Genomic DNA, 72,089 nt, shown 5'->3' with positions numbered 1-72,089 from the left:
CGCATGTGTCATAGTAGAGGCGCGCACGTAGCATGTACACGTACGTACAACGGCCAGGGTGCAAGAAAGAAAATGCAGCCACGTATGTGTACATATGGGCGGGGTCTCGAACGCCTACTCGCGCATACGTATGGCCAAGGCTCGTGTACATGGCTGGGTCGGAACGGAGAAACATTGTCGTCGTCGTGTTCATGGGGAGGCAACGGAATGCGTTGTGTTCATGGGGAGGCAATGGAATGCGTCGTGTTCATCGGGAGGGCTTGGACGGAACAGGCGATGGAAACGAGGGCTGGCGTACCGCAGAACGGAGGAAACGACCTTGTGTTCGACCGGCCACGTTCGAAACGGGATCATGTTCATCAGGAGGGGTCTGGCGTACCACAAAACGGAGGAAATGGACCTCCTACGGTCGAAATGGGGGTCCTGTTGATCGGGAGGGGTGTGGCGTACCGCAAAACGGAGGAAACAGACTTGTGTTGGAGCGCTACGGTCGAAACGGGGGTCCTGTTCATCGGGAGGGGTGTGGCGTACAGCAAAACGGGACTCCACGGGATATTGTTCATCTCCACCGTCGACCCCCTCCAGCCTCCACGAGCTACTGTTCATCCACCGTCGACCTCCTCCAGCCTCCACCTGCGACTGTTCATCCACGGGCTCCTGTTCATCCAGCCTCCACCACGCGCTACTCCACCGGCTACTGTTCAACCACCCCTCCACCGTCTACTGTTCATCCAGCCCTCCACACCATGGGGTCCTGTTCAACCACCCCTCCACCGTCTACTGTTCATCCAGCCCTCCACACCACGGGGTCCTGTTCAACCACCCCTCCACCGTCTACTGTTCATCTAGCCCTCCACACCACGGGGTCCTGTTCATCCACCCCTCCACGGGCACCCCTCCACCGTCTACTGTTCATCCAGCCCTCCACCACACCATGGGGTCCTGTGTTGGGGAACGCAGTAATTTCAAATTTTTCCTACGCACACGCAAGATCATGGTGATGCATAGCAACGAGGGAAGAGTGTGATCTACGTACCCTTGTAGACCGACAGCGGAAGCGTTAGCACAACGCGGTTGATGTAGTCGTACGTCTTCACGGCCCGACCGATCAAGCACCGAAACTACGGCACCTCCGAGTTTTAGCACACGTTCAGCTCGATGACGATCCCCGGACTCCGATCCAGCAAAGTGTCGGCGAAGAGTTCCGTCAGCACGACGGCGTGGTGACGATGTTGATGTTCTATCGTCGCAGGGCTTCACCTAAGCACCGCTACAATATTATCGAGGATTATGGTGGAAGGGGGCACAGCACACGACTAAGAATATGATCACGTGGATCAACTTGTGTGTCTAGGGGTGCCCCCTGTCCCCGTATATAAAGGATCAAGGGGAGGAGGCCGGCCGGCCCCTATGGCGCGCCAAGGAGGAGTCCTCCTCCTAGTAGGAGTAGGACTCCTACTAGGAGGGGGAAAGAAGTGGGGAGGGAGAAGGAAAGGGGGGCGCCGCCCCCCTCTCCTAGTCCAATTCGGACCAGGGGGGAGGAGGCGCGCGGCCCACCTTTGGCTGCCCCTCTCTCTATCCACTAAGGCCCATATAGCCCATTACTTCTCCCGGGGGGGTTCCGGTAACCGCCCGGCTCTCCGGTTTTCTCCGAAATCACCCGGAATACTTCCGGTGTCCGAATATAGCCGTCCAATATATCAATCTTTATGTCTCGACCATTTCGAGACTCCTCGTCATGTCCGTGATCACATCCGGGACTCCAAACTAACTTTGGTACATCAAAACACATAAACTCATAATATAACTGTCATCGAAACCTTAAGCGTGCAGACCCTACGGGTTCGAGAACAATGTAGACATGACCGAGACACGTCTCCGGTCAATAACCAATAGCGGAACCTGGATGCTCATATTGGCTCCTACATATTCTACGAAGATCTTTATCGGTCAGACCGCATAACAACATACGTTGTTCCCTTTGTCATCGGTATGTTACTTGCCCGAGATTCGATCGTTGGTATCTCAAATACCTAGTTCAATCTCGTTACCGGCAAGTCTCTTTAGTCGTTTCGTAATACATCATCTTGCAACTAACTCATTAGTTGTAATGCTTGCAAGGCTTATGTGATGTGCATTACCGAGAGGGCCCAGAGATACCTCTCCGACAATCGGTGTGACAAATCCTAATCTCGAAATACGCCAACCCAACATTCACCTTTGGAGACACCTGTAGAGCTCCTTTATAATCACCCAGTTACGTTGTGACGTTTGGTAGCACACAAAATGTTCCTCCGGTAAATGGGAGTTGCATAATCTCATAGTCATAGGAACATGTATAAGTCATGAAGAAAGCAGTAGCAACATACTAAACGATCGGGTGCTAAGCTAATGGAATAGGTCATGTCAATCACATCATTCTCCTAATGATGTGATCCCATTAATCAAATGACAACACATGTCTATGGTTAGGAAACATAACCATCTTCGATTAACGAGCTAGTCAAGTAGAGGCATACTAGTGACGTTTGGTTTGTCTATGTATTCACACAAGTATTATGTTTCCGGATAATACAATTCTAGCATGAATAATAAAAATTTTATCATGATATAAGGAAATAAAATAATAACATTATTATTGCCTCTAGGGCATATTTCCTTCAGTCTCCCACTTGCACTAGAGTCAATAATCTAGATTACATAGTAATGATTCTAACACCCATGGAGCTTTGGTGCTGATCATGTTTTGCTCGTGGAAGAGGCTTAGTCAACGAGTCTGCTACATTCAGATCCATATGTATCTTGCAAATCTCTATGTCTCCCACCTGGACTAGATCCCGGATGGAATTGAAGCGTCTCTTGATGTGCTTGGTTCTCTTGTGAAATCTGGATTCCTTTGCCAAGGCAATTGCACCAGTATTGTCACAAAAGATTTTCATTGGACCCGATGCACTAGGTATGACACCTAGATCGGATATGAACTCCTTCATCCAGACTCCTTCGTTTGCTGCTTCCGAAGCAGCTATGTACTCCGCTTCACATGTAGATCCCGCCACAACGCTTTGTTTAGAACTGCACCAACTGACAGCTCCACCGTTTAATGTAAACACGTATCCAGTTTGCGATTTAGAATCGTCCGGATCAGTGTCAAAGCTTGCATCAACGTAACCATTTACGATGAGCTCTTTGTCACCTCCATATATGAGAAACATATCCTTAGTCCTTTTCAGGTATTTCAGGATGTTCTTGACCGCTGTCCAGTGATCCACTCCTGGATTACTTTGGTACCTCCCTGCTAGACTTATAGCAAGACACACATCAGGTCTGGTACACAGCATTGCATACATGATAGAGCCTATGGCTGAAGCATAGGGAACATCTTTCATTTTCTCTCTATCTTCTGCATTGGTCGGACTTTGAGTCTTACTCAATTTCACACCTTGTAACACAGGCAAGAATCCTTTCTTTGCTTGATCCATTTTGAACTTTTTCAAAACTTTGTCAAGGTATGTGCTTTGTGAAAGTCCAATTAAGCGTCTTGATCTGTCTCTATAGATCTTGATGCCCAATATGTAAGCAGCTTCACCGAGGTCTTTCATTGAAAAACTCTTATTCAAGTATCCTTTTATGCTATCCAGAAATTCTATATCATTTCCGATTAGTAATATGTCATCTACATATAATATCAGAAATGCTACAGAGCTCCCACTCACTTTCTTGTAAATACAGGCTTCTCCAAAAGTCTGTATAAAACCAAATGCTTTGATCACACTATCAAAGCGTTTATTCCAACTCCGAGAGGCTTGCACCAGTCCATAAATGGATCGCTGGAGCTTGCACACTTTGTTAGCTCCCTTTGGATCGACAAAACCTTCCGGCTGCATCATATACAACTCTTCTTGCAGAAATCCATTCAGGAATGCAGTTTTGACATCCATTTGCCAAATTTCATAATCATAAAATGCGGCAATTGCTAACATGATTCGGACAGACTTAAGCATCGCTACGGGTGAGAAGGTCTCATCGTAGTCAATCCCTTGAACTTGCCGAAAACCTTTTGCGACAAGTCGAGCTTTGTAGACAGTAATATTACCGTCAGCGTCAGTCTTCTTCTTGAAGATCCATTTATTCTCAATTGCTTGCCGATCATTGGACAAGTCAACCACAGTCCATACTTTGTTCTCATACATGGATCCCATCTCAGATTTCATGGCTTTAAGCCATTTTGCGGAATCTGGGCTCACCATCGCTTCTTCATAGTTCGTAGGTTCATCATGATCTAGTAGCATGACTTCCAGAACAGGATTACCGTACCACTCTGGCGCGGATCTTACTCTGGTTGATCTACGAGGTTCAGTAGTATCTTGTTCTGAAGTTTCATGATCATTATCATTAGCTTCCTCACTAATTGGTGTAGGTGGCACAGAAACATGTATCTGTGATGTACTACTTTCCAATAAGGGAGCAGGTACAGTTACCTCGTCAAGTTCTACTTTCCTCCCACTCACTTCTTTCGAGAGAAACTCCTTCTCCAGAAAGTTTCTGAATTTAGCAACAAAAGTCTTGCCTTCGGATATGTGATAGAAGGTGTATCCAATAGTTTCCTTTGGATATCCTATGAAGACACATTTCTTCGATTTAGGTTCGAGCTTATCAGGTTGAAGCTTTTTCATATAAGCATCGCAGCCCCAAACTTTCAGAAACGACAACTTTAGTTTCTTGCCAAACCATAGTTCATAAGGTGTCATCTCAACGGATTTTGATGGTGCCCTATTTAACGTGAATGCGGCCGTCTCTAGAGCATATCCCCAAAATGATAGCGGTAAATCAGTAAGAGACATCATAGATCGCACCATATCTAGTAAAGTACGATTACGACGTTCGGACACACCATTACGCTGTGGTGTTCCGGGTGGCGTGAGTTGCGAAACTATTCCACATTGTTTCAAATGTACACCAAACTCGTAACTCAAATATTCTCCTCCATGATCAGATCATAGGAATTTTATTTTCTTGTTATGATGATTTTCAACTTCACTCTGAAATTCTTTGAACTTTTCAAACGTTTCAGACTTATGTTTCATTAAGTAGATATACCCATATCTGCTTAAGTCATCTGTGAAGGTGAGAAAATAACGATATCCTCCTCGAGCCTCAACATTCATCGGACCACATACATCTGTATGTATGATTTCCAACAAATCTGTTGCTCTCTCCATAGTACCGGAGAACGGTGTTTTTGTCATCTTACCCATAAGGCACGGTTCGCAAGTACCAAGTGATTCATAATCAAGTGGTTCCAAAAGCCCATCAGTATGGAGTTTCTTCATGTGCTTTACACCGATATGACCCAAACGGCAATGCCACAAATAAGTTGCACTATCATTATCAACTCTGCATCTTTTTGGCTTCAACACTATGAATATGTGTGTCACTACTATCGAGATTTAATAAGAATAGACCACTCTTTAAGGGTGCATGACCATAAAAGATATTACTCATATAAATAGAACAACCATTATTCTCTAATTTAAATGAATAAATGTCTCGCATCAAACAAGATCCAGATATAATGTTCATGCTTAACGCTGGCACCAAATAACAATTATTTAGGTCTAATACTAATCCCGAAGGTAGATGTAGAGGTAGCGTGCCGACTGCGATCACATCGACTTTGGGACCATTTCCCACGCGCATCGTCACCTCATCCTTAGCCAATCTTCGCTTAATCTGTAGTCCCTATTTCGAGTTGCAAATATTAGCAACAGAACCAGTATCAAATACCCAGGTGCTACTGCGAGCATTAGTAAGGTACACATCAATAACATGTATATCACATATACCTTTGTTCACCTTGCCATCCTTCTTATCCGCCAAATACTTGGGGCAGTTCCGCTTCCAGTGACCAGTCTGCTTGTAGTAGAAGCACTCTGTTTCAGGCTTAGGTCCAGGTTTGGGTTTCTTCTCTTGAGGAGCAACTTGCTTGCTGTTCTTTTTGAAGTTCCCCTTCTTCTTCCCTTTGCCTTTTTTCTTGAAACTAGTGGTCTTGTTGACCATCAACACTTGATGCTCCTTCTTGATTTCTACCTCCGCAGCTTTCAGCATTGCGAAGAGCTCGGGAATAGTCTTATTCATCCCTTGCATATTATAGTTCATCATGAAGCTCTTGTAGCTTGGTGGAAGTGATTGGAGAATTCTGTCAATGACGCAATCATCTGGAAGATTAACTCCCAATTGAATCAAGTGATTATTATACCCAGACATTTTGAGTATATGTTCACTGACAGAACTGTTCTCCTCCATCTTGCAGCTATAGAACTTATTGGAGACTTCATATCTCTCAATCCGGGCATTTGCTTGAAATATTAACTTCAACTCCTGGAACATCTCATATGCTCCATGACGTTCAAAACGTCGTTGAAGTCCCAATTCTAAGTCGTAAAGCATGGCACACTGAACTATCGAGTAGTCATCAGCTTTGCTCTACCAGACGTTCATAACATCTGGTGTTGCTCCAGCAGCAGGCCTGGCACCCAGCGGTGCTTCCAGGACGTAATTCTTCTGTGCAGCAATGAGGATAATCCTCAAGTTACGGACCTAGTCCATGTAATTGCTACCATCATCTTTCAACTTTGCTTTCTCAAGGAACGCATTAAAATTCAACGGAACAACAGCACGGGCCATCTATCTACAATCGAACATAAACAAGCAAGATACTATCAGGTACTAAGTTCATGATAAATTTAGGTTCAATTAATCATATTACTAAAGAACTCCCACTTAGATGGACATCCCTTTAATCCTCTAAGTGATTACGTGATCCAAATCAACTAATACATGTCTGATCATCACGTGAGATGGAGCAGTTTCATTGGTGAACATCGCTATGTTGATCATATCTACTATATGATTCACGCTCGACCTTTCGGTCTCTGTGTTCCGAGGCCATATCTGTATATGCTTGGCTCGTCAAGTATAACCTGAGTATTCTGTGTGTGCAACTGTTTTGCACCCGTTGTATTTGAACATAGAGCCTATCACACCCGATCATCACGTGGTGTCTCAGCACGAAGAACTTTCGCAACGGTGCATACTCAGGGAGAACACTTCTTGATAATTAGTGAGAGATCATCTTAAAATGCTACCATCAGTCAAAGCAAGATAAGATGCGTAAAAGATAAACATCACATGCAATCAATATAAGTGATATGATATGGCCATCATCATCTTGTGCTTGTGATCTCCATCTTCGAAGCACCGTCGTGATCACCATTGTCACCGGCGCGACACCTTGATCACCATCGTAGTATCGTTGTCGTCTCGCCAATCTTATGCTTCCACGACTATCGCTACCGTTTAGTGATTAAGTAAAGCATTACAGCGTAATTGCATTGCATATAATAAAGCGACAACCATATGGCTCCTGCCAGTTGCCGATAACTTGGTTACAAAACATGATCATCTCATACAATAAAATTCAGCATCATGTCTTGACCATATCACATCACAACATGCCCTGCAAAAACAAGTTAGACGTCCTCTACTTTGTTGTTGCAAGTTTTACGTGGCTGCTATGGGCTTAAGCAAGAACCAATCTTACCTACGCATCAAAACCACAATGGTAGTTTGTCAAGTTGGTGCTGTTTTAACCTTCGCAAGGACCAGGCGTAGCCACACTTGGTTCAACTAAAGTTGGAGAAACTGTCACCCGCTAGCCACCTTTGTGCAAAGCACGTCGGGAGAACCGGTCTCGCGTAAGCGTACGCATAATGTTGGTCCGGGCCGCTTCGTCCAACAATACCGCCGAACCAAAGTATGACATGCTGGTAAGTAGTATGACTTATATCACCCACAACTCACTTGTGTTCTACTCGTGCATATAACATCAACACATAAAACCTAGGCTCTGATACCACTGTTGGGGAACGTAGTAATTTCAAAATTTTCCTACGCACACGCAAGATCATGGTGATGCATAGCAACGAGGGAAGAGTGTGATCTACGTACCCTTGTAGACCGACAGCGGAAGCGTTAGCACAACGCGGTTGATGTAGTCGTACGTCTTCACGACCCGACCGATCAAGCACCAAAACTACGGCACCTCCGAGTTTTAGCACACGTTTAGCTCGATGACGATCCCCGGACATCGATCCAGCAAAGTGTCGGGGAAGAGTTCCGTCAGCACGACGGTGTGGTGACGATCTTGATGTTCTACCGTCGCAGGGCTTCGCCTAAGCACCGCTACAATATTATCGAGGATTATGGTGGAAGGGGGCACCGCACACGGCTAAGAATATGATCACGTGGATCAACTTGTGTGTCTAGGGGTGCCCCCTACCCCCGTATATAAAGGAACAAGGGGAGGAGGCCGGCCGGCCCCTATGGATCGCCAGGGAGGAGTCCTCCTCCTAGTAGGAGTAGGACTCCTACTAGGAGGGGGAAAGAAGTGGGGAGGGAGAAGGAAAGGGGGGCACCGCCGCCCCTCTCCTAGTCTAATTCAGACTAGGGGGAGGAGGCGCGCAGCCCACCTTTGGCTGCCCCTCTCTCTCTCCACTAAGGCCCATATGGCCCATTACTTCTCCCGGGGGGGTTCCGGTAACCGTCCGGCTCTCCGATTTTCTCCGAAATCACCCGGAACACTTCCGGTATCCGAATATAGCCGTCCAATATATCAATCTTTATGTCTCGACCATTTCGAGACTCCTTGTCATGTCCGTGATCACATCCGGGACTCCAAACTAACTTCGGTAGATCAAAACTCATAAACTCATAATATAACTGTCATCGAAACCTTAAGCATGCGGACCCTATGGGTTCGAGAACAATGTAGACATGACCGAGACACGTCTCCGGTCAATAACCAATAGCGGAACCTGGATGCTCATATTGGCTCCTACATATTCTATGAAGATCTTTATCGGTCAGACCGCATAACAACATACGTTGTTCCCTTTGTCATCGGTATGTTACTTGCCCGAGATTCGATCGTTGGTATCTCAAATACCTAGTTCAATCTCGTTACCGGCAAGTCTCTTTACTCGTTTCGTAATACATCATCTTGCAACTAACTCATTAGTTGTAATGCTTGCAAGGCTTATGTGATGTGCATTACCGAGAGGGCCCAGAGATACCTCTCCGACAATCAGAGTGACAAATCCTAATCTCGAAATACGCCAACCCAACATTCACCTTTGGAGACACCTGTAGAGCTCCTTTATAATCACCCAGTTATGTTGTGACGTTTGGTAGCACACAAAGTGTTCCTCCGGTAAACGGGAGTTGCATAATCTCATAGTCATAGGAACATGTATAAGTCATGAAGAAAGCAATAGCAACATACTAAACGATCGGGTGCTAAGCTAATGGAATGGGTCATGTCAATCACATCATTCTCCTAATCATGTGATCCCATTAATCAAATGACAACACATGTCTATGGTTAGGAAACATAACGATCTTCGATTAATGAGCTAGTCAAGTAGAGGCATACTAGTGACGTTTGGTTTGTCTATGTATTCACACAAGTATTATGTTTCCGGATAATACAATTCTAGCATGACTAATAAACATTTTATCATGATATAAGGAAATAAAATAATAACATTATTATTGCCTCTAGGGCATATTTCCTTCATCCTGTTCATCCAAACCCCCCCGCAACGCTCACTGTTCATCCCATCGACCGGCTTCAGTTAGCAGCAGTAGCGAAGGAATCACTCGATCAGGTTCAGTTAACATCCATCGATCGATCGCTCGGGTTCAGTAACGCGTAGCCTGCAATGCAATCGCTCGGGTTCAGTTAGAGCCCAACGCCTCGCTCGGGTTCAGTTAGAGCCAACGCCTCGCACACACGCGCGTACGTGTACGAGAGAAACGCGCATCGCTCGGCCCCGACCTCCCACCGTAACCGGGAACTCCCCGAAATTTTCCTCCCCCTCGCTTCTACCACGGTTTTTTCTGTCATGGACGGCCCAAAGAATGTCATGCAGTTGCGTCTCCGACCCGCCCAGGACGAAAAGCCGATTTTCTGTCATGATTTTTTGTCATAGAAGTAGGAGCCCACCACATCTATGATGATACCAGGTTTTGTCACAATTATCGTCATAGAAGTGTCATATGTATGACAAAAAAATTTCGTTCAGCCCAAAATGTCACGGATGTGTCTTTTTTTTGTAGTGATGAGAATATCCGTGTCTCTGAGCAAGTGAAGCGAGATGGTCATACAAATGTTCTGTTCACACACAGGCTTAGTGCACGGCCATGAGAATATCCGATCATATGAGCCATGCCGGCGACATCAGGTCTCAAAATATTATATGACCGTTGCTCCACGGAAATAGAAACAATAGATGAGGGGCATTGCAATGCTTATCATCTTCAGGATAGTTACACTTACTAATATAATTCTTAGGATGATCACTTATTCCATGTTCTCAAGGGACAGTTACACTTACTGATATAATTCTTATTTCCCGGTTTCTATCTCTAGGTCTGAGGCATCATCATCAGTGCCAAGATGGTTAAAATTAATGCTGATGTTCTAGTGTTTCATTGATGATCAAATGATGGGCGTGGGGGTGGTGATTACATGGCCATGAGGGTGATGTCCTGGCTTGCTTTGACCACACTCAACGCGTCACCATCCCAGAGTTGGCTCAAGCAATAGCGGTTTGAACAGGCCCAGAACAACTGATTTGGTCTCAGGCACCGAACTGACTGACAGAAATATGCAAACAAACACTGACTGACATAGTAAACTGAATCCAGCTAAAAAGAAATCTGTAAGTAATCCAATCTTAACAAGAAGAGCAACCAGATGAAATAACACATTAAGCTTCAACAAAAAAGCTCAAATCACAAAGCATCAACTAGACAAGGATGATAACACCAAGCGAAACATCAACTTCATGCTAACGATTCAGTTTGACAAGTAATGACCACTAACCACGATAGGTTTTCTTCTTCTCCCAAACATAACCACTGACCCAAGATGTTCGCCGAGAGGTCAAAATGGTGCACTTCTTACCATCCTACTTCTTGTCTTTCTCCAAAATATTAGCATGTCATGTCAAATCCTGCAAAGGAACAACAGAACGAATAGTTCAGTATATGAGACTCGGGATCATACCCAAAAAAGCACTCTGTAACAGAATGTGGCAAGAAAGAAACAACATCTGTAGCGACAACTGATCACAGGCAAAAAAACATATACTACCAAAATTTGCCAAGAACAACAGAATCAACAATTTCAGCACTGAAACTATCCCAGGCAAAAAAATCACTTGTAAAATGTGCAAGAAACAAAAGAAGCACCAGCAATAAATTTGTATGTACAGTGCATTGTGTGTTGGAAAGATTGAATTTTGTATAGGATGCATTTCAATATTCACATTCAGAATTCAAATGTCAACAGGAGAGACAGTTAGCCGCTCATGGAAAGACATAAATCTTCTTGATCAGCCATTACAGAATTGTGCACTGAAATTCAGTTACTTATATAATTTTGATTTTGGATAAGAATCACAAGGTTGGACTTGAAGATACAAAATGGTAGTGAGACAAACCTGAGGTGATAGCTGAGGAGCTTCATTCGACTGGGTCCCAGCGGCTCCAAGTCAGCAAGGAACTCATGCTCTGGGAGATTCGCTGGCAAAGTCACCATCTGGCTGGTGAGTTCCATGCTGCGGTGGAATGGATATGCAAATTCAATTAAATCCAAGAATGAGGAAAACTGGCACGATTACTATGCTGAGAAACTAGACGCTTTTGTCCTGCCCATACACTTGTGTGGATGACCTGGAGATTATAAACCATTTTAATTTAAGTCAGCCTTCCAAGTTGTGATGCTCCACAGTTATGCCATAATTGCAAGAAAACTAGAGCTAAAAGCAAAAGAAAGGGAACAAACCTTCAGAAATAGTTGGTTGACCAGTTCTTGGATTGAAAATAAAGATGGCACTATTGATTGGTTTGGTCGTCAGGTTACCCTCAAAGGTTTTGTCAATGGTAACTCGATAGACATTTGTCATCCACAAAATGTATGATTTGATTTCTGAATATCCCTCCGTAGTTCTGTTAAGACAGGTATGGCTCGGTGGGTTCAGACGAATTCAACTGAAGACCCTTTCTTATTCACTCCCTCAGCACATACATAGAAGGATTTGGATGTCCAAAGAGAAAATAAACAAGCATGTCATTTATTAAATAAGATTTTTTTACTACAATAGGAATATTGCCATAATGCTAGATTTGCTACAGTTAGCATGGCTATTACCTTCATGATCTTGTTCATTGCTTGTTGGAGGAGGGGCTTTGACCCGGGCCAAGGAACCAGTTAATATTCTAGCCGAACCTGGAAAGTGGAAACCAACATATACGTGTGGACGATTAATGCATGGTTGGCGCCCACCATAGGGTAAATTTTTTGTTGGGGATTTGATTAGTCCTAGAACGCTGTGCATTTGTCAGCTTTTTGTACTTGGTTGATTCCTCAAAACCTGAAGCCTTCTCCCAAAACAAACCCTCCCAAGTAGGGAAATACAGTAGTATGTTCCCTTAAATAAGGTATGTTCCAGGATACCTTCCACAGCACCAAGTGCTTGGATGACGTGAGTTCTGTAGTTGTTCAGACTCCATAGCTTTCCATCATGTCACACCAGAATGGGTTCTGTTTCAGCACTTCATACTGCTTAAAGTCATAGGCCAAAGTGTGGCGGTCTTTTTGGAATAGTGTTATGTCTCTATCCCATGAATCTTCGAGATCCTCAAGTGTTAAGTGCCTATTATGAGATTGTGCTTCATGTGCTTCAAAGCTCAGCCCAAATTTTCAAGATTAATTAAAGATCTATTTATGCACCAGTGCAATAATCATCATGCTCACCTACTAAACCTAAAATCTAATAATCCATCGAACATCTTTGACTACCTCCTCAAAAGTCATATGAACCAAAATCTACCTGAAATCTCATAATCTACCATGAAATTTGCGTCAAAATTACAATCACCTAACTAAATCCAAATTGTCCAAGATTAATTGAAGATCTATTTATCCACTAATATAATAATCATCATCCTCACCTACTAGACCTAAAATCTTATAATCCAATAAACATCTTTGACTATCTTCTGAAGATCACAATCACCAAATTAAATCCACCTAAAATCTCACAATTCTCCATGAAATTTGGTCCAAGGTCAATCGCACAAACTAAATCCAAATTGTTCAAAGATTAATTCAAGATCTGTTTATCCACCGATGTAATAATCATCATGCTCACCTATTAGACCTAACATCTCATAATCCACCGAACAAGTTTGACTATCTTCTCGAGATCACAATCACGCAACTAAATCCAACTAAAATCTCGTAATCCACCATGAAATTTGGTTCAAAATCACAAATTCAAAATCACCTAACTAAATCCAAATTGTTTCAAGATTAATTAAAGATATTGTTATTCACAAATATAATAAGCACCATGCTCTAGTACTATACCTAAAATCTCATAATCCACCGAACATCTTTGACTATCTTCTCAAGATCACATCTACATTACCAACAAACTATTTTCCAATCATAACTCCTCAAAACAACTTAAGTATGACACCACCCAACTAGGTGTGTGTTGCGGGCTTAAGGATGTAACATGATTGACTCATACAATCACTATCTCATGTTGGGCTTTATTTCAAGAAATAGTTGTTGGTGCTTAAGTGGTGCTCTTGCAGTTCCGTAAGTTAAGCACATTGCTATAAGTCTGTCCTATCACAACCTTGATAGCTAGGCTGGGTTCTCTTGGGCTAGGTTTGGTTTAGAGAAAGGCTTAAGCTTGAGTGAGGAGAAACTCTGACTAAGTTGCACCTGGTAAAGTTAAATATGTCTGCCTTTGCATCTTGAATGTATTTTGGTGTTAGGCGTATACAATTTGAACAATTGGACAGAACTTTCCTTAAGAATGATGCTAGTATAGAGTCCACCGGATGGTATATACTCCCCTGTGATCGATATTTTAAAAGTTGGGTCCAAAATTTTGATCTACATTATCTTAAGTGATGTGATACAAAACACAGGGTGAGGTTTCTTAGAAAGATTGCTCAATGACAGTCTTCACTTCAAGTTGCTTGCTCTTCAATGAGATTTCTTCACTCAACCGAGGCACTCGATGGCATAACTTCTGACATATAGCTTTAACAAGTACAATAGTTGAGATTTTGAAGTAAGTTGGTTAGGGGTGGGGGTCGATGTGTGGTTTTCTTTGCAGAGGCCCCGTTTGATGGATGACTTGATTTTAAAAGCTTATTGGAATCTCTTCCAGGTTTGAAGGTCAACTCTGTACCTTTATCTGCAACAACCTTCTTGGGAACTTTGTGGGGACTTCAAATCTGGAAGAGATAGTTATCTGCTAGTTGGCTTGCAAATGTCTTTGGTGTTAAGTAATGGGTTGAGGATGGCAAGCTTAGGCAATGGTTAATTATGACCCTGATAGATTCATGGACTTAATTTGACATTGGTAAGGGTGCAAGTGGGATAGGACTGCCAGCTAAGTCGCTAGTCCACCCCGCAAAAAACTCGCTAATTCTCCCACAGGCAACAACTTTGTGCATGTGGGTTCACACGAGTGTGACCGCGTTGCCCGACGGGTTGTCACATATCCCGCAAATATGCGAAACCTACTCCTTCCTTCTTGTTCTAGAAAAAACTCATGCAGACATGCTTCACACTTAGCTTCAAAGATCTTTTAAGACAGCAAGAGCGCCACACAATACGGCTCCGCCATGCGCCAGGGTCTCTGGTTCATCGATGACGGCGTGCTGCTTGTAGATTCCACTTCTTCAAACCTTCTTGGTTTAGGTATGAAGATGCGACCTCCAAACCAAATAACACATTGCTTGTCTTCTGAGAATGCAAGGATTTCCCATGCTTGATCATTTCATTGATTTCTTCTATACTTCTTGATTCATCCTAAGAGTGCGTCTAATCTCGAAGTTAGCGAGATAGACACTATTGACTAGCTCTACACCAAACTTCTCGATGTCGTCGTGTAGCACTAGTTGCTCTACTTGGTCAAGGCAGAACAGGGACACGACTTCCTGCTGAGGGTATCCACTGCCAATTGGCCTTATCAGGATGGTAGTGGATACCAACGACATAGTGGTTGATCATATATAAGAAGACATACTTATAGCATGCACTATTGGTGCTATTTCCAAATCATGGTAGGGCAGTTCTCTTCATGAGGCCGTAGTTGCTTTGATAGATAGGCGAAGATTCCTTCTTGCATCAAGACGGAATGGAATGCATGCTTAGATGCATCACAATAACTTCAAAACTCGTATAAATATCTAGGCTGGCTAAGGATAGATCAATGGTTAACCTCTACTTAAACTCTTGAAAGCTCACTACACACTTGGGCCTTCATTCAAACTTCTTATCTTTCTTCAAGAGTTAAGTCATCGGCGATGCTTGAGAGTCTTCGCAAATTTGCGATAATAACTCTTAAGTCCGATGGAACTTCCGACTTCACATTTGTTTCGCCTAAAAGTTGGTTACAGATTCTATCATTGATGGGTCTATTGACAAACCTTCCATGGAAAAAACATGTCCTCGGAACCCTACTTCTTATAGCCAAATTTCATACTTCTTGAACTTGGTATATAACTGGGGCTCTTTAAGTTATCCAAAATCATTCCCAGGTGTTGCTTATGATGTTCCACAGAGGGAGAATAGACCAAGAGGTCATCAATGATGATAACCACAAACTAGTCCAAGAACTCATAAACATGATCATGATGTTCATCAAATAGGTGGAGTATAAGGGTTAGTCCAAGGGCCATATCCTTACTACATATCCAGCTATGTTATCACGGCTTGACCAAGTCATGGTTTGGTGAGACTTAAGGTTGCCATAAAACACATAAACTTTCTCTGATACTAATTGCTATGAGGCTCACATGGACCAACTCCCACAAGGTTATCATATACCATCAAAATTGCCATCTCTTCGAATTAATCCAAACCATCCTCCCATGATGATTTTGTACTCATAACATTCTTCGGGAGGGACACCAAAATCACCTACGTCTAACAACTCTGACCACATGTATCATATTCATGATTATATACAAATGGGGCACATGCAAGCTACTAAGCTTAGATCAAAACTTCACAAATCCGAGTGCCAAAGTTATCTCCATCCTAGAATCCAAGTAGCTATATCATTTGACCTAAAGGAAACACAAGTTGTGTTACTTGAAGATCCTTGTTTCCTTACTACTAATCCAATCCCAGATGCTCCAATAATCCACCAATTATCATAATCATGATTGAAGCTACACACTCTCATCTAACCTATATAAATCTCATATATATCCAAGGTTGATCATACTACACCCTAAAGTTCTCCAATTTCAGCAATCTCCAAAAGTGTGAATTTAACACAAAGCAATCCACCAACATCATAATCATGATTTAAATCTCTCCCTTATAATAAAGCATGGATTGAGTCTCCGGGTTCACCGTCGCAACATTTTTGCAGAACACCCCTTGACTTTTGTAAAAATAAACCTGCAGTCCTGAGGAAACTGAACCCGAACCGGTATGAGCGAGAGAAAAAGACGAAAAAAAGAAAACACACCCACCACGCGCAACCCACGACCTCACCTCTGAATTCCCGATCCCATCTCACCTCCAGCGCGCCGCCGACCCCCTACTCGCCACCAACTCCGCCGGCGCGCCTTCACCCTCTGCCACGCTGGTGCCCACTATAGGCCCCCGCCTCTCCGCCTACTCAGCCATCGCGCCAACTGGCTACCCCTGCCCCAAGTGCCCCACCCAGTGGCCTTACACCGCCGACGACACTGACGCCGCAGCCGTTGCCGGCTGCCCCCGCCCCTGCTACCACGGCGCCACCGGGACTGCTTCGACCTCTGCTTGGCTCCCCCAACCCTGCCGGTTTGACCACCAACAACTCCTTCCCTGCGCGCTCCGCCAGCCATCGGACCCATCTGCCTGGCTCCCGTGCCAACATCGCCGCCACCCCATTGTCGCTTCTTAGCGTGTCTATAATACTTCTGATCCAATATAAACTCCAAATTCATTGGTATCTAAATCCAATATAAACCACCAAGTTCTATTGACGGACTATGGATCTTTTTATATGTACTACTGAAGTTATTTATCCATCATGAAATTTAGTTCAAGCTCACAATCACCTAACTAGATCCAAATTGTTCCAAGATTAATTAAAGATATGTTTATCCACCAATATAATAATCACCATGCTCAACCAGACCTAAAATCACATAATCCACCAAAAATCTTTGACTATCTCCTGAATATCACTTCTACATCACCACCAGACTACATCATAACTCTTCAAAACAACTTCCGTATGGCTCCACCCAACTTGGCGCATGTTGGGTCTTAAGGATGTAAAATGATTAACTCACACAATCTCATGTTGGACTTTATTCGAGACAAAAGTTGTTGGTGCTTAAGCGGTGCTCTTACAATTCCATAAGTTAAGCACATCGATATAAGTCCATGCTATCAGAACTTTTATAGCTAGGTTGGGTTTCTCGGGCTAGATTTGGTTCAGAGAAAGCCTTAAGCTTGACAGAACAAAAACTCTAAATAAGTTGCACTTGGTACAGTTGAAGGCCTAGACTAGAGTGCAACACGACTTCTATCTCTCCAAACTCACCCACACAACACAATAGTTGTGGCACCTCTTCACAAAAACCATGTCATGCCATCCCAAGTAGTAGATCCACGTGCCGACCTCGGATTTCCCCACAACCGTCCACCATCGTGGCTGACATAGGGTGGGTGATGCGTTTCTCCTCCAAGTGCCCTCTTCCTGCCTTCCTCATTTTCCCTATCATCGTCCCCTCATCGCTCGACTCCAGGTCAAAATCTAACGGTGGTGGCAGTCCGCTCCCAACGACATTTTCACTGCTTCCCCCACACCCGTCGTGCACTCTCCGCTCCATGCCAGGCCGGTTGGGCATCCTTTGCTTGGATACAAGTTGCTTTGTGTGCTGCCTCGATCCCACAACCCGTCTTCCCCTACTGGGCGCCGCCATAGCCGAACGCTTGGGCACCACCTATCGGCGGAGCAGGAGCAAGGGCAGTCGGCACCGCAATGTCTAACCCACATGATGTGTGCACGTACGATGCTACCTTTCGCCGGGGCCAAGGGCCCCCAACAAGGGAACGTAGAATGCGACATCAAGTCCGTGACACATAACCCGCATACAAGGGAAGGACGCCAAGCCAGGTCGACGAAGAACACAAATTGCACGACTTCGACACCCACTTCTAGTTTCACTGCCTGGTGCTTCGTCGTCTAGTTCTTCCAGTTTGTTGGCCATTCGACCTCCAGATTCCCATGTTTATGTTCTTAGGAACTTCCCTCACAGTCGATAGTCGACACTCTTAGCACTTCGTCTTTTCATGTTCCTAGTTTTGCTCATGTTCCTCGATCCATGCATCTCATTTCAGGTGGTTAGATTGTTGACTCTAGTTGTAGGGTCATTCTTAACTTTAACTCTTGTTCTGATTAGGATCCTCACACGGATGATCTACTTGCTTTGGGCCCTCGACGCTATAACTCCCAGGCCCTCTAGGAGCTTGACCGGCTTCACCTTCCCTCTGATGACAACGTCGCTAGTCTCTCCATCTCTCCTCATCTACCGACTCTTTGTGGCATCATTGTCTTTGTCACTCATGTGGCTCTCGTCTATCATCCTTCATTCTATGTTGCCTTATTGGATATGTCTCTAGAGGTGTGTCTTTAGACAGTCAAGTTTGTCGGCTTTGCAAACAGGTTAAGTTACCTTTCCTCCGAATTAATCCAAACCATCCTCCCATGATGATCTTGTACTCATAACATTCTTGGGGAGGGACACCAAAATCACCTACGTCCAACAACTTTGATCCACATGTATCGTATTCATGATTATATCCATATGGGGCACATGCAAGCTACTAAGCTTAGATCAAAACATCACAAATCTGAGTGCCAAAGTTATCCCCGCCCAAGTAGTTATATCATTTAACCTAAAGGAAACACAAGTTGTGCTACTCCAAGATCCTTGTTTCCTTACTACTAATCCAATCCCAGATGCTCCAATAATCCACCATTTCCATAGTCATGATTGATGTTGCTAAGTCCCATCTAGCCTAAAGGAAACACAAGTTGTGTTACTTGAAGATCCTTGTTTCCTTACTACTAATCCAATCCTAGATGCTCCAATAATCCACCAATTATCATAATCACGATTGAAGCTGCAAACTCTCATCTAACCTATATAAATCTGATATATATCCAAGGTTGATCATACTACACCCTAAAGTTCTCCAACTTCAGTAATCTCCAAAAGTGTGAATTTAACACAAAGCAATCCACCAACATCATAACCATGATTCAAATAAACTCCAAATTCATTGGTATCTAAATCCAATATAAACCACCAAGTTCTATTGACGGACTATGGATCTTTTTACATGTACTACTGAAGTTACTTATCCATTGTGAAATTTAGTTCAAGCTCACAATCACCTAACTAAATCCAAATTGTTCCAAGATTAATTAAAGATATGTTTATCCACCAATATAATAATCACCATGCTCAACTAGACCTAAAATCTCATAATCCACCAAAAATCTTTGACTATCTCCTGAATATCACTTCTACATCACCACTAGACTACATCATAACTCTTCAAAACAACTTCCGTATGGCACCACCCAACTTGGCGCATGTTGGGGCTTAAGGATGTAAAATGATCAACTCACACAATCTCATGTTGGACTTTATTCGAGGCAAAAGTTGTTGGTGCTTAAGCGGTGCTCTTACAATTCCATAAGTTAAGCACATCGATATTAGTCCATGCTATCAGAACTTTTATATCTAGGTTGGGTTTCTTGGGCTAGATTTGGTTCAGAGAAAGCCTTAAGCTTGAAAGAACAGAAACTCTAAATAAGTTGCACTTGGTACAGTTGAAGGCCTAGACTAGAGTGCAACACGACTTCTATCTCTCCAAACTCACCCGCACAACACAATAGTTGTGGCACCTCACTGCACAAAAACCATGTCATGCCATCCCGAGTAGTAGATCCACGTGCAGACCTTAGATTTTCCCACAACCGTCCACCATCGCGGCTGAAGCACATGCATAGGGTGGATGATGTGTTTCTCCTCCAAGTGCCCTCTTCCTGCCTTCCTCGCTTTCCCTATCATCATCCCCTCACCGCTCGACTCCAGGTCAAAATCTGACGGCGGTGATAGTCTGCTCCCGACGACATTTGCACCGCTTCCCCCACACCCCTCATGCACTCTCTGCTCCATGTCAGGCCGGTTGGGCAACCTTTGCTTGGCTACAGGTTGCTTTGTGTGCTGCCTCGATCCCACAACCCGTCTTCCCCCGCTGGGCACCGCCATAGCCGAACGCTCGGGCACCACCTATCGGTGGAGCAGGAGCAAGGGCAGTCGGCACCGCAATGTCTAACCCACATGATGTGTGCGCGATGCTACCTGTCGCCAGGGCCAAGGGCCCCCAACAAGGGAACGTAGAATGCGACATCAAGTCCGTGACACATAACCCGCATACAAGGTAAGGACGCCAAGCCAGGTCGGCAAGGAACAAAAATTGCATGATGTCGACACCCACTTCTAGTTTCACCGCCTGGTGCTTCATCGTCTAGTTCTTCCAGTTTGTCGGCCATTCGACCTCCAGATTCTCATGTTCATGTTTTCAGGAACTTCCATCACATTCGATAGTCGACACTCTTAGCACTTCGTCTTTTCATGTTCCTAGTTTTGCTCATGTTCCTCGATCCATGCAGCTCATTCTAGGTGGTTAGATTGTTGACTCTAGTTGTAGGGTCATTCTTGACTTTACCTCTTGTTTTGATTAGGATCCTCACACGGATGCTCTACTTGTTCTGGGCCCTCGATGCTATAACTACCGGGCCCTCTAGGAGCTTGACTTGCTTCACCTTCCCTCTGATAACAACATCGCCAGTCTCTCCGCCTCTCCTCATCTACCGACTCTTTGTGGCATCGTCTTTGTCACTCATGTGGCTCTTGTCTGTCATTGTTAGTTTGATGTGGCATTCTTGGATATGTCTCTAGAGGTGTCTTTAAACTGTCAAGTTTGTTGGCTTTGCAAACAGGTTCAGTTACCTTTCCTTCAAATTAATCCAAACCATCCTCCCATGATGATCTTGTACTCATAACATTCTTGGGAGGGACACCAAAATTAACTCTGATCCACATGTATCGTATTCATGATTATATCCACATGGGGCACATGCAAGCTACTAAGATTAGATCAAAACATCATAAATTCGAGTGCCAAAGTTGTCTCCATCCTAGAATCCAAGTAGCTATATCATTTAACCTAAAGGAAACACAAGTTGTGATACTCCAGGTGTTGGAAATATGCCCTAGAGGCAATAATAAATTGGTTATTATTATATTTCCTTGTTCATGATAATCGTTTATTATCCATGCTAGAATTGTATTGATAGAAAACTCAGGTACATGTGTGGATACATAGACAACACCATGTCCCTAGTAAGCCTCTAGTTGACTAGCTCGTTGATCAATAGATGGTTACGGTTTCCTGACCATGGACATTGGATGTCGTTGATAATGGGATCACATCATTAGGAGAATGATGTGATGGACAAGACCCAATCCTAAGCCTAGCACAAGATCGTGTAGTTCCAATGCTAAAGCGTTTCTAATGTCAAGTATCGTTTCCTTAGACCATGAGATTGTGCAACTCCCGGATACCATAGGAGTGCTTTGGGTGTGCCAAACGTCACAACGTAACTGGGTGGCTATAAAGGTACACTACGGGTATCTCCGAAAGTGTCTGTTGGGTTGGCACGAATCGAGACTGGGATTTGTCACTCCATGTAACGGAGAGGTATCTCTGGGCCCACTCGGTAGGACATCATCATAATGTGCACAATGTGATCAAGGAGTTGATCACGGGATGATGTGTTATGGAACGAGTAAAGAGACTTACCGGTAACGAGATTGAATAAGGTATCGGGATACCGACGATCGAATCTCGGGCAAGTATCGTACCGATAGACAAAGGGAATTGTATACGGGATTGATTGAATCCTTGACATCGTGGTTCATCCGATGAGATCATCATGGAACATGTAGGAGCCAACATGGGTATCCAGATCCCACTGTTGGTTATTGATCGGAGAGTTGTCTCCTCCATGTCTGCATGACTCCCGAACCCGTAGGGTCTACACACTTAAGGTTCGATGACGCTAGGGTTATAGGGAAAGTATGTACGCGGTTACCGAATGTTGTTCGGAGTCCCGGATGAGATCCCGGACGTCACGAGGAGTTCCGGAATGGTCCGGAGGTAAAGATTGATATATAGGAAGTATGGTTTTGGCCACCGGAAGTGTTTCGGGCATCACCGGTAGTGTACTGGGACCACCGGAGGGGTCCGGGGGTCCACCAGGTGGGGCCACCAGCCCCGGAGGCCTACATGGGCCAATAGTGGGAAGGGACCAGCCCCTAGGTGGGCTGGGGCGCCTCCCACCAAGGCCCAAGGTGCCTCCTAGAGGGGAGGGGGCAAACCCTAGGCAGATGGGCCCTAAGGCCCACCCCAGGTGCGCCTCCCCCTCTCCCCCTTGTGGCCGCCACCCTAGATGGGATCTAGGGCTGCCGCACCCCTTGGGGTGGGAACCCTAGGTGGGGCGCAGCCCTCCCTCTCCCCCTATATATAGTGGAGGCAAAGGGGCAGCCCAACACACGAAGTTCTTCCCCTGTTGGCGCAGCCCTACCCCTCTCCCTCCTCGTCTCTCGTAGTGCTTGGCGAATCCCTGCTGGAGTTCCGCGCTCCTCCACCACCACCACGCCGTCGTGCTGCTGCTGGATGGAGTCTTCCCAACCTCTCCTTCTCCCCTTGCTGGATCAAGGCGTGGGAGACGTCACCGGGCTGCACGTGTGTTGAACGCGGAGGCGTCGTGGTTCGGCGCTTAGATCGGAATCAACCGCGATCTGAATCGCTATGAGTACGACTCCTTCATCCGCGTTCTTGCAACGCTTCCGCTTAGCGATCTACAAGGGTATGTAGATGCACTCCCTTCCCTTCGTTGCTAGATTACTCCATAGATTGATCTTGGTGATGCGTAGAAAATTTTAAATTTCTGCTACGATCCCCAACAGTGGCATCATGAGCTAGGTCTATGCGTAGTTTCTATGCACGAGTAGAACACAAAGCAGTTGTCGGCATCGACATTGTCAATTTACTTGTCGTTACTAGTCTTATCTTGATTCGGCGGCATCGTGGGATGAAGCGGCCTGGACCGACCTTACACGTACGCTTACGTGAGACTGGTTCCACCGACTGACATGCACTAGTTGCATAAGGTGGCTAGCGGGTGTCTGTCTCTCCCACTTTAGTCGGATCGGATTCGATGAAAAGGGTCCTTATGAAGGGTAAATAGAAATTGGCATATCACGTTGTGGTTTTGGCGTAGGTAAGAAACGTTCTTTCTAGAAACCTATAGCATCCACGTAAAAACTTGCAACAACAATTAGAGGACATCTAACTTGTTTTTGCAGCATATGCCTTGTGATGTGATATGGCCAAAAGGATGTGATGAATGATATATGTGATGTATGAGATTGATCATGTTCTTGTAATAGGAATCACGACTTGCATGTCGATGAGTATGAAAACCGGTAGGAGCCATAGGAGTTGTCTTAATTTATTTATGACCTGCGTGTCAACATAAACGTCATGTAATTACTTTACTTTATTGCTAAAGCGTTAGCCATAGTAGTAGAAGTAATAGATGACGAGACAACTTCAAGAAGACACGATGATGGAGATCATGATGATGGAGATCATGGTTTCATGCCGGTGACAACGATGATCATGGAGCCCCGAAGATGGAGATCAAAAGGAGCAAAATGATATTGGCCATATCATGTCACTATTTGATTGCATGTGATGTTTATCATGTTTTACATCTTATTTGCTTAGAACGACGGTAGCTTAAATAAGATGATCCCTCACTAAAATTTCAAGAAAAGTGTTCCCCCTAACTGTGCATCGTTGCGAAGGTTCGTTGTTTCGAAGCACCACGTGATGATCGGGTGTGATAGATTCTAACGTTCGAATACAATAGGTGTTGACGAGCCTAGCATGTACATACATGGCCTCGGGACACATGCGAAACACTTAGGTTGACTTGGCAAGCCTAGCATGTACAGACATGGCCTCAGAACACGGAAGACCGAAAGGTCGAACATGAGTCGTATAGAAGATACGATCAACATGAGATGTTCATCGTTGATGACTAGTCCGTCTCACGTGATGATCGGACATGGCCTAGTCGATTCGGATCATGTTTCACTTAGATGACTAGAGAGATGTCTATCTGAGTGGGAGTTCATTAAATAATTTGATTAGATGAACTCAATTATCATGAACATAGTCTAAATTGTCTTTGCAAATATGTTGTAGATAAATAGCTCACGTTGTTGCTCCCTATTTCAATACATTCCTAGAGAAAGACCAAGTTGAAAGATATTGTAAGCAATGATGCGGACTGGGTCCATAGTCCGAGGAGTGTCCTCACTGCTACACAGAAGGCTTACGTCTTTGATGCACCGCTCGATGTGCAAACCCCTACAACGTCGTCTGTGGATGTTGTGAACACCTGACAGACACATCCTGATGACTACTTGATAGTTTAGTGCACCATACTTTACGGCTTAGAATCGGGATTCCAATGACGTTTTGAACGCCATAAGACATATGAGATGTTCCAAGAGCTGAAATTGGGATTTCAGGCTCATGCCCGTGTTGAGAGGTATGAGACCTCTGACAAGTTCTTTTGCCAACAAGATGGAGGAGAATAGCTCAGCTAGTGAGCATGTGCTCAGAATGTCTGGGTGCTACAATCACTTAAATCAAGTGGGAGTTAAACTTCCAGATAAGATAGTGATTGATAGAGTTCTCTAGCCACTATCACTAAGCTACTAGATCTTCGTGATGAACTATGACATGCAAGGGATGGAGTTGATCCCGGAGCTGTTCGCGGTGCTTAAGACCGCAAAAGGTAGAAATCAAGAAGGAGCATCAAGTGTTGATGGTTTAACAAGACCACTGGTTTCAAGAAGGGCAAGGGCTAGAAGGGAAACTTCATGGATGGCAAACCAGTTGCCGCTCCAGTGAAGGAACCCAAGGTTGAACCCAAACCCGAGACTAAGTGCTTCTATTGTAAGGGGAACGGTCACTGGTAGCGAATTACCCCAAATGCATGGTAGATAAGAAGGCTGGCAACTTCAACAAGTATATACGTGTTATTAATGTGTACCTCACTAGTACTCCTGGTAGCACCTGGGTATTGGATACCGGTTCAGTTGCTATTATTGGTGACTTGAAGCAAAAGCTACGGACTAAACGGAGACTGGCTAAGGGCGAGGTGACGATGTGTGTTGGAAGTGTTTCCAAAGTTGATGAGATCACCATCGCACGCTCCATCTGCCTTCGGGATTAGTATTGAACCTAGATAAATGTTATCAGGTGTCTACGTTGAGCATGAATATGATTAGATCATGTTCATTGCAATACGGTTATTCATTTAAGTTAGAGAATAATGGTTATTCTGTTTACATGAATAATACCTTTCATGGTCATGCACCCTATGTGAATGGTTCATTGAATCTCGGTCGTGGTAATACACATGTTCACGCCAAAAGATGTAGAGTTAATAATGATAGTACCACTTTCTTGTGGCACTGCCGCTTAGGTCATATTGGCGTAAGATGCATGAAGAAACTCCATGTCGATGGATGTTTGGAGTCACTTGATTTTGAATCGCTTGACACATGCGAGCCATGCCTCATGGGCAGGATGACTAAGACCCCGTTTTCAGGTACAATGAAACGGGCAAGTGACTTGTTGGAAATCATACATGCTGATGCGTGTGATCCAATGAGAATTGAAGCGTGCGGTGGATATCGCTATTTTCTCATCTTCATTGACGATTTGAGTAGATATAGGTATATTTACTTAATGAAGCACAAGTCTGAAACATTTGAAAAGTTCAAGCGATTTCAGAGTGAAGTTAAGAACCATCATAACAAGAAGATCAAATTCCTACGATCTGATCGATGAGAATTTCTGAGTTATGAGTTTGGCAATCACTTAAGACATTGTGGAATTGTTTCGCAGTTGAAGCCACCTGGAACACCACAGCGTAATGGTGTGTCCGGACGTCATAATCGAACCTTATGAGATATGGTGCGATCTATGATGTCTCTTACCGATCTACCGTATTATTTTGAGGTTATGCATTAGAGACAGCTGCATTCACTTTAGATAGGACACCATCTAAGTCCGTTGAGACGACGTCGTATGAACATTGGTTTGGCAAGAAACCAAAGTTGTCGTTTCTTAATGTTTGGGGCTGCGATGCTTAAGGCTTTAGCCGGAGAAGCTCAAACCCAAAAGCGGACAAACACATCTTCATAGGATACCCAAAGGTGATAGTTCGGTATACCTTCTATCTCAGATCCGAGGGCAAATTGTTTGTCGCTAAGAACGGGTCCTTTCTCGAGAAGGAGTTTCTCTCGAAAGAATTGAGTGGGAGGAAGATAGAACTTGATGAGGTTGTCGAACCTTTACTTCAACCAGAGAGTGATGCAACACAGAAAGATGTTTTCTGTGGCGCCTACGTCTGTTGAATAGGAAGTTAATGATAGTGATCATGAAGCTTCGGATCAAGTTGCTATCGAACCTCGTAGGTCGACAAGGATATGTACTACTCCTGAGTGGTACGGTAATCCTGTCTTAGATATCATGTTGTTAGACAACAATGAACCTACGAGCTATGGAGAAGCGATGGTGGGCCCGTATTCCGACAAATGGTTAGAAGCCATGAAATCCGAGATAGGATCCATGTATCAGAACAAAGTATGGACTTTGGTGGACTTGCCCGATGATCGGCAAGCCATTGAGATAAATGGATCTTTAAGAAGAAGACGGACGTGGGCGGTAATGTTACCGTCTATGAAGCTCGACTTGTGGGAAAGAGTCTTTTCACAAGTTCAAGGAGTTGACTACGATGAGAATTTCTCACCCGTAGCGATGCTTAAGTCCGTCGGAATCATGTTAGCATTAGCTGTATTTTTCGATTATGAAATCTGACAGATGGATGTCAAAACAAGTTTTCTTACCAGTTTTCGTAAGAAAAGTTGTATGTGATACAATCAAAGGTTTTGTCGATCCTAAGGATGCTAAAAGGTATGCTGGCTCCAGCGATCCTTCTATGGACTAGAGCAAGCATCTCGGAGTCGGAATATATGCTTTGATGGAGTGATCAAAGCTTTTAGGTTTATACAATGTTTGCTAGAAACTTGTATTTACAAGAAAGTGAGTGGGAGCACTACAACATTTCTGATAAGTATATGTGGATGACATATTGTTGATCCGAAATAATGTAGAATTTCTGGAAAGCATAAACGGTTGTTTGAAGAGTGATTTTCAAAGGAAGACCTGGATAAAGCTGCTTACATATTGGGCATCAAGATCTATAGAGATAGATCAAGACGCCTGATGATACTTTCAAAGAACGCACACCTTGACATGTTTTTGAAGGAGTTCAAAATAGATCAGTCAAAGAAGGGGTTCTTACCTGAGTTGTAAGGTGTGAAGTTGAGTAAGACTCAAAGATTGACCACGGCAGAAGAAAGAGGAAGGACGAAGGTCGTCCCCTATGCTTTTGTCATAGGCTCTATACGGTATGCCATGCTGAGTACCGCACCTGATGTGTGCCTTGCCACATGTCTGGCAAGAGGGTACAAAGGTGATCTAGGAGTGGATCACCAGATAGCGGTCAAAATTATCCTTAGAGGAATAAGGAAATGTTTCTCGGTTATGGAGGTGATAAAGAGTTCGACGTAAAGAGTTACGTCGATGCAAGCTTAACACCTATCCGGATAGCTCTGAGTAGAGATACCGGATACGTATAATGGAGCAACAATTTGGAATAGCTCCAAGTGGAACGTGGTAGCAGCATCTACGATATGACATAAAGTTTTGCGAAATACATAGGGATCTGAATATGGCAAGACCCGTTGACTACAACCTCTCTCACAAGCATAACATGATCAAACCCAGAACTCTTTGAGTGTTTATCACATAGTGATGTGAACTAGATCATTGAGTCTAGTAGACTCTTGGATGTTGGTCACATGGCGATGTGACCTGTGAGTGTTAATCACATGGCGATGTGAACTAGATTATTGACTCTAGTGCAAGTGGGAGACTGTTGGAAATATGCCCTAGAGGCAATAATAAATTGGTTATTATTATATTTCCTTGTTCATGATAATCGTTTATTATCCATGCTAGAATTGTATTGATAGGAAACTCAGATACATGTGTGGATACATAGACAACACCATGTCCCTAGTAAGCCTCTAGTTGACTAGCTCGTTGATCAATAGATGGTTACGATTTCCTGACCATGGACATTGGATGTCGTTGATAACGGGATCACATCATTAGGAGAATGATGTGATGGACAAGACCCAATCCTAAGCCGCACAAGATCGTGTAGTTCGTATGCTAAAGCTTTTCTAATGTCAAGTATCATTTCCTTAGACCATGAGATTGTGCAACTCTCGGATACCGTAGCAGTGCTTTGGGTGTGCCAAACGTCACAACGTAACTGGGTGGCTATAAAGGTACACTACGGGTATCTCCGAAAGTGTCTGTTGGGTTGGCACAAATCGAGATTGGGATTTGTCACTCCGTGTAACGGAGAGGTATCTCTGGGCCCACTCGGTAGGACATCATCATAATGTGCACAATGTGATCAAGGAGTTGATCACAGGATGATGTGTTACGGAACGAGTAAAGAGACTTGCCGGTAACGAGATTGAACAAGGTATCGGGATACCGACGATCGAATCTCAGGCAAGTATCGTACCGATAGACAAAGGGAATTGTATACGGGATTGATTGAATCCTTGACATTGGGGTTCATCCGATGAGATCATCGTGGAACATGTAGGAGCCAACATGGGTATCCAGATCCCACTGTTGGTTATTGACCAGAGAGTTGTCTCGGCCATGTCTGCATGACTCCCGAACCCGTAGGGTCTACACACTTAAGGTTCGATGACGCTAGGGTTATAGGGAAAGTATGTACGCGGTTACTGAATGTTGTTCGGAGTCTCGGATGAGATCCCGGACGTCACGAGGAGTTCCGGAATGGTCCGGAGGTAAAGATTGATATATAGGAAGTATGGTTTTGGCCACCGGAAGTGTTCCGGGCATCACCGGTAGTGTACCGGGACCACCGGAGGGGTCCGGGGGTCCACCAGGTGGGGCCACCAGCCCCGGAGGCCTACATGGGCCAATAGTGGGAAGGGACCAGCCCCTAGGTGGGCTGGGGCGCCTCCCACCAAGGCCCAAGGCGCCTCCTAGAGGGGAGGGGGCAAACCCTAGGGCAGATGGGCCCTAAGGCCCACCCTAGGTGCGCCTCCCCCTCTCCCCCTTGTGGCCGCCACCCTAGATGAGATCTAGGGCTGCCTCACCCCTTGGGGTGGGAACCCTAGGTGGGGTGCAGCCCTCCCTCTCCCCTTATATATAGTGGAGGCAAAGGGGTACCCCAACACACGAAGTTCTTCCCCTGTTGGCGCAGCCCTACCCCTCTCCCTCCTCGTCTCTCGTAGTGCTTGGCGAATCCCTGCTGGAGTTCCGCGCTCCTCCACCACCACCACGCCGTCGTGCTGCTGCTGGACGGAGTCTTCCCAACCTCTCCTTCTACCCTTGCTGGATCAAGGCATGGGAGACGTCACCGGGCTGCACGTGTGTTGAACGCGGAGGCGTCGTGGTTCGGCGCTTAGATCGGAATCAACCACAATCTGAATCGCTATGAGTACGAATCCTTCATCTGTGTTCTTGCAACGCTTCCGCTTAGCGATCTACAAGGGTATGTAGATGCACTCCCTTTCCCTTTGTTGCTAGATTACTCCATAGATTGATCTTGGTGATGCGTAGAAAATTTTAAATTTCTGCTACGATCCCCAACACCAGGATCCTTGTTTCCTTACTACTAATCCAATCCCAGATGCTCCAATAATCCACCATTTCCATAATCATGATTTATGTTGCTAAGTATCATCTAGCCTAAAGGAAACGCAAGTTGTGTTACTTCAAAATCCTTTTGATCTTGTTCACCTGATGTTTGGGGTCAAGCTCCCTTTGCCTTGAAAGGAGGCTATTGCTGCTATATTATATCTCGACACACATGGATATATTTTATGCCTTCTTGTAGTGAGGTCTTATCTATTTGTAAGATATTTGCAGCAATACTTCATACCCTGTTTTCCACTCCTATTTGTGTCTTTCATGCAGATTTTACCCGTGATTTTATCTATCTTTTGTTGCGTGGATTCCTTGCTGAGCAAGGCACACTTGCTCGGTTCTCTTAACGTGGACATGATGCTCAGAATGTTTTTGTTGAGAGCAAAGCATCGTCACCTTCTTGAGGCGGTTCATACGTTGAAGATCGTTGCCTCTCTTCCACCACACTTCTGGGTTGAGGTTGTTTCTACTTCCACCCACCTCATCAACATTCAACCTTCCTTGCTTAGTAGGATGACATTCCTCTCGAGCGTATTTCTGGTCGTTCCCTTGACTACTCATCGCTTCGTTTGTTTGGTTGTGTTTGCTACGCTCTTGTTTCCCCCCTCCACCCGTCAACACACCAAACTGACTACTCAGTCTGTTGAATGTGTCTTCATGGTCATAGTGATGAGCACAAGGGCTATTGGTGTTGGGATCCTGTCGGTCGGTGGATGCACATTTCTCGGGATGTGACTTTTGATGAGTCTCGTCCTTTCTATCCACTCTTATCCTCTCCTTCGGCCTCCCCCATCAAGGATATTTATTTCCTAACTTTTTCCCAATACACCTAGCTGAAGGAAATATGCCCTGGAGGCAATAATAAAGTTATTATTTATTTCCTTATATCATGATAAATGTTTATTATTCATGCTAGAATTGTATTAACCAGAAACATGATACATGTGTGAATACATAGACAAACAGAGTGTCACTAGTATGCCTCTACTTGACTAGCTCGTTGATCAAAGATGGTTATGTTTCCTAGCCATAGACATGAGTTGTCATTTGATTAATGGGATCACATCATTAGGAGAATGATGTGATTGACTTGACTCATTCTGTGAGCTTAGCACTTGATCGTTTAGTATGTTGCTATTGCTTTCTGCATGGCTTATACATATTACTATGACTATGAGATTATCCAACTCCCGTTTACCAGAGGAACACTTTGTGTGCTACCAAACGTCACAACATAACTAGGTGATTATAAAGGTGCTCTACAGGTGTCTCCGAAGGTACTTGTTGAGTTGGCGTATTTCGAGATTAGGATTTGTCACTCCGATTGTCGGAGAGGTATCTCTTGGCCCACTTGATAATGCACATCACTATAAGCCTTGCAAGCATTGTAACTAATGAGTTAGTTGCGGGATGATGTATTACAGAACGAGTAAAGAGACTTGCCGGTAACGAGATTGAACTAGGTATTGAGATACCAACGATCGAAACTCGGGCAAGTAACATATCAATGACAAAGGGAACAACGTATGTTGTTATGCGGTTTGACCGATAAAGATCTTCGTAGAATATGTGGGAGCCAATATGAACATCCAGGTTCTGCTATTGGTTATTGACCGGAGACGTGCCTCGGTCATGTCCACATAGTTCTCGAACCCATAGGGTCCGCATGCTTAAAGTTCGGTGACGATCGATATTATGATTTTTTGTGTTTTGATGTACCGAAGATAATTCGGAGTCACGGATATGATCACGGACGTGACGAGGAGTCTCAAAATGGTCGAGACGTAAAGATCGATATATTGGACGACTATGTTCGGACATCGAAAAGGTTTCAGACATATACCGGAGTACCAGGGGTTACCGGAACCCCCCGGGGGCTTAATGGGCCTTAGTGGAAATAGAGGGCAGCAAGGGGAGTGTGGGGTGAGCCCCCCAAGGCCCAAACCGAATTGGTTTAGGGCAAGGGGGGCCGGCCCCCTCTTTCCTTCTCCTCCTCTCCCTTTCCTTCCCCTTCTCCTCCTCTCCCTTTCCTTCCCCCTCTCCTACTCCTAATAGGAAAAGGAGGAGTCCTACTCCTAGAGTAGGACTCCCCCCCTTGGCGCGCCCTCCTTGGCCGGCCGCCTCCTCCCCCTTGCTCCTTTATATACGGGGGCAGGGGCACCCCATAGAGACAATAATTGATCATTGATCTCTTAGCCGTGTGCGCCCCCCCCTCCACCATAATCCACCTCCATCATATCGTAGCGGTGCTTAGGCGAAGCCCTGCGTCGGTAGCATCATCATCACCGTACCACGCCGTCGTGCTGACAAAACTCTCCTATGAAGCTTTGTTGGATCAGAGCTCGCGGGACGTCATCGAGTTGAACGTGTGCAAAACTCGGAGGTGCCATGCGTTCGGTACTTGGATCGGTCGGATCGTGAAGACATACGACTACATCAACCGCGTTGTGCTAATGCTTCCGCTTTCGGTCTACGAGGGTACGTGGACACACTCTCCCCTCTCATTGCTATGCATTACCATGAACCTGTGTGTGCGTAGGATTTTTTTTTTGAAATTACTACGTTCCCCAACAATGGCATCCGAGCCAGGTTATTCGCGTAGATGTTATATGCACGAATAGAACACAAGTGAGTTGTGGGCGATACAAGTCATACTGCTTACCAGCAATATCATACTTTGGTTCAGCTGTATTGTTGGATGAAGCGGCCCGGACCGACATTACGCGTACGCTTACGCGAGACTGGTTCAACCAACGTGCTTTGCACACAGGTGGCTGGCGAGTGTCAGTTTCTCCAACTTTAGCTGAACCGAGTGTGGCTACGCCCGGTCCTTGCGAAGGTTAAAACAGCACTAACTTGACGAACTATCTTTGTGGTTTTGATGCGTAGGTAAGAACGGTTCTTGGTTAGCCCATAGCAGCCACGTAGAACTTGCAACAACAAAGTAGAGGACGTCTAACTTGTTTTTGCAGGGCATGTTGTGATGTGATATGGTCAAGACATGATGCTATATTTATTGTATGAGATGATCATGTTTTGTAACGGAGTTATCGGCAACTGGCAGGAGCCATATGGTTGTCACTTTATTGTATGCAATGCAATCGCCCTGTAATTGCTTTACTTTATCACTAAGCGGTAGCGATAGTCGTAGAAGCAATAGTTGGCGAGACGACGATGATGCTACGATGGAGATCAAGGTGTCGCGCCGGTGACGATGGTGATCATGACGGTGCTTCGGAGATGGAGATCACAAGCACAAGATGATGATGGCCATATCATATCACTTATATTGATTGCATGTGATGTTTATCCTTTATGCATCTTATTCTGCTTTGTTTGACGGTAGCATTATAAGATGATCTCTCACTAAATTTCAAGGTAAAAGTGTTCTCCCTGAGTATGCACCGTTGCCAAACTTCGTCGTGTCGAGACACCACGTGATGATTGGGTGTGATAAGCTCAACGTTCATCTACAACAGGTGTAAGACAGTTTTACACACACAGAATACTCGGGTTAAACTTGATGAGCCTAGCATATGAAGATATGGCCTCAAAACACTGAGACCGAAAGGTCGAGCGTGAATCATATAGTAGATATGATCAACATAGTGATGTTCACCATTGAAAACTACTCCATTTCACGTGATGATCAGTTATGATTTAGTTGATATGGATCACGTGATCACTTAGATGATTAGAGGGATGTCTATCTAAGTGGGAGTTCTTAAGTAATATGATTAATTGAACTTAAATTTATCATGAACTTAGTACCTGATAGTATTTTGCTTGTCTATGTTATTGTAGATAGATGGCCCGTGCTGTTGTTCCGTTGAATTTTAATGCATTCCTTGAGAAAGAAAAGTTGAAAGATGATGGTAGCAATTACACGGACTGGGTCCGTAACTTGAGGATATCCTCATTGCTGCACAGAAGAATTACGTGCTGGAAGCACCGCTGGGTGCCAGACCTGCTGCTGATGCTGCTGATGACGTTAAGAACGTCTGGCAGAGTAAAACTGATGACTACATGATAGTTCAGTGTGCCATGCTTTACGGCTTAGAACCGGGACTTCAACGACGTTTTGAACGTCATGGAGCATATGAGATGTTCCAGGAGTTGAAGTTAATATTTCAAGAAAATGCCCGGATAGAGAGATATGAAGTCTCCAATAAGTTCTATTGCTGCAAAATGGAGGAGAATAGTTTTGTTAGTGAACATATACTCAAAATGTCTGGGTATCATAATCACTTGACTCAACTGGGAGTTAATCTTCCTGTTGATAGTGTCATTGACAGAGTTCTTCAATCACTACCACCAAGCTACAAGAGCTTCGTGATGAACTATAATATTAAAGGGATGAATAAGACAATTCTCGAGCTCTTCGCAATGCTAAAGGCAGCGGAGGTAGAAATCAAGAAGGAGCATCAAGTGTTGATGGTCAACAAGACCACAAGTTTCAAGAAAAAGGGTAAAGGGGAGAAGAAGGGGAACTTCAAGAAGAACAACAAACAAGTTGCTGCTCAGGAGAAGAAACCCAAGTCTGGACCTAAGCCTAAGACTAAGTGCTTCTACTGCAAACAGACTGGTCTGGAAGCGGAACTGCCCCAAGCATTTGGTGGATAAGAAGGATGGCAAGGTGAACAAAGGTATATGTGATATACATGTTATTGATGTGTACCTTACCAGAGCTCGCAGTAGCACCTGGGTATTTGATATTGGTTTTGTTGCTAATATTTGCAACTCGAAATAGGGACTACGAATTAAGCAAAGACTGCCTAAGGATGAGGTGACGATGCGTGTGGGAAATGGTTCCAAAGTCGATGTGATCACCGTCGGCACGCTACCTTTACATCTATCTTCGGGATTAGTTTTAGACCTGAATAATTGTTATTTGGTGCCAGCATTGAGCATGAACATTATATCTGGATCTTGTTTGATGCGAGACGATTATTCATTTAAATCTGAGAATAATGGTTGTTCTATTTATATAAGTAATATCTTTTATGGTCATGCACCCTTAAAGAGTGGTCTATTTGTGTTAAATCTCGATAGTAGTGACACACATATTCATAATGTTGAAGCCAAAAGATGCAGAGTTGATAATGATAGTGCAACTTATTTGTGGCACTGCCGTTTGGGTCATATTGGTGTAAAGCGCATGAAGAAACTCCATACTTATGGACTTTTGGAATCACTTGATTATGAATCACTTGGTACTTGCGAACCATGCCTCATGGGCAAGATGACTAAAACACCATTCTCCGGAACAATGGAGCGAGCAACAGACTTGTTGGAAATCATACATACTGATGTATGTGGTCCGATGAATATTGAGGCTCGCGGTGGGTATCGTTATTTTCTCACCTTCACAGATGATTTGAGCAGATATGGGTATATCTACTTAATGAAACATAAGTCTGAAACATTTGAAAAGTTCAAAGAATTTCAGAGTGAAGTGGAAAATCATCGTAACAAGAAAATAAAGTTTCTACGATCTGATCGTGGAGGAGAATATTTGAGTTACGAGTTTGGTCTACATTTGTAACAATGCGGAATAGTTTCGCAACTCACGCCACCCGGAACACCACAGCGTAATGGTGTGTTCGAATGTCGTAGTACTTTACTAGATATGGTGCGATCTATGATATCTCTTACTGATTTACCGCTATCGTTTTGGGGTTATGCTTTAGAGACGGCTGCATTTACGTTAAATAGGGCACCATCTAAATCTGTTGAGATGACGCCTTATGAACTATGGTTTGGCAAGAAACCAAAGTTATCGTTTCTTAAAGTTTGGGGCTGCGATGCTTATGTGAAAAAGCTTCAACCTGATAAGCTCGAACCCAAGTCGGAAAAATGTGTCTTCATAGGATACCCAAAAGAAACAGTTGGGTACACCTTCTATCACAGATCTGAAGGCAAGACTTTTGTTGCTAAGAATGGATCCTTTCTAGAGAAGGATTTTGTCTCGAAAGAAGTGAGTGGGAGGAAAGTAGAACTTGATGAGGTAACTGTACCTGCTCCCTTATTGGAAAGTAGTTCATCACAGAAACCGGTTCGTGTGACATCTACACCAATTAGTGAGGAAGCTAATGATGATGATCATGAAACTTCAGATCAAGTTACTACTGAACCTCATAGGTCAACCAGAGTAAGATCCGCACCAGAGTGGTATGGTAATCCTATTCTGGAGGTCATGTTGCTAGACCATGATGAACCTACGAACTATAGGAAGCGATGAAGAGCCCAGATTTTGCAAAATGGCTTGAGGCCATGAAATCTAAGATGGGATCCATGTATGAGAACAAAGTGTGGACTTTGGTTGACTTGCCAGATGATCGGCAAGCCATCGAGAATAAATGGATCTTCAAGAAGAAGACAGACGCTGATGGTAATGTTACTGTCTACAAAGCTCGACTTGTTGCGAAAGGTTTTTGACAAGTTCAAGGAGTTGACTACGATGAGACCTTCTCACCCGTAGCGATGCTTAAGTCCGTCCTAATCATGTTAGCTATTGGCGCATTTTATGATTATGAAATTTGGCAAATGGATGTAAAGACTGCATTCCTGAATGGATTTCTGGAAGAAGAGTTGTATATGATGCAACCTGAAGGTTTTATTGATCCAAAAGGTGCTAACAAAGTGTGCAAGCTCCAGCGATCCATTTATGGACTGGTGCAAGCCTCTCGGAGTTGGAATAAACGTTTTGATAGTATGATCAAAGCATATGGTTTTATACAGACTTTTGGAGAAGCATGTATTTACAAGAAAGTGGGTGGGAGCTCTGTAGCATTTCTAATATTATATGTGGATGACATATTGTTGATTGGAAATGATATAGAATTTCTGGATAGCATAAAAGGATACTTGAATAAGAGTTGTTCAATGAAAGACCTCGGTGAAGCTGCTTACATATTGGGCATCAAGATCTATAGAGATAGATCAAGACGCTTAATTGGACTTTCACAAAGCACATACCTTGACAAAGTTTTGAAGAAGTTCAAAATGGATCAGGCAAAGAAAGGGTTCTTGCCAGTGTTACAAGGTGTGAAGTTGAGTAAGACTCAATGCCCGACCACTGCAGAAGATAGAGAGAAAATGAAAGATGTTCCCTATGCTTCAGCCATAGGCTCTATCATGTATGCAATGTTGTGTACCATACCTGATGTGTGCCTTGATATTAGTTTAGCAGGGAGGTACTAAAGTAATCCAGGAGTGGATCACTGGACAGCGGTCAAGAACATCCTGAAGTACCTGAAAAGGACTAAGGATATGTTTCTCGTTTATGGAGGTGACAAAGAGCTCATCGTAAATGGTTACATTGATGCAAGCTTTGACACTGATCTGGACGATTCTAAATCGCCAACCGGATAGGTGTTTATATTGAACGGTGGAGCTGTCAGTTGGAGCAGTTCTAAACAGAGCGTCGTGGTGGGATCTATATGTGAAGCGGAGTACATTGCTCCTTCGGAAGAAGCAAATGAAGGAGTACATATCTGATCTAGGTGTTATACCTAGTGCGTCAGGTCCAATGAAAATCTTTTGTGACAATACTGGTGCAATTGCCTTGGCAACGGAATCCAGATTTCATAGGAGAACCAAGCACATCAAGAGACTTTTCAACTCCATCCGGGATCAAGTCCGGGTGGGAGACATAGTGATGTGCAAGATACATACGGATCTGAATGTTGCAGACCCGTTGACTAAGCCTCTTCCACGAGCAAAACATGATCAGCACCAAGGCTCCATGGGTGTTAGAATCATTAATGTGTAATCTAGATTATTGACTCTAGTGCAAGTGGGAGACTGAAGGAAATATGCCCTAGAGGCAATAATGAAGTTATTATTTATTTCCTTATATCATGATAAATGTTTATTATTCATGCTAGAATTGTATTAACCGGAAACATGATACATGAGTGAATACATAGACAAACAGAGTGTCACTAGTATGCCTCTACTTGACCAGCTCGTTGATCAAAGATGGTTATGTTTCCTAGCCATAGACATGAGTTGTCATTTGATTAACGGGATCACATCATTAGGATAATGATGTGATTCACTTGACCCATTCCATTAGCTTAGCACTTGATCGTTTAGTATGTTGCTATTGCTTTCTTCATGACTTATACATGTTCCTATGACTATGAGATTATGCAACTCCCGTTTACCAGAGGAACACTTTGTGTGCTACCAAACGTCACAACATAACTGGGTGATTATAAAGGTGCTCTATAGGTGTATCCGAAGATACTTGTTGAGTTGGCGTATTTCGAGATTAGGATTTGTCACTCCGATTGTCGGAGAGGTATCTCTGGGCCCACTCGGTAATGCACATCACTATAAGCCTTGCAAGAATTGTAACTAATGAGTTAGTTGCGGGATGATGTATTACAGAACGAGTAAAGAGACTTGCCGGTAACGAGATTGAACTAGGTATTGAGATACCGACGATCGAATCTCGGGCAAGTAACATACCGATGACAAAGGGAACAACATATGTTGTTATGCGGTTTGACCGATAAAGATCTTCGTAGAATATGTGGGATCCAATATGAACATCCAAGTTCCGCTATTGGTTATTGGACGGAGACGTGTCTCGGTCATGTCTACATAGTTCTCGAACCCGTAGGGTCCGCACGCTTAAACTTCGGTGACAATCGGTATTATGAGTTTTTGTGTTTTGATGTACCGAAGGTACTTCGGAGTCCTGGATATGATCACAGACATGACGAGGAGTCTCGAAATGGTCGAGACGTAAAGATCAATATATTGGACGACTATGTTCGGACATCGGAAAGGTTCCGGAAGGTTTCAATATATTGGACGACTATGTTCGGTAACCCCCCGGGGGCTTAATGGGCCTACATGGGCCTTAGTGGAAATAGAGGGTAGCAAGGGGAGTGTAGGGCACGCCCCCCAAGGCCCAAACCGAATTGGTTTAGGGCAAGGGGGCCGACCCCCTCTTTCCTTCTCCTCCTCTCCCTTTCCTTCCCCCTCTCCTACTCCTAATAGGACTAGGAGTAGGACTCCCCCCTTGGCGCGCCCTCCTTGGCCGGCTGCCTCCTCCCCCTTGCTCCTTTATATACGGGGGCAGGGGGCACCCCATAGAGACAACAATTGATCATTGATCTCTTAGCCGTATGCGGTGCCCTCCTCCACCATAATCCACCTCGATCATATTGTAGCGGTGCTTAGGCAAAGCCCTGCGTCGGTAGCATCATCATCACCGTCACCACGCCGTCGTGCTGACAAAAAACTCATGTGAAGCTTTGCTGGATCGGAGCTCTCGGGACATCATAGAGTTGAACGTGTGCAAAACTCGTAGGTGTCGTGCGTTCGGTACTTGGATCGGTCGGATCGTGAAGACGTACGACTACATCAACCGCGTTGTGCTAACGCTTCCGCTTACGGTCTACGAGGGTACATGGACACACTCTCCCCTCTCGTTGCTATGCATCACCATGAACCTGTGTGTGCGTAGGACTTTTTTTGAAATTACTACATTCCCCAACACTAGCACCCATGTATTGCCCTCGTCTACCCAACCTACCATGTCTTCCAACTATTGTTATAGACCCCACGTCGTCGTCACCTACGGCTTTCCTGGTGATTGCCCCTCGTACTCTTCTTTACTGCATCGGTTGCCAGCGTGTCGTGGATTCTTCAGATCCGCCATCCTCGACTACTATGTCTCCTTCTGTTGGCAACACACCTCCTCCGGCTCAACCTGCTTATAGCTTCCGCGCTCGCCCGCTTCCGCCTATTGTCCGCTATGGGTGTTCTGATGCTGCTCTTCTCGAGACACGACTTCTTATCGAGTCGTCGTGTTCTTCCCAAACAACAACATATGATGACATGTGGGATCACATCCCCCCCCCCTCGGTCCCCCGTGCTTTATCCCATCATGTGTAACTTGTAAGTGGGTCTACAAAGGTTTAGCGTCTAATGGTTCTTGAGCGTTACAAAACTCGTCTTATGACCCATGGCTTTCAGCAGGAACATGACTATGACTACGATGAGACATTTGCTCATGTGGCACATATGGCCACTCTTCGCACACTTCTTAGTGTGATATTTGTTTGCCATTGGTCTGTCTCTCAGCTTGATGCCAAGAATGCATTTCTTAATGGTGAGTTGCATGAGAAAGCCCCTCGTGTCTGGTCTGAGCGTTTTGTCTTAGTGGTGACCGCGGCTAGTTTTTGGCGAGTGCTCATGATCCTGCACTTTATGTGCACCTTTAGCTCATGGTCGAACTCTTATGCTATATGTCGATGCATGATCATCACTGGCGACGACGTTGAGTGGATTGCCTTTGTGAATACTTGTCTTAGTGAATAGTATCTATATCTGGTCTTGGTGTTATTTCCTACTTCCTTGGGATTGAGGTTTCTTGTACCTCGGATGGCTTCTTTATTTCCCAAGAGGGTTAGAAAGGAGGGGTATTAAGAATGTGAAAGGGGGTGTCAATTCAAGCAGATAAGGCATAGCTTAACTAGGCTAACTTACTTAGCATAGAAATACTAGTAAAACAATACTTTATGCATGGAAAATAATTCGAAGTGTGCAATGCAAATATGGGTTCAACATGATTAGAGTAGGTTCCTTGCCTCGCTCGGCAAAGTCTTCAATGCACACTTCGAATATAGTGAGCACAATGCGGAGATGAGTATCAACCATCTCATCTAGAGCTTTTTCCTGCACCCTACAGTATTGGGGCAGCCTGTTCGTTTGCTCGCAAAGTTTGATGCGTTCGCTTCGGTTTTTTTCCTTTTTCTTTCGGTTTTCTCTATTTCTTTTATGGTTTTCGGTCATCTGTGTTTTCCTTGCTTCTTTTTATTTTTTACAATGGGTATTCTTTGGTTTCATGTTTTCTGTGGTTTTCTTTTGTTTCTTCCTTGGTTTTTCTTTTTTATTATACTTCTGTTTTATCTGGTTTTTTCTCTGTATTCTTTGCGTTCTCATTTTTCTTCGTCGCTTTTCATCATTTTTCCTATGTATACACAGTGTACATTTTAGGTGTACACGTGGAACATTTTCTGGATGCGTGCTCTACATTTCTCAAATACACGATGTGTATTTTTCTTTAAAAAACATGTTATGAACAATTTTTTAACTACATGGTCATCAAAAAATTTTATTACATGTTGAATTTTTTTAATAAACATTTTTGTAAACTGCTTGAACATTTTATGAATACATGACTAAGAAATTTTTTCAGCATTTGTTTTTTCCGTCTATTTTCTCATACACATTTGTACATTTTCGCATACATCAAAAACATTTCTATATAACATTTTTGACAATATATATTTGTTGATATCTACATTTTCCATACACATTGTAAAAAAATTGTATACATCGGGAACAATTTTATATAAACATGATTAACATGACTAACATGTTTTAAAACATATATTTTTTCATGTCTACTTTTTCTATAAACATTGAACATTTTTTATATACATCAGGAACATTTTATATATGCACATTTAAATAAATTTCAAAGAGATGATTAAAAAAATTTAAACATATATTTTTGATGTATACTTTTGGTATACACATTCTACGTTTTTCTATACATCAGGAAAGTTTTTTATATACACATTTAACATTGTCCAAATACATGATTACAAAATTTTAGAACTTTTTTATGTCTATTTATTTCCATACACATTGTAAAAAAATTGTATACGTTTTTCATGTACATCAAAAACATTTTGTTCGATACACATTTAACATTTTTTAGATGCATGATTATCATTTTTCAAAAAACTGAAAACGTGTACCTTTTTATTTCTACATTTTTCAAACACATTGTACATTTTTTAAATACGTGACTAACATTTTTGATAATTTATATTTTTTGATATCTACATTTTCTATGCAGATTATAAAAAAAATTGTATACACCAGGAACAATTTTTTTATAAACATTTTTGACAATTTATATTTTTTTGATATCTACATTTTCTATACACATTATAAAAAATTGTATACACCAGGAACAATTGTATACGTGATTAACATTTTGTAAAACATATATGTTTTCATGTCTACTTCTTCTATAAAGATTGAACATTTTTTATATACACCTAGGACGCCGGCTGGTTGCTGTGAGTAAGTTGTACAGTACCTAGGAAGTTTCCACATTGTGGATTTAGTAGATTTCCACCGAGTTACAATTGTTTTCCTCATCCAAGGTATCACCTAGCAGCAATACAAGAAGATAGTAGGGTATATGGTCTAGTATAGGGGGTATGGTACGGTAGTTAGTGCGGGGAGATACGGTCTTAGGGTTGCTGGAAGGGGCACATGTACAGGTGGGGTCTCTGAACTATCACTAGTGTAGATCTGTCCTATTAAGCCCCCACCTTCGCACATGATAAAGAATAAACATGTGTGATGAACACACGGCACACCATAAACCAACGTGTGTGAAACTGGAATCATCGCACACACTTATCTTTTTTTTTTGTGAAACATGTTTATTTTTTTTTAAACTGTTTGCCATTGGGTACACACAGTTCGGGAAAATTAATTGTGTGCGATCAACCAATTATTAGACATGGTTCATTTAAAGCACCCATGGGCGATGCATTGCACACAATTCATCCATACGAATTGTTTGCGTTGTATTCAATCATCAGCCACGATTGATCTGCCAAACCTGTGTGCGATTGAGTTTTACGTCAATACCAAATAACTTGTGTGCGCTGCTGCAAAATCGCACATGGGTGGATAAAAACTAGTGTCAGCCCACGCAACTTGTCAAATCACTCCATGTTGCGGCAAGGGCTGGACTGGATTAGTTTTGTTCCCGCCAGAACGCTCGTCGGCGCGCATCCACCCTGCCCATTTTTCACCGATTGCCATGAGTCGGCACCGCAACGGTGCGATGCGAGCATCGATGCCTCTATTCCCGCGCATCGCCGAGCCTTATAGCCCAAGTATGGCGGCCGACTTCTCTAGAAAACCCCCAATCGCCCCAGAGATCAAGAAAACCCCCATTTCTTCGCCGCCGCTGATAGACCCAATGGCTTCGGTACGCCAGAAAAGTTAGAGTAAGGGCAGCAGCTTAATTTGCTTACATGATTTGTCTCTCGGGACTGCAAATTCAAGTAAATCCAAGAATGAGGAAACTGGTGCGATCACTATGCATAGAGAAAGGCTGTTATAAAAAGATTTACATACCTGTTTCTCAATCTCAGCTATCTGTTGCCTCTGCTGTGACCGCGGAGCTATTTCAGCACCAAGTATCATACCACGAATCTCATCTCAGATTGCGTAAGTGCACAAGTGTTAACATTGTTTTTATTTGCATGATCAGAAAGAATGAGATCCCTGAGCGCACATTCAATCTTGAGCCACTGCTCATCAGTCAAAGATTGATGGCCAGATATGATGCGGTTCGGTAACCATTGTCTTGACAGGCTTCAGCAACATCTTGGACTTGTTAGCATCTCATCTCCTTGAATTGGGGATTATCCTGCCCATACAGGAAACCTTCAGAAATACTTACCAGTTCTTGGATTGAAAATAAGAAATGGTAACTTGATAGACATTTGTTTCATCCACAAACCATATGATTTGATTGATGATCATCCCTCCGCACCGTAGTTCTGTGAAGACAGATATGGCTCGGTGGGTTCAGATGAATACAACTGAAGTCCCTTTCTTATTCTCTCCCACAGCACATACAGAGCAGGATTTGACTGTCAAAAGAGAAAATAAACAAGCATGTCATTTATTAAATAAGATTATTTTTTCACTGCAACAGAGATATTGCCATAGAGCTATATTTGCTACAGTTAGCATGGTAATTACCTTCATGATCTTGTTCATTGCTTGCTGGGGGATATTCCATAGCTTTCCATCTTGTTCATTGCTTGCTGGGGGATATTCCATAGCTTTCCATCTTGTTCATTGCTTGATCATGTTAATTAATTGATATCTAATTATTCACGTTAGAGTTCTAAAATCAAAAGAAGAAAACTCTTTCAGAAAGGGTGGCCAGGGCAAGTACTGAAAGGCAAGGCAGACATCTAGATATCAAGACTCTGCTCTGCTCTGCCAAAAGAAAAACCTCTTGCATCACTACTTATCTAAATATCAACACTCTGCTCTGCTCTTCTCTTCTCTTCTCTTCTCTAAGCAGAGTAGGCGCAGCCAAACACATCATTACAACTGCTACATATGGCTCCTGCCCAAACACATGTCCATAAACAACTCACCGCCACTATGTTCACCAATTCTTCCTTCAGATTACAGCAAGCGACTGAAACAATATAAACTACAAATGGTAGTCTTAGTCACCATGCAGCTACATTACTGGTCCTTCTCTCAACCTCATAAAAGCGCTTGTTGCCAACAATATAAATTACACAACACTTGTCTTTTCACCAGAAAACAGCAACCTACTGCATTCACGCGCCACCAGGCCGAGCAGCAGCAGGATGAGGATGTCTCCCTTCCACCTGCTTACATCAAGATTTAGACTAGATGAGACTAGAGCTGGGTTTATTAAGCGTATCAAGGTAGTATATACTCCCTCTGTTCCAAAATAGATGAGACTAGAGCTGGGTTTATTAAGTTGAGTCATCTATTCTGGAACGGAGGGAGTAGTAGCGTAGCGCTGCTAACTTAATTGTCCAAATCATGCAATTCTCTATTGAATGTAGGATCGAACAGTGAAAGCAATATACACAGCCAGTCAATCAGCAGGTAATGTTTTGCTTTGCATGTTGCTAATAGGCACCAGCTTAGTTTCTTCCCAAGTAGTTCAACATATCACTGACACATATCCACTGTTGTTAATTAGTGCCGTACCAACGGAATCAACTAAGAAGAGAACTGCACCTTGAAGCACAATTAATAGCAGAGGGAGAAAAGAATACCAGATTGATTCAATCAAGAGGACAATATGATCTGATCTCCCTAGCTTAGCTGTCAATGCAGTTTTTCCTTTCCTCGATCTGCTTTTTGTCGTTGGTCCTTGCTTTTATCTCCTGATGATCTGGATGCTACTACTTCTTGGTCCTCTGCAACCATGGTGTGGAATAACCCAACAGAGAAAAGACACTCAATAAGAGAGAATTACAAAAGAAAACAAATAGTTAAGCATTATTTCAAACAAATACATTAAGAGTTGTGTTAATTTACCTCTAGTTTCGATCAAGTGCTGCGACAGTGCATCCCTCACGCTGACGGCGTCCTCATCTGCTACCTGGCGCACTTGCTTGATGTAACTATCCTCCTGATCGCACATAGCGAACCCCCGTCTATAAATCATCCTACAAAAACAAATCCCATTTCTATCCTACCATGAGCACGCAGTGTGGAACTTGCAGTGCCTGCCTGGCCTTCCCTTCCCATGATAAACAAATCCCATTTCTAATATCAAGAAGTTCCAAAATTGAAGAGTGCAAGGAACTCAGAAATGACCAAAGGACAAAACTAATAAACAAAAATTAAATACAAGAATGAGAACACATGAAGTCTGGAACAGAACTTAAACTGTCCAAAAAAAGCAAACACACGAAGACAGACATATTTGATTCACCCCCCTGCCATGGTCGGTAGGTTGGGCTGGATGGCTACCAATTTCTCCCTCATCGCCCCGCACAGCTGCACTTGGACACTAAGGAAAACCGGTTTTTGGCTCTCAGACGGGAATGAGGTGCCTGATCTTCCTCGAAAATGAATTGAATGAGGCCAGACCCACCCTCCCCTCCCAAGGCGCTCCCGCGGGCGCCCCCGGGAGGCAACCCTAGCGCCGCCGCCCCCAACTCACTCCCCCCTCCACCGCTGCCGCCGGTGGCATCGCCAGGCAAAGGCCGCGTGGCGCAGGCTATGGCGGGGCTGCTTCCTCCCGCGCACAGGTGGCGGACGTCGCGGGGTGCCTGCCCTGCTCGGTGGCATCGGGCATCGGGCCAGCCTCTGCTCTGGCTTCCTCCCTCCTCCTGGCATCCTGGTGGATTGCCGCCGCCTCCTCTCCTCCACCTCCACCTCGGCTCGTGGGACCTGGAGGCTCGGGGGCGTGCTGGCGGCGTATCTGGCTGCCCCTGTCCAGATCCGGCTGGTAGTGGCGGTTGGCGGCGGCAGGGGTGGTCGGCGGGCCTTCTAAGGTGGTGGTGCTGCAGCTGGTGTTCACTCTACTCCGATGGGGTGACGGGGCATCGGCTGGACCTGGCCAGGGCGTGGAGGCACAGGTGGTGTGGTGGTGATTGGCGCTCCTCTGGAGGCCTTCTTCAGCGACAGGGTGCGGTCGGCCCTCGCCGACGGAGGGGTGGCCGCCTCTTCCTCGCTTGGTTCTTGCCGGAGGCCGTGGTAGGGCGTTAGGGATGACGCAGGGGAGGCTGCTGGAGGGATGGGTAGACCGACTACCTGTCACCGACACAGGGGTGCACCGGTCTGGACGAGCTCCACTCCCCCTCGCCTTTTCCTGGCCTCATGCCTCCTAGCCGCCGACCGTTGTTCGCGGCAGGTCGGTCATTGGGGGCTCCGATGGTGCTAGGGATCTGCTAGTTGGATCAAAGCTCGTGCCTTTGATGGTCTTTGGAGTGTCTAGATGCATTGCCCTTGGTGGCGGGAGCCTTTTCCTGGCCTCGTGCCTCCTAGCCGCCGACCGTTGTTCGTGGCGGGTCGGTCATTGGGGGCTCCGATGGTGCTAGGGATCTGCTAGTTGGATCAAAGCTCGTGCCTTTGATGGTATTTGGAGTGTCTAGATGCGTTGCCCTTGGTGGTGGGAGTTGCGGGCTCGTGGGCGGAGCTCATGGCTCGGGCACGGACGGGCTTGTTGTCATGGCCGTGTGGGCGGCATGGGGGCGGGCTTCGACGTTCTCGATGGTGCTGCAGCCGGCGCTCTCATGTAGGGTCGTACCCTGGGCGGAGGCGGAGGGTGGTGGCCGGGGTGAAAATCTCGTCTAGCTCGGGCCAGACCAATGGCGGCGGCGTTCATGCGTCGTTCCCTTCTTTGAAGGCTCCATCGCAGTGGCCCTGCGTCCTTCGTGTTACTCCGGGCGAAAACCTCAATTCTCTGGATCAGGCGGTGGTGGCTCTTTAGTGTCGTTTGTTTTGTGGAAGCACCGCTTTGGAGTCCCTAGTTCCGTCGAGTTGCGGTTTCGTCTCCTCGCAAAGACTATTCACGGTGGAGAGCTCTTTAGATCCTTAGCTATGCTCTTCTGCCTACTTGTTTGCTTTGGGGTGTTTGGAGTACTGTTGTTGTTCGCCAGCTCCCTTGTATCTGCCTCTGGTGTGTGTGGTGTCGGGTGTTTTGCAGCCTGTATATCAATCATTGCTTTATATATAAAGTGGGGCAAAAGCCTTTTTCGGTAAAATGAATTGAATCAAAGAGGGGAAAGGGGACTCACGAGCCCACACAGTGCCTGGCCGTGCGCCGAAGTCAGCTCCTTCCCCACTGAAACGCTCCGGCCACCAACACCGCCGCCGCCCTCTACATGAGCCTCCACCGGTCCTCTGGTGTGTGTGTGTGTCGGGTGTTTTGCAGCTTGTATGTCAACCATTGATTTATATATAAAGTGGGGCAAAAGCCTTTTTCGGTAAAATGAATTGAATCAAAGAGGGGAAAGGGGACTCACGATCCCACATAGTGCCTGGCCGTGCGCCGAAGTCAGCTCCTTCCCCACTGAAACGCTCCGGCCACCAACACCGCCGCCGTCTACACGAGCCTCCACCGGTCCTCCCCCCTCCCCCCTCCCCCCTGACACACACACACTCTCAGCAGGTCATCCCTATACAAATGAATAACTGAAAAGGACCCACAACCCGACCCGCACTCGTGAGTGACAGACAAATGAGGGACACATGCGACGCTGAGATTCGTGCATGATCAGCCAGCCACAAATTTCAACCTAAAGCCAAATTAAAACATATGTCTGATTTTTAGAAGAAAAAAGTGTACATATTAGCAGAAAAGAACATCACTGCTGACAAGATTTAATAAACCAGCGAGATTAATTTAGGAGACGGACAAATTCTAGACAATTACACTTGCTAGATTTTTCATAGCAAGGAAGGATGCATTTCAGAGCTTGAATCACATGCTACGACATTATGTGAAGATTCACTATTCTATTAGGACAGTAATTTCAATCAACACTTCTAAGGCAAGCAATACAAACAAGGTAACTGCAGGTCCCTCCACATTTTCGCATCCGGGCTTGGGACCGGCAAAGGCAGTGTTAAACCACAACAATACAAAACACACCAATCATTCACTAAAGCATACAGGCCACACCATCAAAGCAATACACGCAGAGTCACACAAGCACACACTCAATCAAGCGCTTGCACACAAGAAACGGGCATAGATATGGGCACATCACACACACAGTCTCACACACACACAATGTAGCACTTGCACGCAAGAAACAGACAGAAACAGACATAGATAGGGGCACATCACACACACAAACACAATTGAGCGCGTGCACACAAGAAATGGAAAGAAACAAACATAGATAGGGGCAAAAACAGAAAGCTAATACATGCAAGACCGAAGTAAACTCAGAAAGTTAATAATAGGCTCTCCCTTCTTTAGAAAATAAATTCTGGGAAACCATGTCCGCTTTGTGTTTTTCAAGAACTTATTTTCTTTAGGATGAGCTGCACCAACTTTAATTTCAGATGATAAATTTGGAATTAAACCCGCATCATCTGAATCATAATTAGCAAGACCAAGAAGAGCACCTTTAGGAGAATTAGCCCAGTATCATCAGAACGACCAGGTACAGCTGTGGTCTTGACTTATGATTCTCCCAGACCAAGCTCCTTTGAGCTAGAGACACCAGTGGTCTCATTTGCTGCAACACAGAGGTGATAATCAGCAACGTAATTTGCCTATTTACATTAAGTTTTAGTATAATTCACTCACGTTCAGCTGATGAATCATCTTCGTTCATAACTTTGGCCGCGATCTCATTAAAAAGATCATCATTAACCTGGAAATGACAAAAGTACAAAAGTAAGAAATGGCAGTCTTGCTGAATTTAGAACAGAAGTGCTTCTGCCATCCGTGCAATGACAAACCTTCAGAAGAACTTCTGTCAACACACACTTAATTTCCTTGTTGATTGCTGCCATCCGTGCCACTTCGACTTCATCCTGTCAGTCAATTTTGTACATCAGTAATTTTCTCAAGAGGCTCAATTTCATATACCGGGATCAGGTAGCTATACAAATCCATAAATTCAATACCAACTTCTTTAAAAGCATGCTGAGTAAGAAGATGCCGTTTTATGCTTGAGAATTTCCTCGACTCCAGCCAATGGACCGTGGTTGTATAAATAAATAGGCCGCTTCCCACGTTGAATCTCATGCTGACACCGGCGCACTTCATTAGGATCCAAAACTAACCACAGAAAATGATACAATAATATGAACACAGCGCATATAGCAGCAAAATCACACACAACAGAAAAAAACAATTAAGCAAAACGTACCAGGAACATATTCAGAGCGACTTGGAACAGATCGATCAGAAGCATGAACCGAAGAAGAAGAAGGCAGCCGATCAGCACACCGAACTGCAAGAACCCATACCACGAACCCAAAGCAAAGAATCTAGATACCGAGAAATAAGGCCTCCAGAATAGCTTGTTTATAGGCAGCAGAAGCAAAAAGAAAGGAACACACCCGTACCATGAGAAGAGCCCAGAAAAATCGGCCCAAATAATCCGACATACAAAAATGATATGTGGCAAACAAGGAGACAATCAAAACTCCTAAGATGGAAACAGTCAGAGTGTCAGGAGACAGTCAAAGCAGTGGACTCCAAAACATCCAAAACGTGTGTGCAGACCTCTCCACCTAAAAAATCACGCACAGAAGTAACACCACACGCGTCATGCTGAGAAGGCACCGTAAAAGAAAATCAAAAAGGGAGAAAAATCGAACCCTTATAGGCCTAGACTCTTAGCTACTCGCTTCCCTTTGGTATCGTATAAGAAAAACACTAACCCCGGACAACTTCAGAAAGGAATCAGTAAGTTTATAGCAAGGAAGGATGCATTTCAAAGCTTGAATCACATGCTACCAAATTATGCGAAGATTCACTATTCGATTACGACAGTAACCTAAACTGTGTAATTTCTATCGACACTCATAATGCAAACAATACAAAGAAGGTAACTGCAGCTCCCTCCACATTTTCACACCCGGGCTTGGGACCGGCAAAGGCAGTGTTAGGCCACAACAATATAAAACACAAGTTATACACAATCAATCATTCAACAAAGCATACAAACCACACCATCAAGCAAATGCAATATTCACACAGTCACACAGACACACAGAGTCAAGCACACACACAGTCAAGCCACACACATATTCACCATCAAGCCACACACAGAGAGTCAAGCAACACACACAAAGAAGCCACACACATAGAGTCAAGCATACAAACACAAGTTATACACAATCAATCATTCAACAAAGCATACAAACCACACCATCAAGCAAATGCAATATTTACAGTCACACAGACACACAGAGTCAAGCACACACACAGTCAAGCCACACACATATTCACCATCAAGCCACACATAGAGAGTCAAGCAACACACACAAAAAAGCCACACACATAGAGTCAAGCCACACAGTCACACACACAGAATGGAGCGCTTGCACACAAGAAACAGACAGAGAAAGGGGCACAAATTAAACAGAAAGCTAACACATGCAAGACCGAAGTAAACTCAGAAAGCTATAAAGAATTTCCAGAACTTGAATGAGTAAACCGATTTCTCTAGCGGGGTGAGGGTGATTCAGATCTTCGTTCCTGAAAATAGGAAGCTAGTTAGAGGCTGAGTACCATCAAACATAAGAGGAAAAATTACAACAACATAAATATACTCAAAGCATACTTCATTCTGCTTGGACTTTGCCATTGACATTCATTAATCGTTTTCATCATCACAGCTGGAGCTCCCTTCAGAACTGTCGTCATCACCACTGCTTTGTTTCTTGGGGACCTTAGAGACTGGCTTGGCACCACCAGAAGATGAATCCTGGGATAGAATAAGAAATGCAATATATACCAAAATCTTCAGATGAAAAAGCAAACACCAAAAATTAAGTACCTTAGGCTTCTTTAGTGCAGGCTCTTCATCACTCTCATCAGAATCATCCTTGGACTGCAAATATTGAATTACAACAAGATCAACTAATGTATAACAAATATCAAAGAAGACAATGCTTTCAAGAAAATAAAATTTTAAAAATAATGCGTACATGTTCGCTCTTTTTTCTCTGTTGTCAGAGGCCTCTTAGCAGGAATAGTAGATTTTGCTGGCTGCAAAACATTGGAAGGAATTTTAAGCATTGCACAACAAAAAAAGTGACCAAGAGTAAGCAAGTAACAGAACACTTACTTCATCAGAATCTGAATCCGAGTCATTATCTGAGCTAGCACTAGATTCTTCTTTCTTTATAGAAACTGTTTTAACAACGGTATCCTGGACATAGAAAGTAACCGCATTAGAAAGATGGCATTTGCTAGAAGCAAAACAATGTTTAAGAAATACAAATATCACACAAGAGAAGTTACCAAGAGTAAACAAGTACAACAGAGAACTTCTTCAGAATCTGAATCTGAGTCAGAATCTGAGCTATCACTAGATTCTTTATTCTTACAGCAACAACCTTGGAAGATTGAACTGGTTTAGCAGTGGTATCCTGGAAATATATTGAAAATGTTAGTATCACATTATAAAGACAGAATGATGAAGCCTTAGTTTTCATATAACTAGTAGACTAATACCTACTCAGAGTCAGAATCAGAACTTCCAATGGATTCTACCACTTTCTTGGCCACTCGTTTTTTAGTGGCCATATCCTGCAAACAGTTTTCCGGTTAGGACTAAGAAATATGAGTACTCCACATAATTAAACGACAAAATCAGGGGAATGGTAAGTAAAAGAAATATGTTTTATGCTTTTGTACTCAACTATCTCACATTGACATGCATTGCTAGAAATATGATTATTACCTTCTGATGAATCATCAGAATCACTGTCAGAGCCTTCCAATCCCTGGTTTTTCTTTTGTGCAGTAGCAACCGCAGAATTCTTTACTTCAGTGGCTGGCTTCTGAAAACCAATGAAGTGAAACATGGTGAAATTAGTCAAAAAGATAATTAAAAATGCTATTAAATGATGAAGCTTCCACTTCAAAATCGGTAGGTAAATGAATACCTCAGAGTCAGAGCTTTCAGAATCAGAACTTTCATTGGATTTTTCAATCTTCTTGGTTGCTGCTGGTGCTTTAGCGGAAAGCATATCCTGCATACATTGCTATACTCAGGACTAACAACATATTGCTGGTCAAGACTGGCACTTGTGCATACTCCGCAAATTTTAAACCATGATAGCAACAATGGGAAGTATGAGACAGAGCACATGGAGTACTCACTGTCGTTAACCTCATCTTACTCATTATTCATATTACAGTGCTAGTGGTTGAGTTCAGAATTGAGTGTACCCATGTGTTATGTTCATATTTCTGGAAAATAAAATCAGCTCAAGTTCATTAATAGTTTGTTTGGGTGCAGTACTGAGCAGCTATACAGGATCACCAAAGTATAAGATATCTGCAAGAGGCAAAAACTAACCGTCCAGCACCGCGTTTGCCACATCAGTTGCCTCCGCACGAGTAGCCTTAGGTTGTCCGTCATACTGTCCACAACACGAGTAACAACAGCAGGCTTTCCAGCCATATTGCACTTGTGCAGAGCAGACTTCTGAAATAAGAACACCTAAAGAACGAACAAAGTAGTACTCAATAGAGACCCTTGATTTTTGTTTTAAAAAAGAGCAAATCTAACTAAAGCACATGAAATCATCACTAAGCTTCATGCAAATGAGAAAATTACATGTTAATCAAGCAAAATGCCTTCACAACTGCCAAGGGCACTCACAATGCTTGGCTCTTAGCACGTTATCATAGTCAAAATGCTGATGTGGCACTGTAATAATTAAGAAAGAATGAGAGTGGAGCTGTATGTTCATATAGATATGGCTCTTAGCTCGTTTTCTTTAAATTTCTCCACAATGCAATATCATTTAGATACGACCCTTAAGAAACAATGCATTGGGGTGATTCTCTCTAATTTTTTCACTACTAGGATGACACGTTAAGAGATAATGCATTGCGAAGGTTGAGATAACCAACCTTTTCAGGTGGAAGATCAATTCCAAGGTGACAGAATTATACCATCTGCTTCTTCCAGGATCTCATCAAAATGGTTCAAGCCCTGCAAGGAATAAGGAGTCAATAGGTGGTAAACAAATCAAAGTTTCGCAGGAATGTTGAAAGAATATCTTGAAATTACCTCCACATTCTCAATTTTGGAAAAAACAGAGTTTGACTAAGATCACCTAACTTAGAGAGGAACTCCTGTGCCTATTGCAGGAAAAAAAAACTATCAACGTTGGGAACATTTGAAGTATGAAATGCAAACAAACATGTGAAGTAGTACACTCTAAATATTGACATAATGAGTTACTTACTTGCTGCACATCTTCTGCATGCCTTGTATAAGAGAGAGAAGAAGTCAATCTTGTTTGGAGCACCCCATTTTTTCATAACCTGAAAGTGGTGCATGCTCATAAAGTCATATAATGGGTTACAGCAAGGAGCTTCAGTTTCACGAAAAAATATATTTTTTTAACATGTAAAGTCTAGTCGCCAAGTTAATACAAGGAGCAAGAGAGATTCTTGGGAGGAGTTCCTTACATCTTTATCCTCATCAGGCAGCGTGGGCATGTCGATATGGATCGAGCAGTGCAATGTGAAGACATAATCACACAAAAAATCAGAAAAAAGAATAGTTAGTCTACACTAAACAAGCTAGTAGTAATAGGTGTGTTGCCTATGATTAGGAACTACCAATACCAAGTTAGCATACATGGATACGAGTTCACATTCAACAAAGAGCAATCAATCATGCCACAACAATGTAAAACACAAGTTATACAACCAATCATTCAACAAAGCATACAAGCCACACCATCAAGCAAACGCAATATTCACAGAGTCACATCAGTCAAGCCACACAGAGTCACACACACAGTCAAGTCACACACAGAGTCAAGCCACACAGAGTCACACACACACAGTCAAGCCACACAGAGTCACACACACACACAGTCAAGCCACGCGCGCACACACACACACACACAGTCAAGCCAGACATATTCACCATCAAGCCACACAGTCACACACACAGAGAATGGAGCACTTGCACACAAGAAACAAACATAGATAGGGGCACAAACAGAGAAAGCTATAAAGACATTCCAGAACTTGAATGAGTAAAGTGATTTCTCTAGAGCGGTGAGGGTGATTCAGACAAAGCTATAAAGAAATTCAAGCACTGTGACTGTGAAGTAGCAGCAACATGAGGAATTACATGGTTTGCACTCTAGTAAATCTTTCTGCCTAAGCACCCCTGAATACACACAATCATATATGGGAACATAAGCACAGCATGACAAGAATTAAGCAATTGAAAAGAACATAAGCAGTAACACCCTGAACATACAGCAAGTAGAACAAGAATCGACAGAGGGCCAACAATCCAATTTCAATCAGAACAACCCATCCGAACAAGGCAGCGTTTGAGATCTGAACATCCATCAAGTACAGTAGTATCAAAGGGCGCATGCGTTTCAGATATGAAAATAACGGACGAACAACGCAGGTGACAGAACAGAGGAACGATCTGAACGACCACGGATAAACGGCAATCCAATTTCAAAAGCAGACGCGAACATCGGCCCGACGCGAACAAGAAACGCAGGAACGTGAGCGCCTCTCAGATGACAGAAGCGCACGCAGAAGTTTCTCAAACAGACTTGCTAGTTCGCAAACCAGACGACCCAAACCGACCGACCGCTCGCTTCCTCCACGGCACGGATACCCACGACGAGACGGCACGAAGAACACGCGAGGGCATCAGCGTAACGAACCCAGCAGCAACACAGGGGACCGAGCAGAATCAAAGCAAACGCGATTGCAAACGGACTATGGCGAGAACGCACAGAATCAAATCACACGCGATTCTATCTAAACTGACGACGGCGAGGACAAGCAAAATCAAAACAAACGCGATTCTGATCTAAACGGACTAGAGCGAGGACAAGCAGAGCAGAATCGAATGAACCAGGCACGATTTCTGAACGAACGACGGCGAGGACGAGCAGAATCGAAAGAACCAGACGCGATTTCTGAACGAACGACGGCGAGGACGAACGAGCAGAACCAAATAAATCAGAACCCCGCAGACGAGCAAAACCAAATCTGATTCTTCTAATCCGAGCGGACGAATCGAGCGGGGATGAGCAAGATGAAACCGGACGCGAGAGGAGGCGAGGCACCAGTCGAGGACGAATCGAGGCGAGAGCGAGAGGCATGGCCCGGACGAAGAGAGGAGGAGTGGCCTCGGCGAAGAGAGAAGGAGCTGGCCGGCCAAAGGGCGCGCCTTTATAGTCGGGGCAGAGGCGGTCGCGGCAGCCGGGGGCTTGTCCTTGCCGGGCGCGGCTTCGGCGAGGTGGCGTGCGGCGGGTATAGAAGGAAAGTGGAGTTAGTGGGTAGCCGTTGGGGCTGGATCCGGAGCGGGGTGGGCAGGTCGAGGGCGGCGGCGGCGCTTCCGTCTCCGTCCCGAGTTGGGGACGGACAGGGTAACTTCCAACTAGGGTAAATTTCCAAATGTGTTCTTTTTTACTGCTGGAAAAAATGCGTTCGGGTTAGGAAAATGCTACTACTGCCAGAAAAGAAAAAGAATATGTTCAAAAAAAAGAAATTAAAAGGAATTAAAACGCCACGTTCATACTAGATGCTACAGGGAACGGAAACATTCACAATGTACTGCTCATTTCGTTAGCACCAACTTAAGTGTCGACTTTTTTTTTGCCCGGCTAGAATAGCTGGGGCATGTATCCGAGTTGATCGAAAACTCGTCTCTGCCCGATAGTGTGCGCAGGGTGTGAACCCTAGCTTCCACCGCTTCCCTTCCCCTCCTCGGCGCCTCTCCTTCCCTTCCCCTCCTCGGCGCCTCTCCTTCCCTTCGCCGCCGTCGGGCAAAGCCCGATCGGTGTAGGCGGCGCGAGGCGTTTCTCCCTCTCGATAGTGCGCGCAGCGCGGGACGGCACCGTGTCGGAGGTGCGGCGGCAGACGGGCGTGCTGACAGCGTGGGCAGATGGCAGGGTTGCGGCGGTTGGCAGCAGGGTGCGGGTGCTGGTGGTGCCTCTCTTCTTCCGCCGATGGTGCGGGATGCTCATGCGGCAGAGATGGCCAGGACTAGGAGCTCGTGCTCGGGCGGATCAGTTTTGGGCCTAGGACAGGTCGGATCTCTGCTCCGGGTAGATGATGGTGGGCTTGATCCGCGTGGTGCCCGCGGCCGAAGAGGTCCCTTTGCACGTGGGTACGGTGGTTGATGGTGGTGGTCATCGCGAGTCCGTCGGGAAGATCAGTGTCGAAGACCGCGGACATGGCGTCATGCGAGGGTGCTCGATGGCGACCATCGGTAGTGACAGAACTACTCAGCTTCAAATAGTGCAAAGGAACTCCCAAATATCTCAGGGGAAAAGCCCCAATTTTAACACAGAAAAATTGTGAAAGCAAGTTGGAGGAAGCATCATCAAGATTAACACTCAAAAAATCACACTTATCATAATTAAACTTCATACTAGATGTCTGGTCAAAACAACGAAGCAACCACTTTAAGTTTCTGGCGCATTCAGGATTAGGATCAAAGAAAAGCACCGCTGATTTGAAGACTAACTAAGCTATCAGGTACTATATAAGGAATAATCCTAGAAATAACATTAGTTCTGACAGCTTTCGCTAACATCATGGAGAACACATCAGCCACAAGGTTGAACAACATGGGGGAGAATGGGTCCCCTTGTTTCAAACCTTTCTCACCAACACAATAAGGTCCATTGCTGCCATTAATACAGACACTAAAGGAGCTATTTTGAATGATGGACAAGACCCACCTAATCCACTTATTGCCAAACCCTCTAGAGGTTAGCATCTCCACCAAGAAATCCTAGTTAACCCCATCGTAAGATTTCCCATAATATAATTTGAGGATGGCCTCGGGCTGGAGTTATGTAGTTCATGGATGGCCTCGGGCTGTGACCATACTTTATGGAATGAATCTCCCTCAGACAAACGCAGACTGACACGGAGAAAGTAGTCTTTGTTCCGTAGGAGACACTCTCTATTAGCCATAGTTTTGCTAAAGATTTTTATAGAGCAATTACTAAGGCATATAGGCCTAAATTTCTTCATATCCTTAGCATCGGGTTCCTTGCTAATAGCATAGTTGAGCCTCTGGATATCTAGAGATCCCTCCTCAAAATCCCGAACCAAGGCCATGAAATCCTTTTTGATTAAATCCCAGAAAGTTTGGTAAAACAAGAAAGATAGGCCATCAGGGCCAGGGACTCCATTAGCATACGAGCCCATAATGGCCTCTTTGATTTCCTCCTCCAAAAAGGGTTTTTCTGAACTAACGTTTTCTTCTTGGAATACCATTTCATCCTCAGACCAAAAATGGTCACTTCAATGAATATTCGTCTTAGGTTCGTATCCAAATAAGTTTTTATAAAAATTAGTGGAAACATCCAACATATCTTTAGTGGAATTGACAGGGCCATCTAGGTTGTTCAAAACCGAAAGGTGATTTTCCTTTCTCCAACTTTGATTTGCCACGGCATGAAAATAAGCCGTATGCATATCACCTTCTAGAATTTTTTTAATCTCTAGACCTCTGCCACATGGAAGTTTCTTCTTTTTTTCAGATATCACTCAGCTCCTCTTTGTTCTCTTTCATTCTAAGGATATCCTCGGGAGAAGCAGGGCCGGCCCATAGATATACGGGGCCCAGGGGCAAGACAGCAATAAGGGGCCCTTGTGTTTACTCCAAAGCTCAAAATATTTATATTTCAAAAGCAAAATAATATCCAGTACATAGCATAGTCTGATGATCTTAATTTGTACTCCAAAACTGACAATACAAATTATTTATTGATAAGTGAACTACACCATGATAGTAATGAAATGATGTAGTTCGACAAAAGCTTGCATTTCTAAATTTTAATGGAGACTTCATTTTGCCCTGCAAAACAAAAAGTGTTGTCAAAACAGGTTGCTACTTAGATATTTTGTGTTACCATGAGATAAAAAGTTAGGCACGATCTTACATTTGTTTCTAGATCCTCTCCCCAATTGGCCATGTTCTTCACTCCAAAAATCTTCACCCGGACTCATTTCTTCCAAACATTCCTGCTCAAGGCATAGTAAAGCAAACTGAGAAATTCACGTCTATACTAGAACTTGGAAATTCGTCTAACACTTCTAGAAGCAAAGTCATCGATTATTGCATCAACATTTATTTCATCCAACTTATCTTTCTCAATACATAAAGTAGCAAGACCATTTAATCTTTCTTGTGACATTGTTGACCTCAAATAGTTCTTTAACAATTTCAACTTTGAAAAGCTACGCTCTGCTGATGCTACGGTCATTGGTACAGTGAACAAAATTCGATAAGCAATTAAAACATTTGGAAAACAGTCAATATCTCTAACAAACTCAAAAATCTCCATAGCATGCAATGGCAAACCTGATTCTGGTAAGGTCATTTGCAGCAGTCTTAATTCGGAAAAAAGATCATCTAACTCAACATCGCATGAACCATTTCGTGAAAATGTTTCTACGAACTTAGCACAACATTTGCGTAGTTCAACATTATTCAATAACTTCATGTCTTTTGAGCTAAGTAAGAAACCAAATATACTTTTGAACACTTTGAGTTCTTTGAATCTAGTTTTCAGAGAGACATTTGCAATATCAACCAGAACTAAGAAGTAATTAACTTCGAACGCCTTCTCAGCTTTTAGAACTTCTTCATCGTTATTAGGTTCATCAAATTGTTTCTTCCTAGTAGCATTACGTTTTATTGAAAATGATGGTTCTATGCCCATATCAACTGCAAGACCTTTGGCGATAGTCAAACAAGATGCAAATCCTTCATCTCTGTACTTATCAAAAAACTGCATTACGCCTTCAATTTGCTGCAAGGTAGAGTCGACACACATAGATGCGGACTGCAACTTCTTACTCACCATGTTTATAGCAAATAATATATCATGCCAAATAACCATGCCAAGTAAAAACTCAAAACTACCAAGTGCATCAAATAAATTATTTGCGTCGCTCTTTGACTTGGCATCATCACAAATTTTAGATAACTCAGACAAAGCTAGCCTTAATTGTGGAGCTTGATATCTAATAGCTTTCACACTTTTGATTCGACTCTCCCACCGAGTATTAGACAAACCTTTCACAGTTAAACTAGGAATATGATCAAGTAAAACTTTCCATCTTTTAGTGGAACTTGAAAATAAAATATAAATTCGTTGCATAATTCCAAAGAAGGATATAGCTTTACTGCAAGAATTTGCCATATCACACAAAGTAAGATTGAGGCTATGACACGCACATGGCATATATAGAGCTCTTGGATTTTTTTCAAGTAAACGACTTTGTGCCCCTTGTTTATTTCCTTTCATGTTGGAACCATTATCTTAGCCTTGGCCCCTTACATTATCAATATTTAAGCCATAAGAATCTATTGCGTCAAGAAGTACATTAAAAAGACCCAAACCAGAAGTGTCATCCACTGTCAAAAATTCCATAAAAAATTCTTCTATTTTTATTTTCTTATTTGACATGTTAACACATCGAATAATTAGGGTCATTTGTTCTTGATGGCTAACATCCGGAGTACAATCAAGAATTATGGAGAAATATTTAGCCTCTTTAATAATTTGTAAGATAGAACTAGTAACACTAGAGGCCAATAGAGAAATCAACTCATTCTGAATTTTGTGGCTGAGATAGTGATGATAAATTTCATCATTTTGAATTCGTCTAAGATGTTCTTGCATTATTGGATCAAATTCAGCAATCATCTCTACACATGCCAAAAAATTACCATTATTGTGTTGGTAAAGTTTCTCACTAGATCCACGAAAAGCCAAGCTACGTTTACCAAGATATTTAACAATGGCTACTAATCTCACTAACACTTGTCTCAAACGTTCTTTCTCCTTATTGATTTGCTGCTGCAAATCCTTATCAATGGTTTTATTTTTGGCTGGTCTAACTTTTAACTCATTCCAAGTGTTCATGGTTTTAATATGCTCTACACCATTTTCATGTTCTTTAAGCCTCTCGCTAAGATGCTTCCAATCACTCAATCCATTACCTGCTAACGCACTCTTGTTGCTATGGGATTTGAAAAGCTTGCAACAAAAGCAGTACACTTTGTTAGCATGTTCAGAGTAAACCAACCATTTCCTGTCATGTACCTCTCCATTGCTCAACTTTCTCGAATAATTAGATTTTGAAAAATGTCTAGAGTTACTATCCGGAGGGAACACAATATCATCATTTCTTACGGGACCCTTCTCAACTAAAATATCTCTAGCCTTATCATCCAGATTATCCCAATTTCGTGGATCAAAAATATCAAGAGTGAATGGTTGTTGTTTATCAACACCCGGTGATTCAGAATTTGGTGAATGAGTTACATTTTCTTGCTCACTGGAATTGCTATTACCGCCATTCATATCATCATCAATAGAATTTGTATTTTCAGCTGGTTGTTCTTCAACACATACTATGGCCAATTCCAGGGGATCTCTAGAAGAACTAGCAGGTCTGAAAAAATTCTTAAGTGATCCTTTTAGGGATTTTACCTCTTCATCTTTTTCCTTCTTTCTCTTCCTTTTGACACTACCAGATAAATGCTTTCTAGAGGACATCTCACTAAACAAGAACAAGCAGCATATAAAAAGATTAAAATAGGGAACAAATGCACCTGAATGTGGATGTAGGTGGCCAAATCAGCAGATCCGCTGGTTGCAGTCAGCACGAACGAGAACAGAACACCCCTCCTTCTCCAGTTCAGCAGTTCTCCCAAGCACTCAAACTTAGATCCGCTCAAGTCTGAAGAGCAGAGGATAAGAAGAAAGATGTGGAGTCGTCAGAGGGGGAGGGCACCTCTATTTAACTGAAAGGAGGAACGGGGTTATGGAGGGGAAGAAAAGAAGAACACGCACCGTCTCCTCTCCAACGTCCAGCTGATGGGGAACGAGCAGAACGTTGAAGAACGAAGGGGAGTCGATTGGGGAGTGGATTGGCGCCTTTAATCTCCATTAATGGCCGGCGGCAATCTTGGAATCGGATACGACACGGGAACGGCGGCGGCGCGGCGCTGTTTTGGGAGTCTCGATTTGGGGAAGAGGAAACGAGGACCACGGGAAAGATCGACCGACGCTGAACGGGCCCTCTTTACTCTCGCTGAACGGGAAAGATCGACCGACTACTAGAGGCAATAATACCTGGGCTGGGGCCCTGCCTTCCGGAGGCCCAGGGCGGGCGCCCCGTTTGCCCGGCCTATGGGCCGGCCCTGAGGAGAAGATCTGTTTTGCTCAGAGAAAACATCCAGAATCAAATTCTTGGATTAGTTCTCTTTTCTCCCTCTTCATAGCTGCCTCCATATTTATACTCCACCCTCTCACCTTTTGTATGGACAACTTAGTTTTAAATTGCCATTTGTCAATAGCAGAATCAAAAGGAGAGGGGGTATTCCAGATTTTATGCACCAGAGTAATAAACTCAGGGTGACTAAACCATAATTTTTCAAATCTAAACAATCTAGAAGTAGGAGTGTTGTTTTCTCCGGTATCCAAAAGAAGGGGAGAGTGGTCACTGTCTACTCTAGGTAAAGAACATAGGGTGGTAAGAGGGAAATGGGCATCCCAATTAGTGGAAGAAAAAACCCTATCAATGGTAGCAAAGATAGTGTTGTCCTGATTATTACTACAGGTAAAAATTTGTTAGCCGGTTTTGTTTTCATAAGGCCCCATTTGTTGATCCAATCATTGAACCTGGGTCCAGAGAAGAACTCCATCACATACAATGCTTTCTTGCTGTCTTGCAAGTCCATGATGTACATTTTGCACAAACCACCAAAGGCAAGTCATCAACTCTTTAAATTGTGTGCTTAACGCATGACCTGAATATCCCATACACTTGCACTGATAACACTGATATGGCTTAACTGAATTTTGGTAGCACTAACAGAATTATAGAACTAAATGCTAGTATCTAGTAGAAGTTAGAATGCTATGTGTTCTGAGTAGAACCTGTGCCAGATTTTTTTCGAGTGTATCTCAGATGAATATGCCTAACAAACCATAACTTTGTACACTTTTGTACTAACTTCAGCTGTACTCCTACCTTTCAACACTAAGAAACAATATGCGTACTGAATAACATTGATGGGTCTCTCCCCTCCTATGATCCTATCTCCATCCAGCATTTTGACAAGTTCGTCGAGGAGCACTTCACTTGCCGCTTGCCGTGCATCCTGGAAGCCTGCGAAGTGTACCTCGGCGGTCATGCCCACGACAGCATGTACATATCAGAACCCTGACATACATGAAGAACGGCCAAGAGGAACCATTCTTCGTTTCACTTTATTAATCATGAACCCTGACATACATTTAGCTGAAACCGATCTTACCAGATTGGACGCACAAACTAGAGGCAAAGATACATGTCCATCAACACATTTATTTTGCCGAGCTAACTTACAGTAACGAACATGAACACAATTATTCAAGCACTCATGTGCATGCTTGTAATTCAATCGCCGAGCCAGGTGGGCAATTCGGAGTGCATGTTGGGCAATTTCCTTGGCATTCCTTAAGGTTGCGCCAACACGGCGCTTTGCCCGGGCGTGAGACGCAGTAGTAGCACCCTTTGGAACCGATCTCTCTACTGGGATCGTCGCAGTTCCTTGGGATGCACATTTTCACGTTGATTTTGCCTTCATGTAACGGTGAATCATGATATTGGTAGCCTATCAAAAAGACAATAGATGCATTGTTCCTTAGTGCACAATGTGGCAATTGTTTTCTTCAGACAATAAACAGAACAGTAAGAATGCAGTCTATGTATGCTTACACTGTCCAACTGCTGCGAGATACCCGAGAAACAGAAGAGTAATCAGCCTGCTCCCCTTCATAGCTGACCTTCACCTCTTTCTTGAACTAATAAACCATATATACGGGAGTTAGATCCGGGCAATGGCCACGCCCCCTCTCAAGTCTCAATTTCTGCAGAAGCTACAGTAGTATAGTATTCTTGGCTAAAAGAAAGACTGGCAAATTCAGTACATGAGCGGCAAGTGAGAAATGCCTGGGCTAACACATGGCAGATCGCACAACTATGGCGCTGCATATGCAGATCTGAACCAATGATGTAGTATATGTATAGTAAGAGATGTACGTGGTCCTTTTAAGGAATGTTCCCAGTTACAAATGAACTCAAACCAGTAAGATATTTTTACCTATGTGGTGATGAAGCGAATGCGCGTTGCGGTCGTGGGTCGAGCTCGACCCTGCCGTCGCTGGAGCTGATGGCCCGTGGGAGCTCGACGGAGCACAGGAGGGAGGAAGCAGGAAGCAAGCTTGGAGGAGATCGGAGAGGAATGGTGGTGATAAATAGGGAGGATTTGGAGGGGAAGGACTCTGCGCTCTAGCTGGAAGCAGCTCGGAATGGCCCAGCACAGCGTTGATGAGGGAGAAAGGGGAGAGGAGAGAGCAACAGCAAGAGGAGGCTAACGTGGACGCTTTCCGTGTCATGCATGACACATGAGACGGATCGCACATCTACAAGAACGCCCATGTTTTGGGGTGGAACAAACGATAGTTGAGACAGCATGTTGGGGGGTGGGAGGCAGCGTTTCTGTCCCGATGGTTCAAAGATTTCAGTGTGGTGTGTGTCATGACTCATGATATCAGCGATGATGAAAGGCAACTGATTTCCTCCTCTGATGGCCGCATTATTACATCATGATATCAGCGATGATGAAAGGCAACTGATTTCCTCCTCTGATGGCCGCATTATTACATCTGGTGGATGTGTACGTGGGTGGGAGGGGACGGGATTATCAGCCAAGGTGAAAGATGATGGGGCTGCGGAATCTGGAGGGTTCATTGTGAAAGCTTATCCACAAGCACTGGTGTGGATTAAAAGGAAAACTCTCTCGGCTGGATGCTAATAGTGCTCCTGGTTGGTACCGTGAACAGAGGATAAGCTAGCTTGCAGCTGAACATGGCACGGCTACCGAGTTTTCTGGACTACGGACGTTCTCCGATAAGCAGCAGTATCTGTCAATTCCTTGTCCAGGGTGAAATTAGCTGTTCCTTGTCGGGTGATTGTCGTCAGATAACTAATCACTGATTGCTGGAGGGATGTATGATGATAATGTGGCGCTGTTCTTCTCTAGAGGTTGCTCTAGAGGAACGAATCAGGGGCTCAAGCTCCCGGTTGGACCATTTTGATGGCCTATTTCAGCAGTGGTTATTAACTAAAGTACTCCGAGATATATCTAGATACGTTTTAGTGTTACACTCATTTGTATCTAGAAAAAGCCAAGACAAGTTTTTTGGAACTGAGGTAATACATTCCGTTTCCGTCTGTTATCATTTCTTTTATGTATTCCTGCCTTTCTTTCTTCTCACTTTCTCTTGCTTAGGCTGGCGGTTTATTTTGGCTCCTTTGTTTTCCTGCTTCCGTACAAAAGCCTTGTTTTTACTTTGAGAAAAGTAAACTTTTCATCCCTCAACTTTTGGTAAAGTCTAAATTTGTCCCTTAATTTTGAAATCGGACTACTTACACCCCCAACTACCGAAACCGGACAAGGTTCGTCCCTGGTCTCGGTTTTGACCGGCTTTTGTGCTGACTCACCCCAGTTTTGACAGGAGCTGACTCAAATTCATGTGATTTTTCCATATCTATGAACTTTTTGAAATTCACATACACTTTTCAAATTCACGTAGTGTTTTCAAGGTCGCTATTTTTTTCAAAATTAAAAATATTTTTAAAATCCGTGAACTATATTAAAATTTCCATACTTTTTTTCAAATCTATGTTCTTTAAATTTCATACTTTTTAAATCCGTGTATTTTTTCCAAGTTTGTGTAATTTTATCAAATCAAAGTATTTTTTCCAAGTTTGAAATGTACGTGAATATGAAAAATTACGGCTATTTTAAAAAATTACATGAATTTGAAAAAAAACTATATGAACTTTAAAAAAGTACGTGAACTTGGAAAATTTACGTGGATTTGAGAAAAGTACGTGAACTTGGAAAATTTACATGGATTTGAAAAAAGTACATGATTTTTTTTGAAATCACGTATTTGAGAAAAGTAGTAGAATTTGAAAACATTAAGTGGACTTGGAAAAGGTATGTCAATTTGAGTCAGGACGGTCAAAACTGGGGTGGGACAGCACCAAAACTGGTAAAAATTCGTGACCAGGATGAATCTTGTCCGATTTCAGTAGTTAAGGGTGCAAGTTGTTCGGTTTTAGAGTTGGGATACCAAATTTAGACTCCGCCATAAATTGAGGGACGAAAACTATACTTTTGTCTTTTTTTTGTCTCAGCTCCGCTTGTGACGTTGTGCTTTGCACATTTTCTTCTAATGCAAACCAACACGTATCTAGGTGTGTGTGCGGCGGGGGGGGGGGGGGGGGGGGGGGAGGCACGTATGCATCTTCATAAATATTGCACTTGAAAAAATCTTCTTAATTTTCATCAGCAGGGAAAAGGCGAGGCGAACGGGGTTACAGTGCACTCTTTTTAGTGCAAGGTTACAATGCATGTGATTTCGTGGATCTCGTCTTGTGTTTCTGTGTGCTTCCGAAGCGTGATAATATTGCCTATTAGTTATTTCCAGCTGGGGCTTTGAAATAAGACGAGACTTATTGTCAGGCTATGAGCGAGCTGTGTTCCCATATCCAGACTATTTTCACTTGACTTGTTTCAACTACTATGTAGTTTATTAGTTTTTGTGTATGCTTGGAGTGAATTGCAAAAAAAGCTTCACATTTTAAGTTCAATTTCCGGAGTGAATTGCGAGATAAAAAAGTTCGTTCAGACCTATGTTCATGGGATCTAGTTTCAACTCGACGCGAGAAACGAAATGGTGAAAACGGTTTGTGATTTGAACACACCGTTCAAGGGATAAACATTTTCGGAAAAATGAATGAACAATAAAAAGCATAAAACTCTCAGATTGTGACAAATGCCACACATTCAGTGAGTCACTTGTCACTGAAAAAATAAGGAGAGAGTCGCATTTGCCTTTGCAAGAAGTACGCTCTGACTAGTGATCTAGGGTGCGTTAGCTCTTTCTCATCATGTTCCTTTTTTTTAGTTGCTCAGCATGTACTCCCTAACAGACCCGTCCTTAGAAATTTGGGGCACCCGAAGAAACACAAAATAAAGTTATACTCCCTCCGTCTGAAAATACTTGTCATTAAAATGGATAAAAGAAAATGTATTCAAAATGGATAAAAGGGGATGTATCTAGAGCTACAATACATCTAGATACATCTTTTTTTATCCATTTTGATGACAAGTATTTCTGAACGGAGAGAGTATAATTTTGAAGAATCGTATATAAAAGAAAAAAAAATTAGATGAACAGCTATCTTCAAAATCTTTAATGCGTGATCAACTATCCGTACAAAGGAGTTGTATATTAGTCCAATTCAAACAAGGCGCTCGTGGCCTAATGGACAAGGCATTTGACTTCTAATCAAAGGATTGTGGGTTCGAGTCCCACCGAGCGTGAATATTTTTATGTTATTATACTGTTATTTTCCCCTTGTCTACACTTCTCCATTTCTCTTGTACAAATACAATTATATACTCCTATTCTTGCTGTTATTTTTTCCTTAACTTCTTGTATATAGTCAGAGGGAGTACAATCTATGTTCTTTTTCCTTACACTTCTCCATTTCTTTTGTACAAATACACATTTTTTCTTACATACACTTCTCCATTTATTTTGTACAAATACAAATATATACTACCCGCAAAAAAATACAAATATATACAATCTATGTTTTTACTGTTATTTTTTCCTTGCACTTCTCCATTTCTTTTGTACAAATACACACATTTTTTATTTTTTTCCTACACTTCTCCATTTCTTTTGTACAAATACAAATATAAACAATCTATGTTCTTACTGTTATTTTTTCCTTACCTACACTTCTCCATTTATTTTGTACAAATACAAATATATACTACCCGCAAAAAATACAAATATATACAATCTATGTTCTTACTGTTATTTTTTCCTTGCACTTCTCCATTTCTTTTGTACAAATACAAATATATACAATCTATGTTCTTACTGTTATTTTTCCTTACCTACACTTCTTCATTTCTTTTGTACAAATGCACATATATACAATCTTTGAACAATGCATATCAGGTCACTTCAGTGTAATGTGGTCCACTCTCGAGTTTGTTAGTTATCGGAACCAAGGCCCTCGTGTCGCTCCATCTGGCGACTCGCAGGCGACTAGGCCTTCCCTCCTCTTCCTTCCTCTTCTTCCTTGTCGCCACCTGAGTCAGTCGTCGGGCAAGCCCGTGTGGGTGCCGGTGCCGGTGGCGGCGAGGAGCTCGTAGCTCCGGCCCTTCGCGGAGGAATGTAGATCCCGGGGTGGTGGTGTCTTTCGGCAGTCAGCGCTCGCTGGAGGTTGCTGGTCAGAGGCAGTGGCGGAGCCAGGAAATATGTATTAGGGGGGCCAAGTGCTGCTAAAACAAGTTAGGGAGGGCCAAACTATAGCAAAATAGATTTTCAGCAACAAAAGATTACTAATTATGTCACTGTTCATAGCAGATTAGCAGCAAAATCCAGATGTTAGGGGGGGCCAGGGCCCCTGCTGGTCCCCCCCTGTCTCCGCCACTGGTCAGAGGCTCGACCGCGTGGGTGGTGAGTCACAGGTAGGAGTTGGTCGCGAAAAAGTGTGGAGTTCCTCATGCGCCAGATCTAGAGGTACAAGGTCCTCCCTTCTGCTTCATCTCTCCTGCCATCCTCAGTAGCTTGCAGTTTTGGCTGTCGACCATGGTGCTAATGGGTGCTGATGGAGGTGGCCTGGGATAGGGGGGAAACCCTGGTTGGTCCGTCCGCCCTGGCTGTGGCGACGGCCATGGTCACCACTTTCCTCTTGGAGGCGCCGCCGAGGTCCCACCCCTCCACCCCAACCTCACTCCCGAGGTCCCTTTCAGTTTTGGCCATCTCGGATTGAGTGGGGTGGTGCCATGTGTGTCGTCACCTTCTAGGAGGCGCCCCCTGGGGTGCTCGAATTTGAGGTTCCGCAGGTGGTGGTGCTTGGTAGCTTGGGTTTCTTTAGCATGGAGAAGCTGAGTGGTGTATGGGACGACATGTTTCTGGATAGTGCTCTCCGGTGGCGGCTCGCATTGCTCAGTTCTGATAGTGCTCTCCGGTTTGTGTTTCTTGGTAAACTGCCCTGGATGTTTCCCTTCTTGTGGGTACATCCAGGGCAGACTGCTTAGTTTGGATATAAACACCGTTGATGTGTTAGTAAAAGACACTTGTCCTCAATGCGAGACAGGCACACACTTGGATTCTGAATAAGGAATATATATATATGGCGGTAACTCACGCGCATTTGGCACCTACTCGCGCTCGGAAACCGACTGCAGGTCGTGGTCCGCGTTGGGGGGCAGACCCGGATCGGCAGATGGATCCATCACTCCATCCGCTCCAGCGCTCGCGGTCTCCATGCCGCCGCAGCGCCGCCGAGCGCGTGGCGGCGTCCACCGGCTGGCGCCGTACAGGATAGGCTGGCTCTCGCGGCGCCGCCAGGGAGACGCTGGAGGCGGCGACGATCTCAGCGACCACGACAACGGGACGCTTCTCCCGGACGACGCCCTCTCGGCCGTCTTCGCGCGGTGCTCGGGCTATGCCGACGTCGTCCGGTGCGCGAGCACGTGCCGGCGCTGGGGCCGCGTGGTCGCCGAGGAGGCCGCCGTGCTCTCCCGGTGCCGCGTCCTGTCCCTGCCGCCAGGGCCGGCCCATAGGCCGGGCAAACGGGGCGCCCTCCCTGGGCCTCCGGAAGGCAGGGGCCCCAGCCCAGGTATTATTGCCTCTAGTAGTCGGTCGATCTTTCCCGTTCAGCGAGAGTAAAGAGGGCCCCGTTCAGCGTCGGTCGATCTTTTCCATGCTCCTCGTTTCCTCTTCCCCAAATCGAGACTCCCAAAACAGCGCCGCGCCGCCGCCGTTCCCGTGCCGTATCCGATTCCAAGATCGCCGCCGGCCATTAATGGAGATTAAAGGCGCCAATCCACTCCCCAATCGACTCCCCTTCGTTCTTCAACGTTCTGCTCGTTCCCCATCAGCTGGACATTGGAGAGAAGACGGTGTGTGTTCTTCTTTTCTTCCCCTCCATAACCCCGTTCCTCCTTTCAGTTAAATAGAGGTGCCCTCCCCCTCTTACGACTCCACATCTTTCTTCTTATCTTCTGCTCTTCAGACTTGAGCGTATCTAAGTTTGAGTGCTTGGGAGAACTGCTGAACTGGAGAAGGAGGGGTGTTCTGTTCTCGTTCGTGCTGACTGCAACCCGCGGGTCTGCTGATTTGGCCACCTACATCCACATTCAGGTGCATTTGTTCCCTGTTTTAATCTTTTTATATGCTGCTTGTTCTTGTTTAGTGAGATGTCCTCTAGAAAGCATTTATCTGGTAGTGCCAAAAGGAAGAGAAAGAAGGGAAAAGATGAAGAGGTAAAATCCCAAAAAGGATCACTTAAGAATTTTTTCCAGACCTGCTAGTTCTTCTAGAGATCCCCTGGAATTGGCCATAGTATGTGTTGAAGAACAACCAGCTGAAAATACAAATTCTATTGATGATGATATGAATGGCGGTAATAGCAATTCCAGTGAGCAAGAAAATGTAACTCATTCACCAAATTCTGAATCACCGGGTGTTGATAAACAACAACCATTCACTGTTGATATTTTTTATCCACGAAACTGGGATAATCTGGATGATAAGGCTAGAGATATTTTAGTTGAGAAGGGTCCCGTAAGAAATGATGATATTGTGTTCCCTCCGGATAGTAACTCTAGACATTTTTCAAAATCTTATTATTCGAGAAAGTTGAGCAATGGAGAGGTACATGACAGGAAATGGTTGGTTTACTCTGAACATGCTAACAAAGTGTACTGCTTTTGTTGCAAGCTTTTCAAATCCCATAGCAACAAGAGTGCGTTAGCAGGTAATGAATTGAGTGATTGGAAGCATCTTAGCGAGAGGCTTAAAGAACATGAAAATGGTGTAGAGCATATTAAAACCATGAACACTTGGAATGAGTTAAAAGTTAGACCAGCCAAAAATAAAACCATTGGTAAGGATTTGCAGCAGCAAATCAATAAGGAGAAAGAACGTTTGAGACAAGTGTTAGTGAGATTAGTAGCCATTGTTAAATATCTTGGTAAACATAGCTTGGCTTTTCGTGGATCTAGTGAGAAACTTTACCAACACAATAATGGTAATTTTTTGGCATGTGTAGAGATGATTGCTGAATTTGATCCAATAATGCAAGAACATCTTAGACGAATTCAAAATGATGAAATTTATCATCACTATCTCAGCCACAAAATTCAGAATGAGTTGATTTCTCTATTGGCCTCTAGTGTTACTAGTTCTATCTTACAAATTATTAAAGAGGCTAAATATTTCTCCATAATTCTTGATTGTACTCCGGATGTTAGCCATCAAGAACAAATGACCCTAATTATTCGATGTGTTAACATGTCAAATAAGAAAATAAAAATAGAAGAATTTTTTATGGAATTTTTGACAGTGGATGACACTTCTGGTTTGGGTCTTTTTAATGTACTTCTTGACGCAATAGATTCTTTTTGGCTTAAATATTGATAATGTAAGGGGCCAAGGCTACGATAATGGTTCCAACATGAAAGGAAATAAACAAGGGGTACAAAGTCGTTTACTTGAAAAAAATCCAAGAGCTCTATATATGCCATGTGCGTGTCATAGCCTCAATCTTACTTTGTGTGATATGGCAAATTCTTGCAGTAAAGCTATATCCTTCTTTGGAATTGTGCAACGAATTTATATTTTATTTTCAAGTTCCACTAAAAGATGGAAAGTTCTACTTGATCATATTCCTAGTTTAACTGTGAAAGGTTTGTCTAATACTCGGTGGGAGAGTCGAATCAAAAGTGTGAAAGCTATTAGATATCAAGCTCCACAATTAAGGCTAGCTTTGTCTGAGTTATCTAAAATTTGTGATGATGCCAAGTCAAAGAGCGACGCAAATAATTTATTTGATGCACTTGGTAGTTTTGAGTTTTTACTTGGCATGGATATTTGGCATGATATATTATTTGCTATAAACATGGTGAGTAAGAAGTTGCAGTCCGCATCTATGTGTGTCGACTCTACCTTGCAGAAAATTGAAGGCGTAATGCAGTTTTTTGATAAGTACAGAGATGAAGGATTTGCATCTTGTTTGACTATCACCAAAGGTCTTGCAGTTGATATGGGCATAGAACCATCATTTCCAATAAAACGTAATGTTACTAGGAAGAAACAATTTGATGAACCTAATAACGATGAAGAAGTTCTAAAAGCTGAGAAGGCGTTCGAAGTTAATTACTTCTTAGTTCTGGTTGATATTGCAAATGTCTCTCTGAAAACCAGATTCAAAGAACTCAAAGTGTTCAAAAGTATATTTGGTTTCTTACTTAGCTCAAAAGACATGAAGTTATTGAATGATGTTGAACTACGCAAATGTTGTGCTAAGTTCGTAGAAACATTTTCACGAAATGGTTCATGCGATGTTGAGTTAGATGATCTTTTTTCCGAATTAAGACTGCTGCAAATGACCTTACCAGAATCAGGTTTGCCATTGCATGCTATGGAGATTTTTGAGTTTGTTAGAGATATTGACTGTTTTCCAAATGTTTTAATT

General features: G+C 43.7%; 1 protein-coding gene, 3 long non-coding RNA genes and 1 other non-coding gene across 9 annotated transcripts; 1 reads left to right on the top strand and 4 right to left on the bottom strand.

Moving 5' to 3' along the window:
- Positions 1-42,440: 42,440 nt before the first annotated feature.
- LOC123067586 (uncharacterized) lies at positions 42,441-47,819 on the bottom strand. Of its 3 annotated transcripts, none has more exons than XR_006431543.1 (7): positions 47,530-47,819; positions 45,320-47,439; positions 44,579-45,198; positions 43,985-44,132; positions 43,740-43,872; positions 43,352-43,646; positions 42,441-43,266 (listed from the first exon to the last, which is right to left on the bottom strand). It is a non-coding gene; the product is annotated as an uncharacterized lncRNA (long non-coding RNA). The 3 variants fall into 3 exon arrangements; XR_006431542.1 differs by having other exon boundaries at positions 42,443-43,266; positions 43,985-44,634; positions 45,055-45,198; positions 47,530-47,817; XR_006431541.1 differs by having other exon boundaries at positions 42,442-43,266; positions 43,985-45,198; positions 47,530-47,818.
- Positions 47,820-48,369: 550 nt separating this feature from the next.
- LOC123067558 (uncharacterized) lies at positions 48,370-50,343 on the bottom strand. 2 transcript variants are annotated; one of them, XM_044490311.1, is made up of 5 exons: positions 49,621-50,343; positions 49,376-49,529; positions 49,208-49,282; positions 49,084-49,119; positions 48,370-48,981 (listed from the first exon to the last, which is right to left on the bottom strand). In XM_044490311.1, exons 2-5 carry the CDS (start codon positions 49,391-49,393, stop codon positions 48,880-48,882), a joined length of 231 nt encoding a protein of 76 aa, XP_044346246.1. In that variant the 5' UTR covers positions 49,394-49,529; positions 49,621-50,343; the 3' UTR covers positions 48,370-48,879. The 2 variants fall into 2 exon arrangements, with proteins under 2 accessions (XP_044346246.1, XP_044346242.1); XM_044490307.1 differs by having other exon boundaries at positions 49,380-49,529.
- Positions 50,344-50,371: 28 nt separating this feature from the next.
- On the bottom strand, positions 50,372-55,840 carry LOC123067575 (uncharacterized). 2 transcript variants are annotated; one of them, XR_006431540.1, is made up of 15 exons: positions 53,913-55,840; positions 53,687-53,765; positions 53,509-53,579; positions 53,349-53,430; positions 52,789-52,932; positions 52,590-52,679; positions 52,373-52,459; positions 52,168-52,267; positions 51,939-52,013; positions 51,726-51,853; positions 51,550-51,633; positions 51,410-51,470; positions 51,259-51,312; positions 51,043-51,186; positions 50,372-50,957 (listed from the first exon to the last, which is right to left on the bottom strand). It is a non-coding gene; the product is annotated as an uncharacterized lncRNA (long non-coding RNA). The 2 variants fall into 2 exon arrangements; XR_006431539.1 differs by having other exon boundaries at positions 52,373-52,679.
- A 6,851-nt stretch (positions 55,841-62,691) lies between these two features.
- On the bottom strand, positions 62,692-63,867 carry LOC123181138 (uncharacterized). The gene is made up of 3 exons (XR_006491507.1): positions 63,613-63,867; positions 63,228-63,313; positions 62,692-63,123 (listed from the first exon to the last, which is right to left on the bottom strand). It is a non-coding gene; the product is annotated as an uncharacterized lncRNA (long non-coding RNA).
- Positions 63,868-66,836: 2,969 nt separating this feature from the next.
- TRNAR-UCU (transfer RNA arginine (anticodon UCU)) lies at positions 66,837-66,909 on the top strand. The gene has a single exon. It is a non-coding gene; the product is annotated as a tRNA-Arg (tRNA).
- The last annotated feature ends 5,180 nt before the right edge of the window (positions 66,910-72,089 follow it).

Source organism: Triticum aestivum, chromosome 1A (assembly GCF_018294505.1).
Source record: "Triticum aestivum cultivar Chinese Spring chromosome 1A, IWGSC CS RefSeq v2.1, whole genome shotgun sequence".
NCBI lineage: Eukaryota > Viridiplantae > Streptophyta > Magnoliopsida > Poales > Poaceae > Triticum > Triticum aestivum.
This window is presented reverse-complemented; position numbering and strand designations above follow the sequence as displayed.

Coding starts and splice junctions, on each gene's coding strand:
- LOC123067558 (XM_044490307.1), bottom strand. CDS start 49,665: ATGCTTCTGATCGATCTGTTCCAAGTCGCTCTGAATATGTTCCTG. Junction 49,283..49,379: donor CTCAGCATGCTTTTAAAGAA/GTTGGTATTGAA, acceptor ATTGACTGACAG/GATGAAGTCGAAGTGGCACG. Junction 49,120..49,207: donor TGACAGAAGTTCTTCTGAAG/GTTTGTCATTGC, acceptor TGTCATTTCCAG/GTTAATGATGATCTTTTTAA.